The sequence below is a fragment of the Haliotis rufescens genome, unplaced genomic scaffold (genome assembly GCF_023055435.1).
Source record: "Haliotis rufescens isolate VD_foot unplaced genomic scaffold, xgHalRufe1.0.p SCAF_26, whole genome shotgun sequence".
In the NCBI taxonomy this organism is placed as follows: domain Eukaryota; kingdom Metazoa; phylum Mollusca; class Gastropoda; order Lepetellida; family Haliotidae; genus Haliotis; species Haliotis rufescens.
Window position 1 is genome coordinate 8,041,837 of NW_025963957.1, and position 72,089 is coordinate 8,113,925.

Here is a 72,089-nt window from a genome sequence, read left to right on the forward strand (position 1 = left end):
TAATTTCAAGAACAGACACTTTCACTGACTGGTGTCATGACACTATTATAACAAGAACAGACACTTTCACTGACTGGTGTCATGACACTAGTATTACAACAACAGACACTTTCACAGACTGTTGTCATGACACTAGTATTACAAGAACAGACACTTTCACTGACTCGTGTCATGACACTAGTATGACAAGAACAGACACTTTCACAGACTAGTGTCATGACACTATTATAACAAGAACAGATACTTTCACTGACAGATGTCATGACACGAGAATTACAAGAACAGATACTTTCACTGATTCGTGTCATGACACTAGTATTACAAGAACAGACACTTTCAACGACTAGTGTCATGACACTATTATAACAAGAACAGACACTTTCACTGACAGGTGTCATGACAAAAGTATTACAAGAACAGACACATTCACTGACTTGCCGCATGACACTATTATAAGCAGAAAAGACACTTTCAGAGACTGGTGTCATTACACTAGTATTACAAGAACAGACACTTGCACTGACTTGTGGCATGACACTAGCATTACAAGAACATACACCGTCACTGACAGATGTCATGACACGAGAATTACAAGAACAGGCAGTCACTGAGAGGTGTCATGACACTAGTATTACAAGAACAGATACTTTCACTGATTCGTGTCATGACACTAGTATTACAAGAACAGACACTTTCAACGACTGGTGTCATGACACTATTATAACAAGAACATACACTTTCACTGACCGGTGTCATGACACTAGTATAACAAGAACAGACACTTTTACTGACTAGTGTCATGACACTATTATAAGAAGAACAGACACTTTCACTGGGTGGTGTCATGACACTAGTATTACAAGAACAGACACTTTCAACGACTGGTCTCATGACACTATTATAACAAGATCATACACTTTCACTGACCGGTGTCATGACACTATTATAACAAGAACAGACACTTTTACTGACTAGTGTCATGACACTATTATAACAAGAACAGACACTTTCACTGACAGGTGTCATGACAATAGTATTACAAGAAAAGACACATTCACTGACTGGTGTCATGACACTATTATAACAAGAAAAGACACTTTCAGAGACTGGTGTCATTACACTAGTATTACAAGAACAGACACTAATATAGATATTGAATATTTACCTGTATGCTGTCAATCTTTTGTCATCAGCTATGTTAGCACCTTCTGTCATAGCCTTCATAATTCCATAAAGCTTGTTTACACCCAGTGGGGCATTTTTGTACCAGTACGACTGTTCTATCCTGTTGTTATTGACTGCTAGAAAAATGGGCTGTCTGGTGTACAAGAGGCTGGTGGTCGTCTTTCTCTGTACAATTTATATGCATTGACAGGGCATCTTTCCAGGTCTTCTGGTGTTGCTCTTGGTTTTATTTGCCGTATATTTTTAGGATTATCCCCAGGTCTTGTTTTTGTTTGTCGCTCAATTATAAAGATAAGATACTCGGATCCATCATCATCATTTCTGATGTCAATGTCTCCCCATTGTAAATTTCTGGTTTCCTTTCCAGTTCTCATGCCGAAGTTCAGACAACAAATCATCCACATGGTGTGAAGGAGGCTGCAACCAATATTGCACAATATATACTTTTGAGCGGAAACATCTCAAGAGCCATGTCTCTGGCTGAACTGTTAGCATACGTCATGTCTCTTATTTTGATGAAGTCAGCATTTTCTGCAAAGCGACATCCGTCCATGAACACAGGAATACCCTTCTCATGGTAGATCTCAGAAGCTCTTGTTATGTGTGCCATGGATACTGGCTGCCCTGCCCTATTGCTGGTCAAGGTCAAGGTCAAGACAACCATGCTATTGTCTGACTCAAAATCTACCCGAGCCAATTCTTCTTCCAGTTCCTCACAGTCAATATTACCATTAAAGGGTCCATCATACACCCATTTGCAAGGAAGTTGGATAACTGTAGCTTTAACAAGTTCAGCATTTCGTTTAGAAGTAGAATACAATGTGTTACTAAAGACTGTAAACCCCGGCTTAACAACAACTGAGAAGAGACCATGCTCCGCTTCCCTTCCCTGGTGAACAGACAGGACATGAGGGAAGCCGGTTAGAGGTTCAATGGTTTCTTTAAACTTCAAATAACTGTCAGAAACAAACAAAAACCTCTTGTGATTCGATCATGGCGACCCACTGCTGATTGCTCATTGCTCATTTCACTTGTCCCGGAGTCCGTCCAAAGATCAAATATGACCGTTCGGTCTGGAACCCTAATGTTCAGCATAAGATTCAATCTCTCGTCCCTTGTGATGCTTGGTAAAGGTTCACCCATTTTGATACGGAATGGCTCTACAAACGCCATCCTATAAAATGATAAAAGTTACAATTATTATGCGTCAATAATAACTTTGGGAGATAATTCTAACGTACCGTTGCCGGGATCCCCATGCAAGCATGTTGTATAATATTGTATTGATTTAACCTGGAAAAAGGACCACGATTTCTCAGCAATCGGTAGCGGTGATACGTGTCTGTTAGTTTAAGATCAGTCATAAGGTACTCGTATGTATTGATTGAGTGGAACGGACGGAGACAGACCTACTTTACATACTTGGCTTTGTTTATGTTTATGTCGCGCCACCTTGGTTCCACATGATATTGAAATTTATGCCCTGAGGTTAGCCCGGGTTTGTGAGGGAAAGAAAAACCTTAGTTCATAATTCTGGCTAAAGAAAAAACCTCCATCTCCTTGGAAAAAGATAATTCAGCCGCAATAATAAGTCTGGACGGCAATATGGCCATCCTCATCAATACAGAGTACTTTGTGGGCAAAGACGTAATCTTTGACTGCGAGACAGGGCCATGAAAGAGAGTATGCCTGTAACCCTCATTTATCAATATAGAGAATCTCACCCTCGTGTCTTTTGATATCAAATATATAAACACGAGTTGATAAAAGTGGAAAAATTCCGAGGCTTGCCGAGAATTTTTGCCACTTTTATCAACCAGTGTTGATATATTTGATATCAAAAGACACGAGGGTGAGATTTAATTTATCATCCAACATCATTCTTCCAACTTTTTCAATTTGTAGACAGTAATTAGCAGTGTCTTCAGTGTAAAAAGTACTGCTAACAGCTTCAGTAGCAGAGCCATTAGTGATGTCATTTGATTGTGACGTCATGGTAACAAGTGATGTCACAATGGTCTGCAAAGCATTGTGATGTAATTTCATTGCAGCGATATCTACAGTGTAGATATCGCTTGATCTCATCCAAGCGATATCTCCTGTGGGAGCCAGTTTTGGATGATAAAAGCATTTCAAATCTTCCTTTTTCATTAGGCCATAATAGTTGTTCACTGTCATGTGAAATGACCATTAAGCATCATTTACCATTGCTTGGAAAATAATCACAATATAATCATATATATTAAACAAAAATAGTTTATTTCAACAACATAAACTAGAGAGCAAAAGAAACGTTACCAACCAACATTGTTTGTTCCTAAAAATAGAACAGGACCAAGGAAGTCAACAGTCAAGTAAGATATTTGTATTGTCAAAAGACATGAATTAACAACATCATTACAAATTATGCCATGTCCACACCCACATCCACTCTCACATCCACATCCGCTCTCATATCCACACTCAAATCCACACCCACATTCATGCCCACTCTAACAACCATATCCACATCCACACCAACATCCACATCCAAACCCACATCCACACCCACTCTCACATCCAGATCCACATCCACACCCACTCCCAAATCCACATCCAAAACAACATCCATACCCTCTCTCACATCCAGATGCACATCCACACACACTCTCGCATCCACATCCACACCCACTCCCACAGCCATACCCACTCTCACATCCAGATCCATAGCCACTCTCGCATCCACATCCACACCCACATTCACAACCACACCCACATCAACATCCACGCCCGTTCTCACATCCACATCCACTTTCATACCCACTTCCACACCGACTCTCACATCCTCTTCCGCTCTTATACCCACTGTCACACCCACACCCACTCTCACATCCACATCCGCTCTCATACCTACTCTCACACCCACATCCAAACCCACATCCTCTCTCATACCCACTCTCACACCCACTGCCACATCCACATTCAACCCACTCTCACATCCACATCCACATCCGCTCTCATACCTACTCTCACACCTACACCCACTTCCACACCCACTCTCATACCCACTCTCACACACAAATCCACACCCACATTCACACCAACTGTCACATCCACATTCACACCCGGTATCACTCTTACAGCCACATCCATACCCACATCCACATCCACTCACATCCACACCCACATCTACATCCACTCTCACATCCACACCTACATACACTCTCACACCCACATATATATCCACACCCTCACCCACATCAACATTCAGTCCCATATCCACTCCCACATCCACACCCACAGCCAGACCAACACCCCCTTCCACATGCACTCCCAGGCCCATATTTACATCCGCATCCACATTCAGTCCCACATCCACTCCCACACCCACATCTACACACGCATCCACATCCTCACCCACATCAACATTCAGTCCCATATCCACTCCCACAACCACACCCACAGCCAGACCCACACCCCAACCCACATGCACTCGCACATCCACTCCCACACCCGCATCTACACCCGCATCCAGATCCACATCCTGCCAGAACGTGTCATGCTTTCTTCCCTGATTTTCTCTGGACGTTAAAAAACTTTCCTGACCAACTGACTAAACAGGACATAACCGGGCTTGCCTTGGGACGGCTGCCGAGGGCCAATGTACTGCTGCATCAAGGTCACATCCAAAAACTCCTACTATCACCAGTTTATTCTTCAACTATCCTACCGAGTTCTCCACTTGGAGGCTCAGCAACCTGTTACCCTTCCACCAATCCGATTAACACATTTTAACACGATTTTATCATTTTCACAATGAGTACATGTAGATTCAGTGCATAAATGCTTACTAAGTCAGTAACGAATATGGGTGATGATGGTAAGTGGTTGATATGCTACTCGTATCAGGACATGAACAGGAAATTATAGGATTTCGAATAACCTGTTGAAAGCTAGTATACTACGAAACATTTGCTAAGGATCACCACTTTAAAAGGCAACACATCAAGTTGCGTGATGGGCTGAAATAGACAGAGACAGTATTGCGCAGTTTAGTGAACAAAAGTCCGTTGTCGTGTGCCACAGAGTGCAAACAGAACACATGTGACCAATAATCAAATCACCACTCAAAGTCTTTTGACCAAAACTGAAACGTAAAAAAATTACGAAAACAAATTTATTATTTAAAAAAACAAGTCCCAGTAGCGCGTGTGTGATCCACGTGATGCGATCACAGCCTGGCACCGTCGTATCATGCGCCCAATATATGTCTGGATGGTGTCAAGGAACGATTGTTCAGCTCTTCAGTAAGAGCATTGCCGATTTCCAGTAGAGTTGCCGGAAGGACAGTTCGTCGTATATGGGTGATCTGAAGCTGTTCCCCATGTGTTCGATAGCGTGACCGGGATGACCAACCCATGGGGACAACACTGGCACGGTGAGGTCGTGCGTTATCATCCATGACCAAGTTGGTCTGATTGCAAAGCATACGGTCTTACTTACAAATCCTAAACGTCATCCGTGTAGCGCACACCTGTCACCGTGTGGTCACAAATCATGATTGGTTCTCCTCCATAGCGGTCATAGTCGCTTCGTCTGAATCCTGAAATCTTTGTCTTCTGTCTGAGCCACATTCTGGCACGACGGTCTATGAAGTCTAGACAGTATCTCGACTCATCAGTGAAAAGTACTGGAGCCTAGTCCTGGTCTGTCCAACTGATGTGATCTTCAGTCCAATCAAAACGTGTCTGCCTGTGATGTCGGGTCAGTTGGGGAGACAATCACGCACTCTCTGAGTAGAAGCGTTAAAGCCACTGACATTCCGCAGGTCATTTCTGAGAGTGGTGGTAGTCACAAAGAGATGACGTGTTGTTGAAGTCAATCGGGGGACACTCGTCTTCCCTCTGAGTGGTGGAATGCTGTCGACCACCTTGATGTCACTGTGTAGCTGATCCAAACGTCGGGAGTCGATTCCATTCCCTGCTGATCACACTTTGGCTGACACCAAAGACGTTTGCAACGTGACGTTGTGTTGACCCAGTTTCAGGCATACCTATCCAGCGGCCTAATTATTCGGTTGACTATGACGTTCGGAGGCATATATGAATTCAGTTGTTGCAATCCTTAGTAGCAAATGCTGTTGTGCTCACTGACAATAATGTGCAACGCTTAGCACAGATTTTCAAGCACCTCGTGGAGAACGTGCCCATGACTGCACGCCTCTGTCCGTTCATCATGAAATTGAGGTCCTATAGGGGTTGCCCATTCATTGTGCGCCGGGATATTTCAATCTTTATTTGTTGGATGATATTTTGATAGCCACAAAACTTGATCCTTGGCAAACTTTGAGTAGTATACATATAGTAACGGTTATAGAAATACAAATCAAAAGAAACATCTTTTGAAACAGGGCGTAGATAGACCCGCAGATAGTGTGGATTTGCACTAACTGCGCATATGACTGTACGGTCTGTATTAGACTAAGAGCCTTTAAAAAACTTAACCTGATAAAGATGTACGTCTGATAATTACACATAGATTGCAATACATCGCTCCGTGTCACTATTGGGAGTCATGTATGACTGTCCATGGCTCCGAGGATCAAAGCTTCTAATGACCTACCTAGACATTCATGTACTTTCATGTGCTGAATTAATACAATACAAGGTTTGATACTCACATACACTTTACTGCACTTTAGCCCTGAGTAAACTACTGCTCACCTCAGATCTTAAATAAATGCAGTTAATATACAAAATATGTAAATATTCAAACAACTAAATTAGCACTATTTTGGCCGTGGCACAAATATAGCGTATCAAATGTTTTTACACGTAAAATGTTTTTACACGTAAAAGTGTGTACAAATGTGAATAAAACAGACTATTGTGAAACAGGGCATAACCAGGTGTAAGTAGATCAAGGTGAATGTCCATGACCTATGACGACAGGTGAGAACAGGTGCATAAAACACACGTGCCGTCTTTTTCGGGGGTCGTCTCATTGTTCAGAAAAGCGAATATTGTGATGGAGTATCAAAGACGTTATGGTCCCGATGTGATATACAACAGTTTATGATGATGTTTAGGCTTATTTGTTGTTATTATTATAAATTAGGACATAGGCATGACACTAAAAGATACGTGTTTACATGGGTGGAATTTTAATGTGACAAGTGTTTTATGTATAGGAATTAGTAGTTTCTTACAGTAAGAAAACCATGCTGCCTGTTGTTAGTATTAAGAATTTTTGTGATGGAATAAAATACTCGGAGTTGCATCAACACAACATCCACAGCATGAGATCACAGAACTCATGTGTCTGAGGCTGAAGAAGTATCTTCCGTGTCATCGAGAGGAACGACAACGGGTTGTATACGGCTCACGTCAACGCCGTCCCGCTGGCGGTATGCATTTACAATACCGATAACGTGTTCCTCATCGGCCTGCCACACTGCTGGAGTGATTCGGGCAAACGATTCATAGACGAGATCTTTAGCATCTGACAACTTAAAGGTTGTGTTGTGTTTTGCAATGAAGCCTTTGCAGTTCCCCCAAATGAGCTCTATAGGATTGAGCTCGCAGTGTCGCACTGGAGTGCGCAAAACGACGTGTCCATGTAGGGCAGCAAGGGCATTAGTTTTGTACACAACAGGTTTCTTGTACATTTTGACTTTTTCCATAAGCTGTTGCTTCGTTTCTTTTGGCATGAAATGCACATTGCACGATGTAAGGTACGCTTGCATTTGTGCCTTCAGGCTGCTCATGGTGGGAGTGATGAATTCGGGCTCCCGCAAGTTATGATAACTTGCATTGTCCAAGACAATGACACTGGGCTGTTCAAGGCGCGGTAACAGTTGGTGTTCCATTCATTCTAGGAACACCTCACCGTTCATCTCCTTATGATAGTCATCGGTGTTCGACTTGGCTTTAAATACAAGTTCACAGCCAGTGATTAAACCCTTGTTACGAGTACCAGCATGCAAAACAATAAGACGTTTGCCTTTACCAGACGGTACCGTTGGCTCCTTGCTGCCATCTGTGGGTAACCACATGTAGTCGGTTCTTATTGACCCACGTTTCATCGGTGTATACTATTTGAAAGCCTAAAGAACGATATGTTTCCAAATCTCTGAGATACTGGGATCTCATGCTGAGGATAGAATACTTTTCACGAAATACGCCTCTATCATCAACGCGGGCTTTGTAGCGGAACCCCATTTCGTGAAGAGCAACTATCATTGTCGTATTGGACAGATTGATGGTGTCCTGAATTTCCTCTCTAATGCGTTTGCATGTCGGCAGTATCTTCCGATCATACAGACTGTAAACATCCCGTCTTATTACACCTTTATCAAAGCTGTCCAGTTTATGTTTACGACCACGTTTAGGTTTTGAGACGACCCCTACCTGCTCTATTTGTTTATTGACAACTGAATATACCCTTCCGTATGACAATCCAAGGGCTACACTTGTGCGGTGTAATACCCTGTCGACTCTGATGTGAGGTTTACCCAAGTCTCTTTCTCTCGTATAGTACTTATGAACATTCTTGATCAATTTCGCAATCTCATCAGCCATAGCTTAAGGACAGTGTTCTCAGTTAAGCATGTGCTTTGTCAGTGGTTAGTGATTTGTGAGTGGTATTGTTTGATAGTGACTCAAAGTCCAAATATCAGAAAGTAAAAATAACATATTCCCTTCACCAAACAACTAACATGTCATTATTATCGTGTACATTAACATATCTGTTGTTTTTCATGTTGTTTTGATGAACTTTTTACAGGTTAATTTGCATAATGCCTATAGTCTGTTTCTGCTATGTCAATTTGGACTTAGTTTTATTTTTGAATGTTGAAAGTGCCGACAAATTACCTCCTGTAAAGAACATTTTGTATTGTTCACTGAGATCAAACTAGCAAATCCAGACTAGTACTTTTCGAGTCGTTTTGTTATTTCGTATTTACTGGTACGTAAAACTTTGTGTCGATTTTAAAATTGAAAAAAAACAGGTTTTTTCATTTCCGTGAGCAGTTTTTAGTCACGGAATGGACAGATTCCACTCATCTGAAGCCCGCAAAGCCCGCACTTTTCGCTTAGCCATGAGAGGGGCCTTTTAAGGTGTTCGAGCACCTTCCAGCCTGGCTTGCCTATCACGTGCTATCACGAGCTAAGAACTAGCATTTTGATTTGTCAAAACATGTCCAACCACCATTACGTGTTGTTTTGATTGGATATGATTCCTGACTTTGAAGTGACTGGTGTCATCATGGATGAATTTCATTGCCTTGGTGCTTAAGTATTTTAAAACTTTCTGTTTCCAGTATTCCCAAACGTAGTAACTCTTTACGGAAATATATCATAGAATGTATTGAGAAGTTAGCCACACATTCCTACGAACTTTCTAATTTATTTTTTTTCAATGTATTTTGAGCTCATTACAATAGTGATTCATAATCACCTGCTTATGATAGAGTCGGCATCGTGCACATTTTATGATTATGGAAAGGGATTTTGTCACTTTTATTTATTAACATTACGGTGTTTTGTGGTGGGTGGAACCATTTAAGGAATGGAGAGTTACTCGGACATTCCGGTCTGTAAGCCTGGATGTCAGGGAATCCATCCTCGACATGGACGAAACATGCCTCAGCCACTGGTAAACTATCCAATCTGACCTTGTTTTCACATCTGTCACATGTGGCGCCAGGTGTGATGTGACATGACACGCCAACACATATTCATTGCAAACAATACCATTAAAACACATTTCTTGTATGCATTTTATCTGCAAAACTGATTTGGCAGAGACATTGTTTTCTAAACAGTGTGTATCTGTATACAATAGAGCTATTATTGTATCTTGTCCCTGTTTAGTATGAAATTGATAACCAGTGGCCCCATCAGTGACATCACACGGAGCACGTGTTTCTGTGACCACGTGTGTCGAACAGCTTACTGGGGTGAAACAAATGAACTGACAGACAACTGGCCATGGGTAATGATATTACTTAACGAGGTCGATATAATGTGCTATTCCTATTTTCTTTGGATTCCAACATGAATTTAATGGAATGTACACATGATCAACAAGTGACGGCGAAATACATCGCCCTTCAGAATGCACGTTTATGGAATGCTGCAAACATCAGGTTTAGAAGAAGAATTTGAAGTGGCTTTATTACATAAATGTTGTCAAAGTATAACAGGATCTCTTATGTGGTATGGTTAATTCTGTGTGTTTGTTTAACGCAGCACTTAGCAATATTTCAGCTATATGACGGCGGTCTGTAAATAATCTACTCTGGACCAGTCTATCCAGTGATTGACATCATGAGTGTCGATCCACGCAATTGGGATACGATGATATGCATCAACCAAATCAGAGAGCCTGACCACCCGATCACGTTAGTCGCCTCTGACGATAAGCTTAGCATGGGTTGATGAAGACCTATTCTACCCCGGATCGTCAGGGGTAACTTGGGAGGCTTGGGAGGCTAGTGGCATGCTTGAAACTGGTACAGTTCAGAAAGAGGGGACCAATATGTTCGATGCATCTCAGTCTGTGATTTGCAGACTTTACGACAGGTTTCTGAAGTCACAAAAAATCAATGTTCGGCCACGCATGGGGTGCCCAAGGTCAACGACACAAAGGTCCACATACACTGACTGGTGTAGAGCACCACCACATACACTGACTGGTGTATAGCACCACCACATACACATTCTAGTGTATAGCACCACCACATACACTGACAAGTGTATAGCACCACCACATACACTGACTGGTGTATAGCACAACCACATACACATTCTAGTGTATAGCACCACCACATACACATTCTAGTGTATAGCACCACCACATACACTGACAAGTGTATAGCACCACCACAAACACTGACTGGTGTATAGCACAACCACATACACATTCTAGTGTATAGCACCACCACATACACTGACTGGGGTATAGCACCACCACATACACATTCTAGTGTATAGCACCACCACATACACTGACTGGGGTATAGCACCACCACATACACTGACTGGGGTATAGCACCACCACATACACATTCTAGTGTATAGCACCACCACATACACTGACTGGGATATAGCACCACCACATACACTGACTAGTGTATAGCACCACCACATACACTGACTGGGGTATAGCACCACCACATACACATTCTAGTGTATAGCACCACCACATACACTGACTAGAATATAGCACCACCACATACACTGACTGGGATATAGCACCACCACATACACTGACTAGTGTATAGCACCACCACATGCATTGACTAGAATATAGCAACACCCAAAAATCACAAACACTTTATGTAAACCACTAATAATTTTACTCCAGATCCAAATAAACATGTTATCATGACAGGCAATGCTAACACAAAATGTCAACAGATGTAAAAACCTTAAACACTTACGACTGCTTCCACATTGAGGGTCACATAATTCCGTCAACAAGAACAATTACTGGACAATTGTTTCTGATCTTTTGACACTTTAATCTTGAACTCTGGGGATGTACATTGGAAACAGGCAGGGTATTGTCTGCTTGGCCATTATGACATATTACAGTGAACAAAGAGAAGGAATGGACATCATGATACCGGGTTAAAGAAAGGTCCCATCCAACTTATGCTTGTCGCAGTTGACTTGATTGTTGCGTTTCAGGTTACCCAACAGCCTGTGTCATTGCTCATAATATCTATCACTGTTTCATTTGCCCAGACTTGATTATTTATCCATCAGATAGTTCTAGCTCTTGTTCTATGTCCAATTACAGAAGTGAGATGTCAAGCATATAACACTGGTGACACAGCCCTGATGTCAATCATGTAACACTGGTGACACAGCCCCGATGTCAAGCATGGAACACTGGTGACCCAGCCCTGATGTCAATCATTGAACACTGGTGACCCAGCTCTGATGTCAAGCATGTAACACTGGTGACACAGCCCTGATGTCAAGCATGGAACACTGGTGACCCAGCCCTGATGTCAATCATTGAACACTGGTGACACAGCTCTGATGTCAAGCATGTAACACTGGTGACCCAGCCCTGATGTCAAGCATGTAACACTGGTGACCCAGCTCTGATGTCAAGCATGTACTACTGGTGACCTAGCTCTGATGTCAAGCATGGAACACTGGTGACCCAGCTCTGATGTCAAGCATGTAACACTGGTGACACAGCCCTGATGTCAAGCATGGAACACTGGTGACCCAGCCCTGATGTCAATCATTGAACACTGGTGACACAGCTCTGATGTCAAGCATGTAACACTGGTGACCCAGCCCTGATGTCAAGCATGTAACACTGGTGACCCAGCTCTGATGTCAAGCATGTACTACTGGTGACCTAGCTCTGATGTCAAGCATGGAACACTGGTGACCCAGCTCTGATGTCAAGCATGTAACATTGGTGACCCAGCCCTGATGTCAAGCATGTAACACTGGTGACCCAGCTCTGATGTCAAGCATGTAAAATTGGTGACCCAGCTCTGATGTCAAGCATGTAACACTGGTGACCTAGCTCTGATGTCAAGCATGGAACACTGGTGACACAGCCCTGATGTCAAGCATGTAACATTGGTGACCCAGCTCTGATGTCAAGCATGTAACACTGGTGACACAGCCCTGATGTCAAGCATCTTACATTGGTGACCCAGCTCTGATGTCAAGCATGTAACATTGGTGACACAGCCCTGATGTCAGCATGTAACACTGGTGACCTAGCTCTGATGTCAAGCATGTAACACTGGTGACACAGCTCTGATGTCAAGCATGTAACATTGGTGACACAGCCCTGATGTCAAGCATGGAACACTGGTTATCTCTAATGACACAAAAGGTATGTTCATTTGTCGATGTTGCTGTCAGATATCTTATAGTTACAGTTTCTCCAGGACATCAGAAATCTATATCAGCAACAGTTGGCTTCCTTCTGTCCAGCTGCAACTTATTCAGTTCATCTTCACAACCAGCGACAGGCAACACCTTCAGGTCTGCTGTAGTGCTGTCCACACAAATAGTTTCAGACTGACAGCTACAAGCACCTCCACATGACTTCCCTGCAGCGACAACATCCATCTCACCAGACCCCGGGATGGAGGGAGAAATACTCTCAGCTTCTTCCCGAGCCAGCTTGTCTGCCAGCTGAGGACAAAGTAAGGTCTAATCACACCATGCCCACAAAGACAATGTTTCAGCTTTGCAAATGTCATTATTAACAGCATTTAGACCTAAGAAAGTTACATGCGCTTCCAATCTTATCATCCAAGAGTAATCTGTCCGTAGAACAGGACTTTTCATCAGAACCAAGAACCATGTCTGTTTCAACTTAGTGGCTGCATATAATTAACCATTGACAAGCTGTATCAATCTTCTGTCCCCGACACCCCCCGACATCCCCTGACATCCGCACACATCAACAGGTTCCACTGTACAGGCCTTCACAATCCCATTGAATTTTCTGCATTATTTTTTAGCTTGTACTGCATGAGTTGTCTCCCTTTGACCCTAATGTTGCATTAATGACGACATCTTACCTTCCTTCTCTCCTTGTGCTCCTTGCCAATCCCGAGTCTGGGGGAAGCAGACGTACACAGTGTTAGTGGGAGACAGAACATGTCACCAACACACACACGGTTCCCACAGGTTTATAGGTGTCTAGTTCCCTGGCTCGACTTCACTGCCATGTTTCCATGACCACAGTGAGTGAGTGAGTCAAAATCCGAAATCAGCAGTATTTCTGCCATGTCATTACTATAACAAGTCCTACATTAATAACAAATACATTTAGACTACATAAACACCTATCACAGATTTGATAACATAAAAAACTGTTATGTAACCATGTAAAAAGATATCACTTTCTAGGATCACAGGCAGACACAATAACAGGAATTTTAGATAACTGCCCCTTGGTTTCAGCTTTTGAACTTATAGATTTAAATAAAACAAAATCACAGCTACTCTTTTTCATATCAACATATAACAATCTCCTACAGTGGATTGCAGACACCTGGAGACCAGTAATTAAGTTGATATCACATAGTATTTTGTGACTTGGCACTTCCTGTTTCAGTCACAAACAGCAGAACACATGAGCGAGGCAGACATGAGAGAGAGCCAGATATGAGAGAGGCAGACATGAGAGAGGAAGTCATAAGAGGGAACCAGATATGAGAGAGGCAGACATGAGAGAGGAGGTGAGGTGAAATGGGGTTTAACGTCGCGTCCAAGATTATTGCACTTATATAGCGACGTGCATGTACGTGTGTGTGTTTGTGTGGCTGCTTGTACTAGTCCGGACTGATGCCGATTTATAGTGCTAGCTCACTGAGATACCATGCCGCAGTTTAACATGAATACCCCACTCAGACACAGTATACTGACTCCGAGCCGACCAGTCCTTGTTTTAGCCCCATAAAGCCGAGCGCCAGACAGGGTAACAACAAGTACCATCTTTTAACGTCTTTTGACCATGGAGGCGGTCACATGAGAGAGAGGAAGTCATAAGAAAGAGGCAGAGGTGAGAAAGGGAGGCATGAGAAAGAGGCAGAGATTCACCTAGTGTAGCAGACATGAGAGAGAGGCAGACATAGAGAGGCAGAGGTCCACCTACCGCGGCAGTCCTCGATTCAGTCCCTCCAGAAGGACGCAGGCTTTACACACAGGGTTGCTAGACATGTAGCCGCACCGCGAACACTGACCTGCAGGAGAAGACTGACATCATCAATAACGGTGGACCTACCACACAACACCTGACACCCAGATGAAACACGAGCAGTGCGCTAGTTTGTATATAGGGTTGTCCCGCATTCTCTCCATAAACTCACCTGTGTTGATTCACTCAAACAGACCGTTATTTACTAACTTTGTTCTTCCCTGGGTAAGGACCATGTTTTAACCATCATTACTGAGTCAGCAAATTGCACAGAGGAGGGCAAGCTGATCATGTTAATTTTTTTCTGAGAACAATAAGGGGAGACCACTCACCCTGTACTGGCATTCTAACCTCCTTCTTCACTGACAGACTCTCGCCGGAATGGATGATGTCTGAAAATACAGTAAAATGAGGTTATCTCAGTCAGATAGTTATCCAGAGAGTCACATAGTTATCTAGAGACTCATATAGTTATCTAGAGACTCACACAGTTATCTAGAGTCATATTGTCATCTAGTCAGTTACAGAGTTATCTAGGGAGTCACATAGTTATCTAGCCAACACTACTGCACTGACCTATGATAGCACTGGGACGTATCTTCTCAATGTCCTTAATATATGCTCGAGCAAATCCCCTGAAACAAAAAAGTCAACCCAACATTACGTTCACCAACACTGTGTTCACCAACATTCAATTCACCGACCAAACATTCCATTCACCAACATCACATTCACAAACATCACGTTCACCAACCCAACATTACGTTCACCAACATCACGTTCACCAACCCAACATTACGTTCACCAACATTACGTTCACCAACATCACGTTCACCAACCCAACATTACGTTCACCAACATTACGTTCACCAACATTCAATTCACCGACCAAACATTTCATTCACCAACATCACGTTCACCAACCCAACATTACGTTCACCAACATCACGTTCACCAACATTACGTTCACCAACCCAACATTACGTTCACCAACATTACTTTCACCAACATCACATTCACCAACATCACGTTCACCAACATTACATTCACCAACCCAACATTACGTTCACCAACATTGTGTTCACAAACTTCACGTTCACCAACCCAGCATTACGTTCACCAACCCAGCATTACGTTCACCAACACTGTTCACCAACATTCAATTCACCAACATCACATTCACCAACATCACGTTCACCAACCCAACATTACGTTCACCAACATCACATTCACCAACCCAACATTACATTCACCAACATTGTGTTCACAAACTTCACGTTCACCAACCCAGCATTACGTTCACCAACCCAGCATTACGTTCACCAACATTGTGTTCACCAACATTACGTTCACCAACATTATTTTCACCAACATTACGTTCACCAACCCAAAATTATGTTCACCAACATTACGTTCACCAACCCAAACTTGTGTTCACCAACATTACATTCACCAACATTACGTTCACCAACCCAAAATAATGTTCACCAACCCAAAATTATGTTCACCAACATTGTGTTCACCAACATTACATTCACCAACCTGACATTATGTTCACCAACATTTGTCTTCAGTACCGTTGGCACAAAGTCTTATTACTTTTGGCACGCCATCGCAGACAACAATATCACAGTTGATTACGTTGGTGTGTATGGTGTGTCAGAATTCACTGAACTTGTCACAGACTTAGATCAGAAATAGAAACGTTCACCACCACTATCACGGACATCTCTACCCATAATGACAACACATCACAATTGGAGGGGGATAGCTACACTCTGTGAGACTTATCTACCTGTAGGCGTTGGGAGAATAAATACACTCTGTCGAGAAGTAGTCCAGTTTCTTGAAGTAGGCATACCTGTAATATACAGAGGATATTCCATGAGTCGAGAAAACAAATATTTTCACGAGTGGCAAAGTGACAATAGTTCCGTCAAAGTGTTAAGTGTCACTTTTCACACTGAAGTATATATACAACAAGCATGAAATACTCACATCCCCCGCCAGTATGACATGTCGGGTGTGTGCAATGCATTAGCTCCTGTGAACTATGTTCACTGGGCCTTTTTGTAAAGAAATATACTACGTTTTTCAAGATCTGCTCCCGAAACGAGGACTACCTCCATATTCAGTCTAAATCAAAGTTGTTGCCATGGAAACTCGAAAAATAACTTTAAAAAAAATATCCAAAACTATCCAAAGGCATCAGTTCACCACTAGACCTATCAATGTGCAAAATATGGTGAAGAAAAATGGTACGGTTGTCAAGATCTGCTCCGGAAACGAGGACTACTGCCATTTTCAGTCTAAATCAAAGTCGTTGCCATGGAAACTCGAAAAAAAATTTTTTTTTAAATCCCAAACTATCAAAAGGCACCAGTTCACCCCTAGATCTATCTATGTGCCAAGTTTGGTGAAACAATATGGTACGGTTTTCAAGATCTGCTCCGGAAACGAGGACTACTGCCATTTTCAGTCTAAATCAAAGTTGTTGCCATGGAAACTCGAAAAAAAAATTTTTTTTAAATCCCAAACTATCAAAAGGCACCAGTTCACCACTAGATCTATCTATGTGCCAAGTTTGGTGAAGAAATATGGTACGGTTTTCAAGATCTGCTCCGGAAACGAGGACTACCGCCATTTTCAGTCTAAATCAAAGTCGTTGCCATGGAAACTCAAAAAATAAATTTTATACAAATTCAAAACTATCCAAAGGCAGATCTTCTGGACACTGACCAGCTACTGATGGCTATACAGACCAGCAGGCCCTGGCAGGTCTTCTGGACACTGACCAGCTACTGATGACCATACAGGCCAGCACGTTTGACTTCAGTTCCTTTCAACAATAACTTGTTGCGTTGGCCAGGAGACTGTTTCCTCTTGAACCTACCAATCTTCCCAAGGCAAGGGAGTTAACAGACTCTAAAGTCCAGTTTCCACCCTTGCCGTACTGGGCTGCAATTTCGGGCTTGATCGTAGCGCCACCAGTTCCTATTATGAGTTATGTCCCTCCTTTTGGCAATCAGATTCCACCTCTCATATATCCCTTGCTTTGCTTAAAACAAAATGGCGGCACACAGCCAAGACCAAGATCAAGATATATATTTTTTTTAAAACGGGACTTATCTGGCAGAGTGCATCAAATCATGTGGGCAGCTTGATTATACACATGAAAAGATTTGGGAAATATCTGTTGATTATGAGTTGATGGTACACATCCTTTGCAAATCCTGCAATTGGGCAAAATCTGCACTTTGACATCTGTGTTGTTTATGAACAGAATGTTGATTTTGTTACACTAATTGATTGGACTATGCATAAACTCATTAGTCCAAAATATAACTCCATAATTGCAGCCTAGTTCGGCAAGGGTGGAAACGGGACTTTTACAGTCAGTTATCTCCCTTGCCTCAGGAAGATGGAGCCTACCCAAGTCATGGCGACCCTATGCAGCAACACAAGCGTTGTTTCACAGACTTCTTGTCATGTGTTATTTACCCGAGGTCCCAGGTTTACAGATGCATCATGCAATCTGCATGAAATGCAATAACATTGTGTGACAAGTCCAATGTTTAAAGGGAGGTTAGTCTGTCAGTGTTATCACTGGGATTGAAGAAGAGAAGTGATACTCACATGACAATCTCCTTCTCATAGGTGTATTTGAATGGTTTACACCTGGGCAGAGCTCCATCCGTTCCCTAAAAAGACACAGAGAACAAATTCATACTCCAACCTGTCCCAAGGGAACCGCACTGATGTCCCAACATGCCCTGGAGGAGAAAGTGAGTTGGGTTTGGCGCCACTTTTAACAGTATTCCAGTTATGTCATGGCGTGTCAGCTTAATGTGGGAAGAAATCCCCAAGTGATGCAGGTTTCAGACATTTACCACTTTGGTGAAACCCTCAAGCACGGGTATGGTGTTGACAATCCAAGAAACCTAATCTGGGTGAATCGGGATTCAAACCCACAATCATAGCTGTCTGATGTGACCAAGGGACGCAACTCTGTAGTGAGAATAGCACACTCCAGCAAGTCCTACTAGAGGAACAATTACACACACATGCACATGCATAACCGCCCGCACACACACACCTCAAGGCCCATTTTCTACATGGGACATTTTCCTAAGGTACAATACATTGATAACACTGTACTAGCCCTAGGACTCACGGTTGTAATGGCTGTACATCTCCGCAACCTTGCAATGTCACCACGTAAAACTGAAAATAAACAACGTGTGAGGAGAATGTGAGATTGACACCACAGGGAGAAAGAGCAGACAAACATGAAAACTCTTCATTGTGTGTCACAGTTCACAGGTCAGCATAGTACTATCTACAATGAAGGCTCACCAAACACCAATAATACTACTTATACTGAGGACTCACCCAACACCAGTAATACTACTTATACTGAGGACTCACCCAACACCAGTAATACTACTTATACTGAGGACTCACCCAACACCAGTAATACTACTTATACTGAGGACTCACGGAACATTAGTAATACTACTTATACTGAGGACTCACCGAACACATGTACTACTTAAACTGAGGACTCACCGAACACTGGTAATACTACTTATACTGAGGACTCACCGAACACCAATAATACTACTTATACTGAGGACTCACCCAACACCAGTAATACTACTTATACTGAGGACTCACGGAACATTAGTAATACTACTTATACTGAGGACTCACCGAACACATGTACTACTTAAACTGAGGACTCACCCAACACCAGTAATACTACTTATACTGAGGACTCACCGAACACCAATAATACTACTTATACTGAGGTTTCACCAAACTCTAGTAATACTACTTAAACTGAGGACTCACCCAACACCAGTAATACTACTTATACTGAGGACTCACGGAACATTAGTAATACTACTTATACTGAGGACTCACCGAACACATGTACTACTTAAACTGAGGACTCACCCAACACTAGTAATACTACTTATACTGAGGACTCACCGAACACCAATAATACTACTTATACTGAGGTTTCACCGAACACCAGTAATACTACTTATACTGAGGAACTCACCATTCATAATCACTGTCTCTGCTATGTCATCAGCGTTGTGTCCTGAAACAAAAACACTGAGATAAACCACCTGCAACGTCTCCACTAAAATCTCTACATCACTTGCCAAGTCTCAATACATCATCTTCCAAGTCTCCACTAACATCAATACATCATCTTCCAAGTCTCCACTAACATCAATACATCATCTTCCAAGTCTCCACTAACATCAATACATCATCCACCAAGTCTCCACTAACATCAATACATCATCCACCAAGTCTCCACTAACATCAATACATCATCTTCCAAGTCTCCACTAACATCAATACATCATTCGTATACAGATAGTACACCATGAAACAACACAACCGATCTATTATTCCACTTCCTGCATGCCGACTCTCTCACCTGTCACAATCTTGTCCACCTTGAGTATCATTGCTCCTCTGTCCAAAGCCTGGCGCCGAAACACTCCACAGAATGTACCTGTAACCACAGTAACAGTAGAATAGGAACCGGAGAAGACGTGTTACCTTCGTGACTTCTGTCCATCTTTTTAGTCAACAGAGGACAATTATATGCAAATCAGCATGCCTCATCTTCAGTCTACACAATGTATATGACGTGAAATGCTGCAAATATTATTACTGTTCTCTAATATCGTAACATATAAATAAGTTTATTTTTAGTGGTATTCACTCACATGGTATGCAGAGTTAGGTTTCTCGTGTTCACGTGCAAAATGGTCCACAAGCAGGCCATGTGTTTGGGTTCTCACCCTGATTCCATTAGCGATAAACTTTGCAACCCCCAGGCAATCAGTGTGAGTAATCTAATTACTGTACTACTGTGGTATTTATGCTCTTATCAAATCTGACTTCATATTTACCGTGGTATATTAACGTCATGTTGTTCAGTAAACTATAGAAAGACTCTCATGTCTCGACATTCCGTTTCACATGCATACTCAATACTGAATATACACATCATAGATATTGGCTGTTTAGTTTGTATCAGCCATTTACCCTCTAAAAGTGTCAGGAACATCAAATACAACAAAGGTTAAGCTGCCTTGTGTACATTGTTCAGTGAGGCTCCCGACCCGGTGGTATCTAAACCACCAGATCCCCTCCTGGGGTTAAGCAGAACAAATAATATCTCACAGTTATTCTTGAGGCCGATCTGTTTGACAATTGCATCCATCGTCCACCCGTAAAGTTCCTGAAAATCAGATATCCATAACATAATCAGTTTTACACAACAAACTACCATGTTAATCCAGTATCTAACACAGGCAGACATATCAACAATTTCATGACAATGTTCATAGGCCACATAATGATCCCCTTTACTCCCTAAAGAGTTATCTCCCCTTGGTCACATATGTTCATCTCCTACAGACAATGACTCCGCCGCAAACATGCTTCCTACGTTTCCCTTCCCAAACCTCTGCTGAAAACAATGTCTTTCTGTTCCAGTCCCGCCGCTCGCAACATTCAGGCTTAACTTAACATGATCAGAGACACGTGCATGAACACACAATGCCATGTAGAAAGTGGTCAAATGTAAGCGTTTGTTCCAATCTCGAATGGGACTCAACCCAAAAAGTACAAGATGCTGTACTTAGCTTAGAAAGTGTTATCCCAAAAGTAACATTTGTTACATTTGATCACTTTCTAAATGGCATTGTGTTTCATAGCTTTTGGCCATTGGATCCATGCCAATTTACACTTGTCAGAGGGGTACACAAAGTAAGTTATCTAGACCCGTGAAGATCCAGGGTAGAATAGGTCTTCAGCAACACATGCTTGCCATAAAAGGCGACTGTGCTTGTCGTAAGAGGTGACTAACAGGATCGTGTGGTCAGGCTTTCTGCCTTGGTGGATGCATGTCATTGATCCCAAATGCGTGGATCTATGCTCATGATATTAATTACTAGATTGTTTGGTCCAGACTTGATTATTTACAGACTGCCCTCATATAGCTGGAATATTGCAGAGTGCGGTGTTAAACAACAAACCAAACAAAACCAAAAAGACTACCAGTTGTCAGACTTTCATAAAAAAATTTAAGCATCGGTGGCTGATTCGGTTAGATCGTTGATGTTGTGTGCTGGCGATTAGGTGCCTCACTCTGGCAGAATCCGGGATGGGACTCAACCCCAAAAGGACTAGAATCTGTACTTTTCTAAGAAAGTGTTATCCCTAAAATGATATTCGTTACAGCAACATATGCAGGTTGAAACCTACTGACCTCGTACGAGACGATCTTGAGGGGCAGGTCGTACTGCTGCTGGTTCCTCTTGACAGTCTGTAGACAAAAGAGAATTCTGTAGAGTGAAAGAGTCTATGTTGTTAACAAATGCAATATTCAGGCTACAAATATTGCAGACCTGTAAATCATCAACTCCAAACTAGGCAAAACACCTCTAAATTATGTTGACCCATCTCCAGTGAATCATTCTTGCAGCCTGTGACTTCTTCATCTACAGACAGTATCAGGTACACGTGCCTCCAGCGAGTCATCCCTGTAGCCTGTGATACCCTCATCTACAGACAGTATCAGGTACACCAACCTGTGGCCCCCTCATCTACAGACAGTATCAGGTACACCAACCTGTGATCCCCTCGTCTACAGACAGTATCAGGTACACCAACCTGTGACCCCCTCGTCTACAGACAGTATCAGGTACACCAACCTGTGATACCCTCATCTACAGACAGTATCAGGTACACCAACCTGTGACCCCCTCGTCTACAGACAGTATCAGGTACACCAACCTGTGATACCCTCATCTACAGACAGTATCAGGTACACCAACCTGTGGCCCCCTCATCTACAGACAGTATCAGGTACACCAACCTGTGACCCCCTCATCTACAGGCAGTATCAAGTACACCAACCTGTGACCCCCTCGTCTACAGACAGTATCAGGTACACCAACCTGTGGCCCCCTCGTCTACAGACAGTATCAGGTACACCAACCTGTGACCCCCTCGTCTACAGACAGTATCAGGTACACCAACCTGTGACCCCCTCGTCTACAGACAGTATCAGGTACACCAACCTGTGACCCCCTCATCTACAGGCAGTATCAAGTACACCAACCTGTGGCCCCCTCGTCTACAGACAGTATCAGGTACACCAACCTGTGACACCCTCATCTATAGACAGTATCAGGTACACCAACCTGTGACACCCTCATCTATAGACAGTATCAGGTACATGTACCTCCAGCGAGTGATCCCTGTAGCCTGTGATCCCCTTGTCTACAGACAGTATCAGGTACACCGACCTGTGACTCCCTCATCTACAGACAGTATCAGGTACACGTGCCTCCAGCGAGTCATCCCTGTAGCCTGTGACCCCCTTGTCTACAGACAGTATCAGGTACACCAACCTGTGGCCCCCTCGTCTACAGACAGTATCAGGTACACCAACCTGTGACACCCTCATCTATAGACAGTATCAGGTACACCGACCTGTGACTCCCTCATCTACAGACAGTATCAGGTACACCAACCTGTGGCCCCCTCATCTACAGACAGTATCAGGTACACCAACCTGTGGCCCCCTCGTCTACAGACAGTATCAGGTACACCAACCTGTGACCCCCTCATCTACAGACAGTATCAGGTACACCAACCTGTGATCCCCTCATCTACAGACAGTATCAGGTACATGTACCTCCAGCGAGTCATCCCTGTAGCCTGTGATCCCCTTGTCTACAGACAGTATCAGGTACACCATCCTGTGATCCCCTCATCTACAGACAGTATCAGGTACACCAACCTGTGATCCCCTCATCTACAGACAGTATCAGGTACACCAACCTGTGACACCCTCATCTACAGACAGTATCAGGTACACCAACCTGTGGCCCCCTCGTCTACAGACAGTATCAGGTACACCAACCTGTGACACCCTCATCTACAGACAGTATCAGGTACACCAACCTGTGATCCCCTCATCTACAGACAGTATCAGGTACACCAACCTGTGGCACCCTCATCTACAGACAGTATCAAGTACACCAACCTGTGACACCCTCATCTACAGACAGTATCAGGTACACCAACCTGTGACCCCCTCGTCTACAGACAGTATCAGGTACACCAACCTGTGACACCCTCATCTACAGACAGTATCAGGTACACCAACCTGTGGCCCCCTCGTCTACAGACAGTATCAGGTACACCAACCTGTGACCCCCTCATCTACAGACAGTATCAGGTACACCAACCTGTGATACCCTCATCTACAGACAGTATCAGGTACACCAACCTGTGGCCCCCTCGTCTACAGACAGTATCAGGTACACCAACCTGTGGCCCCCTCGTCTACAGACAGTATCAGGTACACCAACCTGTGACACCCTCATCTATAGACAGTATCAGGTACACCAACCTGTGACACCCTCATCTATAGACAGTATCAGGTACATGTACCTCCAGCGAGTGATCCCTGTAGCCTGTGATCCCCTTGTCTACAGACAGTATCAGGTACACCGACCTGTGACTCCCTCATCTACAGACAGTATCAGGTACATGTGCCTCCAGCGAGTCATCCCTGTAGCCTGTGACCCCCTTGTCTACAGACAGTATCAGGTACACCAACCTGTGGCCCCCTCGTCTACAGACAGTATCAGGTACACCAACCTGTGACACCCTCATCTATAGACAGTATCAGGTACACCAACCTGTGACCCCCTCGTCTACAGACAGTATCAGGTACACCAACCTGTGGCCCCCTCATCTACAGACAGTATCAGGTACACCAACCTGTGGCCCCCTCGTCTACAGACAGTATCAGGTACACCAACCTGTGACCCCCTCATCTACAGACAGTATCAGGTACACCAACCTGTGACCCCCTCGTCTACAGACAGTATCAGGTACACCAACCTGTGACACCCTCATCTACAGACAGTATCAGGTACACCAACCTGTGATCCCCTCGTCTACAGACAATATCAGGTACACCAACCTGTGACACCCTCATCTACAGACAGTATCAGGTACACCAACCTGTGGCCCCCTCGTCTACAGACAGTATCAGGTACACCAACCTGTGGCCCCCTCGTCTACAGACAGTATCAGGTACACCAACCTGTGGCCCCCTCGTCTACAGACAGTATCAGGTACACCAACCTGTGACACCCTCATCTATAGACAGTATCAGGTACACCAACCTGTGACACCCTCATCTATAGACAGTATCAGGTACATGTACCTCCAGCGAGTGATCCCTGTAGCCTGTGATCCCCTTGTCTACAGACAGTATCAGGTACACCGACCTGTGACTCCCTCATCTACAGACAGTATCAGGTACACGTGCCTCCAGCGAGTCATCCCTGTAGCCTGTGACCCCCTTGTGTACAGACAGTATCAGGTACACCAACCTGTGGCCCCCTCGTCTACAGACAGTATCAGGTACACCAACCTGTGACACCCTCATCTATAGACAGTATCAGGTACACCGACCTGTGACTCCCTCATCTACAGACAGTATCAGGTACACCAACCTGTGGCCCCCTCATCTACAGACAGTATCAGGTACACCAACCTGTGGCCCCCTCGTCTACAGACAGTATCAGGTACACCAACCTGTGGCCCCCTCGTCTACAGACAGTATCAGGTACACCAACCTGTGACCCCCTCATCTACAGGCAGTATCAAGTACACCAACCTGTGATCCCCTCATCTACAGACAGTATCAGGTACACCAACCTGTGATCCCCTCATCTACAGACAGTATCAGGTACATGTACCTCCAGCGAGTCATCCCTGTAGCCTGTGATCCCCTCATCTACAGACAGTATCAGGTACACCAACCTGTGACACCCTCGTCTACAGACAGTATCAGGTACACCAACCTGTGACACCCTCATCTATAGACAGTATCAGGTACACCAACCTGTGACACCCTCATCTATAGACAGTATCAGGTACATGTACCTCCAGCGAGTGATCCCTGTAGCCTGTGATCCCCTTGTCTACAGACAGTATCAGGTACACCGACCTGTGACTCCCTCATCTACAGACAGTATCAGGTACACGTGCCTCCAGCGAGTCATCCCTGAAGCCTGTGACCCCCTTGTCTACAGACAGTATCAGGTACACCAACCTGTGGCCCCCTCGTCTACAGACAGTATCAGGTACACCAACCTGTGACACCCTCATCTATAAACAGTATCAGGTACATGTACCTCCAGCGAGTGATCCCTGTAGCCTGTGATCCCCTTGTCTACAGACAGTATCAGGTACACCGACCTGTGACTCCCTCATCTACAGACAGTATCAGGTACACGTGCCTCCAGCGAGTCATCCCTGTAGCCTGTGACCCCCTTGTCTACAGACAGTATCAGGTACACCGACCTGTGACTCCCTCATCTACAGACAGTATCAGGTACACCAACCTGTGGCCCCCTCATCTACAGACAGTATCAGGTACACCAACCTGTGGCCCCCTCGTCTACAGACAGTATCAGGTACACCAACCTGTGACCCCCTCATCTACAGACAGTATCAGGTACACCAACCTGTGGCCCCCTTGTCTACAGACAGTATCAGGTACACCAACCTGTGATCCCCTCATCTACAGACAGTATCAGGTACACGTGCCTCCAGCGAGTCATCCCTGTAGCCTGTGACCCCCTTGTCTACAGACAGTATCAGGTACACCGACCTGTGACTCCCTCATCTACAGACAGTATCAGGTACACCAACCTGTGGCCCCCTCATCTACAGACAGTATCAGGTACACCAACCTGTGGCCCCCTCGTCTACAGACAGTATCAGGTACACCAACCTGTGACCCCCTCATCTACAGACAGTATCAGGTACACCAACCTGTGACCCCCTCATCTACAGACAGTATCAGGTACACCAACCTGTGACCCCCTCATCTACAGACAGTATCAGGTACACCAACCTGTGACCCCCTCATCTACAGACAGTATCAGGTACACCAACCTGTGGCCCCCTCATCTACAGACAGTATCAGGTACACCAACCTGTGACCCCCTCATCTACAGACAGTATCAGGTACACCAACCTGTGGCCCCCTCGTCTACACAGTATCAGGTACACCAACCTGTGATCCCCTCATCTACAGACAGTATCAGGTGCCAACCTGTGATCCCCTCATCTACACAGTATCAGGTACACCAACCTGTGATCCCCTGATCTACAGACAGTATCAGGTACACCAACCTGTGACCCCCTCATCTACAGGCAGTATCAGGTACACCAACCTGTGACACCCTCATCTACAGACAGTATCAGGTACACCAACCTGTGACCCCCTCGTCTACAGACAGTATCAGGTACACCAACCTGTGGCCCCCTCGTCTACAGACAGTATCAGGTACACCATCCTGTGATCCCCTCATCTACAGACAGTATCAGGTACACCAACCTGTGCCCCCCTTGTCTACAGACAGTATCAGGTACACCAACCTGTGATCCCCCTCATCTACAGACAGTATCAGGTACACCAACCTGTGACCCCCTCGTCTACAGACAGTATCAGGTACACCAACCTGTGGCCCCCTCGTCTACAGACAGTATCAGGTACACCATCCTGTGATCCCCTCATCTACAGACAGTATCAGGTACACCAACCTGTGGCCCCCTCATCTACAGACAGTATCAGGTACACCAACCTGTGGCCCCCTCATCTACAGACAGTATCAGGTACACCAACCTGTGATCCCCTCGTCTACAGACAGTATCAGGTACACCAACCTGTGATCCCCTCATCTACAGACAGTATCAGGTACACCAACCTGTGACCCCCTCATCTACAGGCAGTATCAAGTACACCAACCTGTGATCCCCTCATCTACAGACAGTATCAGGTACACCAACCTGTGATCCCCTCATCTACAGACAGTATCAGGTACATGTACCTCCAGCGAGTCATCCCTGTAGCCTGTGATCCCCTCATCTACAGACAGTATCAGGTACACCAACCTGTGACACCCTCGTCTACAGACAGTATCAGGTACACCAACCTGTGACACCCTCATCTATAGACAGTATCAGGTACACCATCCTGTGATCCCCTCATCTACAGACAGTATCAGGTACACCAACCTGTGGCCCCCTCATCTACAGACAGTATCAGGTACACCAACCTGTGGCCCCCTCATCTACAGACAGTATCAGGTACACCAACCTGTGGCCCCCTCGTCTACAGACAGTATCAGGTACACCAACCTGTGACACCCTCATCTATAGACAGTATCAGGTACACCAACCTGTGACCCCCTCGTCTACAGACAGTATCAGGTACACCAACCTGTGGCCCCCTCATCTACAGACAGTATCAGGTACACCAACCTGTGGCCCCCTCGTCTACAGACAGTATCAGGTACACCAACCTGTGACCCCCTCATCTACAGACAGTATCAGGTACACCAACCTGTGACCCCCTCGTCTACAGACAGTATCAGGTACACCAACCTGTGACACCCTCATCTACAGACAGTATCAGGTACACCAACCTGTGATCCCCTCGTCTACAGACAATATCAGGTACACCAACCTGTGACACCCTCATCTACAGACAGTATCAGGTACACCAACCTGTGGCCCCCTCGTCTACAGACAGTATCAGGTACACCAACCTGTGGCCCCCTCGTCTACAGACAGTATCAGGTACACCAACCTGTGGCCCCCTCGTCTACAGACAGTATCAGGTACACCAACCTGTGACACCCTCATCTATAGACAGTATCAGGTACACCAACCTGTGACACCCTCATCTATAGACAGTATCAGGTACATGTACCTCCAGCGAGTGATCCCTGTAGCCTGTGATCCCCTTGTCTACAGACAGTATCAGGTACACCGACCTGTGACTCCCTCATCTACAGACAGTATCAGGTACACGTGCCTCCAGCGAGTCATCCCTGTAGCCTGTGACCCCCTTGTGTACAGACAGTATCAGGTACACCAACCTGTGGCCCCCTCGTCTACAGACAGTATCAGGTACACCAACCTGTGACACCCTCATCTATAGACAGTATCAGGTACACCGACCTGTGACTCCCTCATCTACAGACAGTATCAGGTACACCAACCTGTGGCCCCCTCATCTACAGACAGTATCAGGTACACCAACCTGTGGCCCCCTCGTCTACAGACAGTATCAGGTACACCAACCTGTGGCCCCCTCGTCTACAGACAGTATCAGGTACACCAACCTGTGACCCCCTCATCTACAGGCAGTATCAAGTACACCAACCTGTGATCCCCTCATCTACAGACAGTATCAGGTACACCAACCTGTGATCCCCTCATCTACAGACAGTATCAGGTACATGTACCTCCAGCGAGTCATCCCTGTAGCCTGTGATCCCCTCATCTACAGACAGTATCAGGTACACCAACCTGTGACACCCTCGTCTACAGACAGTATCAGGTACACCAACCTGTGACACCCTCATCTATAGACAGTATCAGGTACACCAACCTGTGACACCCTCATCTATAGACAGTATCAGGTACATGTACCTCCAGCGAGTGATCCCTGTAGCCTGTGATCCCCTTGTCTACAGACAGTATCAGGTACACCGACCTGTGACTCCCTCATCTACAGACAGTATCAGGTACACGTGCCTCCAGCGAGTCATCCCTGAAGCCTGTGACCCCCTTGTCTACAGACAGTATCAGGTACACCAACCTGTGGCCCCCTCGTCTACAGACAGTATCAGGTACACCAACCTGTGACTCCCTCATCTACAGACAGTATCAGGTACACGTGCCTCCAGCGAGTCATCCCTGTAGCCTGTGACCCCCTTGTCTACAGACAGTATCAGGTACACCGACCTGTGACTCCCTCATCTACAGACAGTATCAGGTACACCAACCTGTGGCCCCCTCATCTACAGACAGTATCAGGTACACCAACCTGTGGCCCCCTCGTCTACAGACAGTATCAGGTACACCAACCTGTGACCCCCTCATCTACAGACAGTATCAGGTACACCAACCTGTGGCCCCCTTGTCTACAGACAGTATCAGGTACACCAACCTGTGATCCCCTCATCTACAGACAGTATCAGGTACACGTGCCTCCAGCGAGTCATCCCTGTAGCCTGTGACCCCCTTGTCTACAGACAGTATCAGGTACACCGACCTGTGACTCCCTCATCTACAGACAGTATCAGGTACACCAACCTGTGGCCCCCTCATCTACAGACAGTATCAGGTACACCAACCTGTGGCCCCCTCGTCTACAGACAGTATCAGGTACACCAACCTGTGACCCCCTCATCTACAGACAGTATCAGGTACACCAACCTGTGACCCCCTCATCTACAGACAGTATCAGGTACACCAACCTGTGACCCCCTCATCTACAGACAGTATCAGGTACACCAACCTGTGACCCCCTCATCTACAGACAGTATCAGGTACACCAACCTGTGGCCCCCTCATCTACAGACAGTATCAGGTACACCAACCTGTGACCCCCTCATCTACAGACAGTATCAGGTACACCAACCTGTGGCCCCCTCGTCTACACAGTATCAGGTACACCAACCTGTGATCCCCTCATCTACAGACAGTATCAGGTGCCAACCTGTGATCCCCTCATCTACACAGTATCAGGTACACCAACCTGTGATCCCCTGATCTACAGACAGTATCAGGTACACCAACCTGTGACCCCCTCATCTACAGGCAGTATCAGGTACACCAACCTGTGACACCCTCATCTACAGACAGTATCAGGTACACCAACCTGTGACCCCCTCGTCTACAGACAGTATCAGGTACACCAACCTGTGGCCCCCTCGTCTACAGACAGTATCAGGTACACCATCCTGTGATCCCCTCATCTACAGACAGTATCAGGTACACCAACCTGTGCCCCCCTTGTCTACAGACAGTATCAGGTACACCAACCTGTGATCCCCCTCATCTACAGACAGTATCAGGTACACCAACCTGTGACCCCCTCGTCTACAGACAGTATCAGGTACACCAACCTGTGGCCCCCTCGTCTACAGACAGTATCAGGTACACCATCCTGTGATCCCCTCATCTACAGACAGTATCAGGTACACCAACCTGTGGCCCCCTCATCTACAGACAGTATCAGGTACACCAACCTGTGGCCCCCTCATCTACAGACAGTATCAGGTACACCAACCTGTGATCCCCTCGTCTACAGACAGTATCAGGTACACCAACCTGTGATCCCCTCATCTACAGACAGTATCAGGTACACCAACCTGTGACCCCCTCATCTACAGGCAGTATCAAGTACACCAACCTGTGATCCCCTCATCTACAGACAGTATCAGGTACACCAACCTGTGATCCCCTCATCTACAGACAGTATCAGGTACATGTACCTCCAGCGAGTCATCCCTGTAGCCTGTGATCCCCTCATCTACAGACAGTATCAGGTACACCAACCTGTGACACCCTCGTCTACAGACAGTATCAGGTACACCAACCTGTGACACCCTCATCTATAGACAGTATCAGGTACACCATCCTGTGATCCCCTCATCTACAGACAGTATCAGGTACACCAACCTGTGGCCCCCTCATCTACAGACAGTATCAGGTACACCAACCTGTGGCCCCCTCATCTACAGACAGTATCAGGTACACCAACCTGTGATCCCCTCGTCTACAGACAGTATCAGGTACACCAACCTGTGATCCCCTCATCTACAGACAGTATCAGGTACACCAACCTGTGATCCCCTCATCTACAGACAGTATCAGGTACACCAACCTGTGATCCCCTCATCTACACAGTATCAGGTACACCAACCTGTGATCCCCTCATCTACAGACAGTATCAGGTACACGTACCTCCAGCGAGTCATCCCTGTAGCCTGTGATCCCCTCGTCTACAGACAGCAGGATCAGCTGTACATTGTAGTTGTATCTCTGGTTGAGCAGTTTCAACACGTACGCCAGGACGGTGGAGTCTGGTAAATGAGAACGCAGGCTGTCATAGACGTTGTGTGCTGTCATACATGTTAAGATGTACCACAATACAGATAGGATTCAATCAATTATGAATTCACTAAACTATTAATCTCGACGCCATTTTATTGATACACATTTTGATATTTTTCAGTGAAAGAATATGTCACAAGATGCCGATGAAGTCCTATCTATCTCACCCTTGCCGCCAGATGCTCCCACAGCGATTGTCTCCCCTGGCGTGAACAGCCCAGCCGAGGTGATGGTGTGGTGGACCTCCTCCTCGAAGGCGGAAAAGAAGCAGTCCTTGCACAGAGCATCCCCCTACAAGCAGAGATACCATCTGTAGACTGGAGCCTCACAAAGCATCTCTACATAGCAAGTAGATACCAAGTAGACTGGCACCCTGTCAAACAAGTCAAACATTAATACCAGGCAGACTGGCGCCAAGTCAAACAGCTCATAGATAAATACCAAGTAGACAGAAGCCCAGTCAAACAAGTCATAGATTAATATAAGGGTAACGCTATTTTTCAGGGCATTATCATTTGCAGAAGCCCGAGGTCTTCCATTAACGGCCCGACGAAGGAGGGCAGTTGAAAAGACCGAGGGCACAACCTAGAAACATATTCGGGGCGAATCGGGATTCAAACCCACAATCATAGGTTTCTGGCATGCCCAAGGGACGCAACTCTGCACAGCGAATCACGGCGCCTTAGATGACTAGGCCACCAGTGCCCCAACAATAACTAGAACTAATCACAAATATGTACCAAAATAGAACATAAACAAAATGGAATCAAGCTACCAAAGTTTACTCCTTCTGCTGAGACCCTAATGTAAAGGTTTCAGCTGAGTGTATTTAACTGATAAGGGGGAACAAAGCTTACACTCAAACCTCCCGTCAGCATCAAAATATAATAGCCAATAATCCAGCAATCCAATTACTGGTCTTAATGTAAAAGATTTACCTGTATATAATCTTTTGAACCATAACAACTTGCATTTCATGTCAGAGTAAAAAATACTTATTCTCAAACATGTCACCATAACAAAAGAACAAAAACAAAAGGATTATCACACTTTGTTACCATTGAATCTTGACACTAAAATGAAAAGTTAAACAGCCCACATGTACATATAGTAATCTTCAGATACTAGCAACATTATCCTGATATCAGCTGCTCCTCATATTGAAACCAGTATGATGACTTTATGTCAGGGTCTTCACCATGCTGATTACTCCTCATATTGAAAACAGTATGATGACTTTATGTCAGGGTCTTCACCATGCTGATTACTCCTCATATTGAAAACAGTATGATGACTTTATGTCAGGGTCTGTACTATGCTGATTACTCCTCATATTGAAACCAGTATGATGACTTTATGTCAGGGTCTTCACCATGCTGATTACTCCTCATATTGAAAACAGTATGATGACTTTATGTCAGGGTCTTCACCATGCTGATTACTCCTCATATTGAAAACAGTATGATGACTTTATGTCAGGGTCTTCACCATGCTGATTACTCCACAGATTGACAACAGTATGATGACTTTATGTCAGGGTCTTCACCATGCTGATTACTCCACAGAATGAAAAATGTATGATGACTTTATGTCAGGGTCTTCACCATGCTGATTACTCCTCATACTGAAAACAGTATGATGACTTTATGTCAGGGTCTGTACTATGCTGATTACTCCTCATATTGACAACAGTATGATGACTTTATGTCAGGGTCTTCACCATGCTGATTACTCCTCATACTGAAAACAGTATGATGACTTTATGTCAGGGTCTGTACTATGCTGATTACTCCTCATATTGACAACAGTATGATGACTTTATGTCAGGGTCTTCACCATGCTGATTACTCCTCATACTGAAAACAGTATGATGACTTTATGTCAGGGTCTGTACTATGCTGATTACTCCTCATATTGACAACAGTATGATGACTTTATGTCAGGGTCTTCACCATGCTGATTACTCCACAGATTGACAACAGTATGATGACTTTATGTCAGGGTCTTCACCATGCTGATTACTCCACAGATTGACAACAGTATGATGACTTTATGTCTGGGTCTTCACCATGCTGATTACTCCACAGATTGACAACAGTATGATGACTTTATGTCAGGGTCTTCACCATGCTGATTACTCCTCATATTGAAAACTGTATGATGACTTTATGTCAGGGTCTTCACCATGCTGATTACTCCTCATATTGAAAACAGTATGATGACTTTATGTCAGGGTCTTCACCATGCTGATTACTCCTCATATTGAAAACAGTATGATGACTTTATGTCAGGGTCTTCACCATGCTGATTACTCCTCATATTGAAAACAGTATGATGACTTTATGTCGGGGTCTTCACCATGCTGATTACTCCTCATATTGACAACAGTATGATGACTTTATGTCAGGGTCTTCACCATGCTGATTACTCCTCATACTGAAAACAGTATGATGACTTTATGTCAGGGTCTGTACTATGCTGATTACTCCTCATATTGACAACAGTATGATGACTTTATGTCAATGTCTTCACCATGCTGATTACTCCACAGATTGACAACAGTATGATGACTTTATGTCAGGGTCTTCACCATGCTGATTACTCCACAGATTGACAACAGTATGATGACTTTATGTCTGGGTCTTCACCATGCTGATTACTCCACAGATTGACAACAGTATGATGACTTTATGTCAGGGTCTTCACCATGCTGATTACTCCTCATATTGAAAACTGTATGATGACTTTATGTCAGGGTCTTCACCATGCTGATTACTCCTCATATTGAAAACAGTATGATGACTTTATGTCAGGGTCTTCACCATGCTGATTACTCCTCATATTGAAAACAGTATGATGACTTTATGTCGGGGTCTTCACCATGCTGATTACTCCTCATATTGAAAACAGTATGATGACTTTATGTCAGGGTCTTCACCATGCTGATTACCGGTACCCGTCATATTGAAAACAGTATGATGATTTTATGTCAGGGTCTTTACCATGCTGATTACCTAACTTTAACAAAAACAATTTGTGCTCTAATGGTAAGGGAAAACCAAACACGTCAATATGAAGAAACAGTGAAGAAGAGAAAAGAAGGGATTTATCCAATATAGTGATTTTATGTCTGCTTCATGTATCATCAAGTAGAGTTGCCTCATCACATGCAGTCCTGTCACATTAAGGGCGGTACTGAATCCCATTTATAAACAATTTACCCTTGATAAACCGAACTTTGTCCCCTGTCAAATCTGTGACATCACTGGCTGTAGGAGTCTTTTAGCCTCGAGGTCCTGCTTTAGAAGATCTTCCCTGACACAGAAAGGTGTCTCCTCTCCTTCATTTACCATCTGGAGCCTCTGTGCCCTTAACAAAACCCTGGCGATGATAGGTCGAGGTTTAGTGAGAGGTGACGTTGATGGCCACCCAAGTCTATGATAGTTCTCAAGTGGAGGCTTTTTTCACTCACATTAAGTTTTCCTGTCACAAAGTTTGACAACACATCCAAAAAGAGTGCACGGAGGTGTATTCCACCCTGTTCGTTATATCCGTCCGCCATGTTGGCTGAATAGTCCAAGTCTGATATCAATGTATCGTGGTTAAGCAGTGATCTGTCTCTTTCACTGTTCGAGTTGCTTAACTTCTGCTGTTTTGGTGTGCTGGAGTGTCCTAGTCTATGCTGACAGAGCGTTCTGCCACACTTACAGGAGGCTCTGTGCTACTTCTGCCACACTTACAGGGGGCTCTGTGCTACTTCTGCCACACTTACAGGGGGCTCTGTGCTACTTCTGCCACACTTACAGGGGGCTCTGTGCTACTTCTGCCATACTTACAGGGGGCTCTGTGCTACTTCTGCCACACTTACAGGGGGCTCTGTGCTACTTCTGCCACACTTACAGGGGGCTCTGTGCTACTTCTGCCACACTTATAGGGGGCTCTGTGCTACTTCTGCCATACTTACAGGGGGCTCTGTGCTACTTCTGCCACACTTACAGGGGGCTCTGTGCTACTTCTGCCACACTTACAAGGGGCTCTGTGCTACTTCTGCCATACCTACAGGGGGCTCTGTGCTACTTCTGCCACACTTACAGGGGGCTATGTGCTACTTCTGCCACACTTACAGGGGGCTCTGTGCTACTTCTGCCACACTTACAGGGGGCTCTGTGCTACTTCTGCCATTACGGGAGGTAATTATGTGTTCCTGTTCTATTTATTGAGTACCGCGATCTCACAAACTGACAATTCAAGAATCGTGAGTACCGAGGTATCGATGATATCTTAGGTATCGGTGAATCATTACATCCTAATTTAGATTTAGACTTTCCACACCCTGTAAGAGCCCTTCCGTTAGCCTTCGTGTCACATTCATGGTCATAACTCTGTCAAAAATGAATTTACAAAACCAATTTTTGACGTCATTTAAGATCATGTCCAGTCAAATCAGTGTGTAAAATTTCATATCTCTGACTTAAATAGTTTTAAAGTTAATATGCCCACATTGAGAAGGGTCTGACGGAAGGACTGACAGATGGTCAAACCCCTTTCCTATATCCCCCACCCCACTTTGTGGTAGGGAATAATAAGTTTTAAGACATTATCTTCACACAAGGTAGCTTCAAATAAGTTTTCACACGTTATCTTCACACAAGGTAGCTTCAAATACGTTTTAACACGTTATCTTCACACAAGGTAGCTTAAAATTAGTTTTAACATGTTATCTTCACACAAGGTAGCTTCAAATAAGTTTTGCCAAAGTTATCTTCACACAAGGTAGCTTCAAATAAGTTTTAACACGTTATCTTCACACAAGGTAGCTTCAAATAAGTTTTAACACGTTATCTTCACACAAGGTAGCTTCAAATAAGTTTTAACATGTTATCTTCACACAAGGTAGCTTCAAATAAGTTTTAACACGTTATCTTCACACAAGGTAGCTTCAAATAAGTTTTAACACGTTATCTTCACACAAGGTAGCTTCAAATAAGTTTTAACAAGTTATCTTCACACAAGGTAGCTTCAAATAAGTTTTAACACGTTATCTTCAAACAAGGTAGCTTTAAATTAGTTTTAACACGTTATCTTCACACAAGGTAGCTTCAAATAAGTTTTAAAACGTTATCTTCACACAAGGTAGCTTTAAATTAGTTTTAACAAGTTATCTTCACACAAGGTAGCTTCAAATAAGTTTTAACACGTTATCTTCACACAAGGTAGCTTCAAATAAGTTTTAACACGTTATCTTCACACAAGGTAGCTTCAAATAAGTTTTAACACGTTATCTTCACACAAGGTAGCTTTAAATTAGTTTTAACACGTTATCTTCACACAAGGTAGCTTTAAATTAGTTTTAACATGTTATCTTCACACAAGGTAGCTTTAAATTAGTTCTAACATGTTATCTTCACACAAGGTAGCTTTAAATTAGTTTTAACATGTTATCTTCACACAAGGTAGCTTCAAATAAGTTTTAAAACGTTATCTTCACACAAGGTAGCTTTAAATTAGTTTTAACATGTTATCTTCACACAAGGTAGCTTCAAATAAGTTTTAACAAGTTATCTTCACAAAAGGTAGCTTCAAATAAGTTTTAACAAGTTATCTTCACACAAGGTAGCTTCAAATTAGTTTTAACATGTTATCTTCACACAAGGTAGCTTTAAATTAGTTTTAACATGTTATCTTCACACAAGGTAGCTTTAAATTAGTTTTAACACGTTATCTTCACACAAGGTAGCTTTAAATTAGTTTTAACATGTTATCTTCACACAAGGTAGCTTCAAATAAGTTTTAACAAGTTATCTTCACAAAAGGTAGCTTCAAATAAGTTTTAACAAGTTATCTTCACACAAGGTAGCTTTAAATTAGTTTTAACATGTTATCTTCACACAAGGTAGCTTTAAATTAGTTTTAACATGTTATCTTCACACAAGGTAGCTTTAAATTAGTTTTAACACGTTATCTTCACACAAGGTAGCTTTAAATTAGTTTTAACATGTTATCTTCACACAAGGTAGCTTCAAATAAGTTTTAAAACGTTATCTTCACACAAGGTAGCTTTAAATAAGTTTTAACATGTTATCTTCACACAAGGTAGCTTCAAATAAGTTTTAACAAGTTATCTTCACACAAGGTAGCTTCAAATAAGTTTTAACATGTTATCTTCACACAAGGTAGCTTCAAATAAGTTTTAACAAGTTATCTTCACACAAGGTAGCTTCAAATAAGTTTTAACACGTTATCTTCACAAAGGTAGCTTCAAATAAGTTTTAACAAGTTATCTTCACACAAGGTAGCTTCAAATAAGTTTTAAAACGTTATCTTCACACAAGGTAGCTTCAAATAAGTTTTAACAAGTTATCTTCACACAAGGTAGCTTCAAATAAGTTTTAACAAGTTATCTTCACAAAGGTAGCTTCAAATAAGTTTTAACACGTTATCTTCACACAAGATAGCTTCAACTAAGTTTTAAAACGTTATCTTCACACAAGATAGCTTCAAATAAGTTTTAACAAGTTATCTTCACACAAGGTAGCTTTAAATTAGTTTTAACATGTTATCTTCACACAAGGTAGCTTCAAATACGTTTTAACACGTTATCTTCTAATAAGGTAGCTTCAAATAAGTTTTAACATGTTATCTTCACACAAGGTAGCTTTAAATTAGTTTTAACATGTTATCTTCACACAAGGTAGCTTTGAATAAGTTTTAACAAGTTATCTTCACACAAGGTAGCTTCAAATAAGTTTTAACACGTTATCTTCACACAAGGTAGCTTTAAATTAGTTTTAACACGTTATCTTCACACAAGGTAGCTTTAAATTAGTTTTAAAACGTTATCTTCACACAAGGTAGCTTCAAATACGTTTTAACATGTTATCTTCACACAAGGTAGCTTTAAATTAGTTTTAACACGTTATCTTCACACAAGGTAGCTTTAAATTAGTTTTAACATGTTATCTTCACACAAGGTAGCTTCAAATAAGTTTTAACAAGTTATCTTCACAAAAGGTAGCTTCAAATAAGTTTTAACAAGTTATCTTCACACAAGGTAGCTTCAAATTAGTTTTAACATGTTATCTTCACACAAGGTAGCTTTAAATTAGTTTTAACATGTTATCTTCACACAAGGTAGCTTTAAATTAGTTTTAACAAGTTATCTTCACACAAGGTAGCTTTAAATTAGTTTTAACATGTTATCTTCACACAAGGTAGCTTCAAATAAGTTTTAACAAGTTATCTTCACAAAAGGTAGCTTCAAATAAGTTTTAACATGTTATCTTCACACAAGGTAGCTTTAAATTAGTTTTAACATGTTATCTTCACACAAGGTAGCTTTAAATTAGTTTTAACACGTTATCTTCACACAAGGTAGCTTTAAATTAGTTTTAACATGTTATCTTCACACAAGGTAGCTTCAAATAAGTTTTAAAACGTTATCTTCACACAAGGTAGCTTTAAATAAGTTTTAACATGTTATCTTCACACAAGGTAGCTTCAAATAAGTTTTAACAAGTTATCTTCACACAAGGTAGCTTCAAATAAGTTTTAACATGTTATCTTCACACAAGGTAGCTTCAAATAAGTTTTAACAAGTTATCTTCACACAAGGTAGCTTCAAATAAGTTTTAACACGTTATCTTCACAAAGGTAGCTTCAAATAAGTTTTAACAAGTTATCTTCACACAAGGTAGCTTCAAATAAGTTTTAAAACGTTATCTTCACACAAGGTAGCTTCAAATAAGTTTTAACAAGTTATCTTCACACAAGGTAGCTTCAAATAAGTTTTAACAAGTTATCTTCACAAAGGTAGCTTCAAATAAGTTTTAACACGTTATCTTCACACAAGATAGCTTCAACTAAGTTTTAAAACGTTATCTTCACACAAGATAGCTTCAAATAAGTTTTAACAAGTTATCTTCACACAAGGTAGCTTTAAATTAGTTTTAACATGTTATCTTCACACAAGGTAGCTTCAAATACGTTTTAACACGTTATCTTCTAATAAGGTAGCTTCAAATAAGTTTTAACATGTTATCTTCACACAAGGTAGCTTTAAATTAGTTTTAACATGTTATCTTCACACAAGGTAGCTTTGAATAAGTTTTAACAAGTTATCTTCACACAAGGTAGCTTCAAATAAGTTTTAACACGTTATCTTCACACAAGGTAGCTTTAAATTAGTTTTAACACGTTATCTTCACACAAGGTAGCTTTAAATTAGTTTTAAAACGTTATCTTCACACAAGGTAGCTTCAAATACGTTTTAACATGTTATCTTCACACAAGGTAGCTTTAAATTAGTTTTAACACGTTATCTTCACACAAGGTAGCTTCAAATAAGTTTTCACACGTTATCTTCACACAAGGTAGCTTCAAATAAGTTTTAACACATTATCTTCACACAAGGTAGCTTCAAATAAGTTTTAACACGTTATCTTCACACAAGGTAGCTTCAAATAAGTTTTCACACGTTATCTTCACACAAGGTAGCTTTAAATTAGTTTTAACATGTTATCTTTACACAAGGTAGCTTCAAATAAGTTTTAACACGTTATCTTCACACAAGGTAGCTTCAAATAAGTTTTAACAAGTTATCTTCACACAAGGAAGCTTCAAATAAGTTTTAACACGTTATCTTCACAAAGGTAGCTTCAAATAAGTTTTAACACGTTATCTTCACACAAGGTAGCTTCAAATAAGTTTTAACACGTTATCTTCACACAAGGTAGCTTCAAATAAGTTTTAACATGTTATCTTCACACAAGGTAGCTTCAAATAAGTTTTAACATGTTATCTTTACACAAGGTAGCTTCAAATACGTTTTAACACGTTATCTTCACACAAGGTAGCTTTAAATAAGTTTTAACAAGTTATCTTCACACAAGGTAGCTTCAAATAAGTTTTAACACGTTATCTTCACACAAGGTAGCTTCAAATACGTTTTAACACGTTATCTTCTAATAAGGTAGCTTCAAATAAGTTTTAACATGTTATCTTCACACAAGGTAGCTTTAAATTAGTTTTAACATGTTATCTTCACACAAGGTAGCTTTGAATAAGTTTTAACAAGTTATCTTCACACAAGGTAGCTTAAAATAAGTTTTAACACGTTATCTTCACACAAGGTAGCTTTAAATTAGTTTTAACACGTTATCTTCACACAAGGTAGCTTTAAATTAGTTTTAAAACGTTATCTTCACACAAGGTAGCTTCAAATACGTTTTAACATGTTATCTTCACACAAGGTAGCTTTAAATTAGTTTTAACACGTTATCTTCACACAAGGTAGCTTCAAATAAGTTTTCACACGTTATCTTCACACAAGGTAGCTTCAAATAAGTTTTAACACATTATCTTCACACAAGGTAGCTTCAAATAAGTTTTAACACGTTATCTTCACACAAGGTAGCTTCAAATAAGTTTTCACACGTTATCTTCACACAAGGTAGCTTTAAATTAGTTTTAACATGTTATCTTTACACAAGGTAGCTTCAAATAAGTTTTAACACGTTATCTTCACACAAGGTAGCTTCAAATAAGTTTTAACAAGTTATCTTCACACAAGGAAGCTTCAAATAAGTTTTAACACGTTATCTTCACAAAGGTAGCTTCAAATAAGTTTTAACACGTTATCTTCACACAAGGTAGCTTCAAATAAGTTTTAACACGTTATCTTCACACAAGGTAGCTTCAAATAAGTTTTAACATGTTATCTTCACACAAGGTAGCTTCAAATAAGTTTTAACATGTTATCTTTACACAAGGTAGCTTCAAATACGTTTTAACACGTTATCTTCACACAAGGTAGCTTTAAATAAGTTTTAACAAGTTATCTTCACACAAGGTAGCTTCAAATAAGTTTTAACACGTTATCTTCACACAAGGTAGCTTCAAATAAGTTTTTACACGTTATCTTCACACAAGGTAGCTTCAAATAAGTTTTAACACGTTATCTTCACACAAGGTAGCTTCAAATAAGTTTTAACATGTTATCTTCACACAAGGTAGCTTCAAATAAGTTTTAACATGTTATCTTTACACAAGGTAGCTTCAAATACGTTTTAACACGTTATCTTCACACAAGGTAGCTTTAAATAAGTTTTAACAAGTTATCTTCACACAAGGTAGCTTCAAATAAGTTTTAACAAGTTATCTTCACAAAGGTAGCTTCAAATAAGTTTTAACACGTTATCTTCACACAAGATAGCTTCAAATAAGTTTTAAAACGTTATCTTCACACAAGGTAGCTTCAAATAAGTTTTAACATGTTATCTTCACACAAGGTAGCTTCAAATAAGTTTTAACACGTTATCTTCACACAAGGTAGCTTCAAATAAGTTTTAACACGTTATCTTCACACAAGGTAGCTTTAAATTAGTTTTAACAAGTTATCTTCACACAAGGTAGCTTCAAATAAGTTTTGCCAAAGTTATCTTCACACAAGGTAGCTTCAAATAAGTTTTGCCAAAGTTATCTTCACACAAGGTAGCTTCAAATAAGTTTTGCCAAAGTTATCTTCACACAAGGTAGCTTCAAATAAGTTTTAACACGTTATCTTCACACAAGGTAGCTTCAAATAAGTTTTGCCAAAGTTATCTTCACACAAGGTAGCTTCAAATAAGTTTTAACACGTTATCTTCACACAAGGTAGCTTTAAATTAGTTTTAACACGTTATCTTCACACAAGGTAGCTTTAAATTAGTTTTAAAACGTTATCTTCACACAAGGTAGCTTTAAATTAGTTTTAACATGTTATCTTCACACAAGGTAGCTTTAAATTAGTTTTAACACGTTATCTTCACACAAGGTAGCTTCAAATAAGTTTTAACACGTTATCTTCACACAAGGTAGCTTAAAATAAGTTTTAACACGTTATCTTCACACAAGGTAGCTTAAAATAAGTTTTAACATGTTATCTTCACACGAGGTAGCTTCAAATAAGTTTTAACACGTTATCTTCACACAAGGTAGCTTCAAATAAGTTTTAACACGTTATCTTCACACAAGGTAGCTTTAAATTAGTTTTAACAAGTTATCTTCACACAAGGTAGTTTTAAATAAGTTTTAACAAGTTATCTTCACACAAGGTAGCTTCAAATAAGTTTTGCCAAAGTTATCTTCACACAAGGTAGCTTCAAATAAGTTTTAACAAGTTATCTTCACACAAGGTAGCTTTAAATTAGTTTTAACATGTTATCTTCACACAAGGTAGCTTTGAATAAGTTTTAACAAGTTATCTTCTAATAAGGTAGCTTCAAATAAGTTTTAACACTTTATCTTCATGCAAAGTAGCATTAAATACCTTTTAACACGTTATCTTCACACAAGGTAGCTTCAAATAAGTTTGAACACGTTATCTTCACACAAGGTAGCTTTAAATAAGTTTTAACAAGTTATCTTCACACAAGGTAGCTTTAAATTAGTTTTAACACTTTATCTTCACACAAGGTAGCTTTGAATAAGTTTTAACAAGTTATCTTCTAATAAGGTAGCTTCAAATAAGTTTTAACACTTTATCTTCATGCAAAGTAGCATTAAATACCTTTTAACACGTTATCTTCACACAAGGTAGCTTTAAATTAGTTTTAACACGTTATCTTCACAGAAGGTAGCTTTCAATAAGTTTTAAAAGTTATCTTCACACCAGGTAGTTTTGGCGGATCAGTGCAGACCATCCATGGATGCCCCAAGGCAGGGAACACCCCGATCAGCTGAAGCCATTGTCCCTGGGCCCCACGGATACAGAACCAGATCTAGATTGATTACGGTAGAAAGAAGGGGTATAGCTGATGTCAATTTTTAGCTCTTGTTTCAATTTGTTCGAAAACATACACTTAGCTGACAGGTAAAATGTCTGTATGGCGAGGTGAAGAATGTTAGTTGTGCTGGGGGGCGTGGGACACGCTTGCTGATCATTAGCCCTGACAAAACGCTGGCTGTGACATATGTGATTCACAACATGACAAACGGCCAAACGTCTTGGGAAATGACGGCGTTGGGAGGAGCTGGGAGCTGCTCAACGACTTACCTGGCTTTCTGCGGGGCGTTGGTGTGTGTGTCGTGTTACCACCATAAGCCCCACATACCGTGGCCCGGGCTAAACCGGCGGGAAGGGAGGGAGGGGGGTCATTTTCTCAACAGGGGTCCATAAACGAGTGGAAATTTGTCTTATGATCACACCAGAACAACAGGCTCTTGTTTTTGTCATAAGTAAAAACGAAGAACAAATCGCTGTTGCTGTCATTAAGATGACTACAGTAACGACTGCTGTGTCTGGCTGGATGAAACCCTATAACACCTGCTGGGGCGACACGGACAGACCCCAAGGATAATTCATGAAGAAACGCTGGGATTGTCCTCACACACGCAGTCAGCTCTAATAACCAGGTGTGCCAGCGAGGGGTCAAGGTCAAAGAAACTACGAGGAACATAGTCAGACACATGAATTGGAAGCAAATATGTGAAACTCCAAACCGTAGGATCTTGTTAGCGATTTGTTGGTAATCCTGTTTAATGATGTAAAGATGGGGGCCTACAACATAATGGTCACCCTCGCGGGCCGCTTCACACCCTCACAACACTAGGGACCACGCAACACACATCCATCAAGTGGTACTTGGGTGTTCGTGCTTCACAGTGCTGTACAGACAACCTCCCCACCTGGGTATCCGTGTTTGTTTGTTTGTTGTTTAACGACAAAATCCTCAATATTCCAGCTATATGACAGCAGTCTGTAAATAATGGAGTCTGGACCAGACAATCCAGTGCTTGACCTCATGAGCATCAAACCATGTAATTGGGATACGATGACATGCATCAACCAAGTCAGAGAGCCTGACTACCTGATCCTTTTTGTCGCCTTTAATGGCAAGCATGGGTTTCTGAAGACCTATTCTACGCGGGAATCTTCACGGGTCCCAATCTATCTAATATGAGCAGTCAGGCAATTAAAACTAAAGTTTAACCATCATTATGTCATGGTCAGATTGAGACTTTTCCCTCTCGTCAGTGCCATCAGTATCTCCAGGCAATAGTGCTAAATGACGGTCACCATGCTCACAGAATGCTGTGCAGCTCAGTACAGTAACTTGAGTACAGTAACAGCATGTACCACAACAGGAACACTGGCCATGCACTCACCATGCAAACAAGACAGTCAACTGACTAAGGTCCTAATTGCCTAATTGTACCTGTCTACTTTTACAGACACAGTCAACTGACAGAGGTCTATGTTGTACTTGTCTACTTTCACAGACACAGTCAACTGACAGAGGTCTATGCTGTACCTGTCTACTTTTACTGACATAGTCAACTGACAGAGGTCTATGCTGTACCTGTCTACTTTTACTGACATAGTCAACTGACAGAGGTCTATGTTGTACCTGTCTTCTTTTACAGACACAGTCAACACACAGAGGTCTATGTTGTACCTATATCTAGTCCTTCACAGACACAGTCAACTGACAGAGGTCTATGGTGTACCTGTCTACTTTTACAGACATAGTCAACTGACAGAGGTCTATGCTGTACCTGTCTACTTTTACAGACACAGTCAACTGACAGAGGTCTATGTTGTACCTGTCTACTTTTACAGACACAGTCAACTGACAGAGGTCTATGTTGTACCTGTCTACTTTTACAGACACAGTCAACTGACAGAGGTCTATGTTGTACCTATATCTAGTCCTTCACAGACATAGTCAACTGACAGAGGTCTATGTTGTACCTGTCTACTTTTACAGACACAGTCAACTGACAGAGGTCTATGTTGTACCTGTCTACTTTTACAGACACAGTCAACTGACAGAGGTCTATGTTGTACCTGTCTACTTTTACAGACACAGTCAACTGACAGAGGTCTATGTTGTACCTATATCTAGTCCTTCACAGACATAGTCAACTGACAGAGGTCTATGTTGTACCTGTCTACTTTTACAGACACAGTCAACTGACAGAGGTCTATGCTGTACCTGTCTACTTTTACAGACACAGTCAACTGACAGAGGTCTATGGTGTACCTGTATCTAGTCTTTCACAGACACAGTCAACTGACAGAGGTCTATGTTGTACCTGTCTACTTTTACAGACACAGTCAACTGACAGAGGTCTATGGTGTACCTGTATCTAGTCCTTCACAGACACAGTCAACTGACAGAGGTCTATGCTGTACCTGTCTACTTTTACAGACACAGTCAACTGACAGAGGTCTATGGTGTACCTATATCTAGTCCTTCACAGACAAAGTCAACACACAAAGGTCAATGTTGTATCAATATCTACTTTCACACACACACAGAAGTCAAAAAGAGCCCAAAGATGACATCAAAGATGAAATCCCTATCAGCATCCAAGTAGGGCATCACCATCCAGACATTGTTATCTTACGTAACCAGTCATCTCTGCTAACAATAACTGACAGACCGACTTGGCACTGTAATTAGCTGTATTCAAAGCGGAGACTTTTACATGGTGTGTGACACTATCAGAGTCGCGGCTGGCCCAACATATGGGCACCTAATGATCTGTTGTCTTCTCATCTTCCTGATTCAATTTACTGACATCTAAGGAAGATGGAGGAAGGAAATTGCGAGTGTCTAGTCTTTGTTCGGAATAGAACAACAAACAGCAGAAACCCCATCCAATTCGGTCAGGTTTTACCAGCATCAACAACATGCAAAACTCTCAACTGAGCCTGAAAAATTGAAATTTTAATAAATCTTAACTGAACTGAAATCTAAACTGATGTTTGTTATGTTAACAGAGCAGATTTGGCCCCACCACTCTGTGACACAAGACAGGCCTTTGTACAGCGGCACATAATGGCTGGGCATCCCTTGGGTCCAAACGTCCCCTACGGCAAAATAAAACAGGGCCCTCCTTGGCTTGCGAGGGTGGGCGCACAAGAGGCAACCACTTAACTAGCCATTATGAGATGCAAGTGTTGAGTCAAGGAGGTTTAATAACTGCAGCAGTCCAGAAGGCAATCACAGGACGGCAGAGTGCCCCGTAGGTTAAATGGCTGTCCCCTGTAGTTGACCATAGATCACGGGGAAGCTGGACGCTCTGATCACCTGGGAGGGACATCTAACTACATGCGACAGGGCAAACAATTAGCAGTCACTAATTACACCAGCCAGTCTGCTCCCATCTCCTCTTGTTAGGCCGACACAATCTGCCCGACACAATCCGCCCAACACAATCTGGCAAAGGAAGGGACACGATACCAAGATATCACAACAAACTGACATTACCCATGAAACCATGATTCATTCCAACTCACTTCATCGTTAGTTTGTGACAAATATGAAATAAGACTTGATGAAAACTGGGAGGTCCCTGGCCGAAAGCTATGAACACACAATGCCATTTCGAAAGTGGTCAAATGTAACAAATGTAATATTTGGGATAACACCTTAGAAAAGTACAGATTCTCATACTTTTTTAAGTCCCATCAGACGTCCGAAACCCACACCACACTTGTCAGAGGTATGTGATCTCGGCTACAAGTTTTGTAGAAGCATTGGTGGCTGAGTGGGTTAGATCGCTGACTTTGTGTGCTGGCCTCACTCTGGAGGTGTGGTTCGAATCACTGATGGGACTCAACCAAAAAAGGTTCTAGAATCTGCACTATACTATGAAAGTGTAACCCTAAAATATAACATTTGATACATTTGACCACTTTTAGATGGCATTGTGTGTTCCTAAATATGAATCATGACTTGATGAAGACTGGGAGCATGAGGTGCTGATGCTAGCCCGAACAGAGTGTCTAATGTTAGAGGTATCCTGACAGCCAGATGAATTACCAGATTGTCAGGGTGTCCTTATCAGTCATCCAAGTAAGTCAATGTTGGCTGCATCCCCGGAAGTAAATGTTGGCTGCATCCCCGGAAGTAAATGTTGGCTGCATCCCCGGAAGTAAATGTTGGCTCGAGGCCTGTAAGTAAATGTTGGCTCAATGCCTGTAAGTCAATGTTGGCTGAATCACTGTACGTCAATGTTGGCTCGATGCCTGTAAGTCAATGTTGGCTGAACCACTGTAAGTCATTGTTGGCTCGATGCCTGTAAGTCAATGTTGGCTGAATCACTGTAAGTCAATGTTGGCTCGATGCCTGTAAGTCAATGTTGGCTCGATGCCTGTAAGTCAATGTGGGCTCGATGCTCGAAGTCAATGTTGTAAGCAACTAGATGCAGATAAACTGTCCGACTGGGAAAAGTTTGACTGTAGCCCTGGCAAAATGTGTTTAGAAACAGGTATAAAACGATCTGGTGTATACACTGAAGTTGAGTGAACTTTTATCTTTATCCAAACATTAAAAAAATCAGAAGGAATTTTAGGTATTTTTAGAAAATTAGTGACTTGTAGTTTAAACATAGAGTTCTAGATCATTTTTGTCATTAAACAATATATCATGTGACTAATGCGCCAACAAGAGATATCATATTTTTCCTGAGATCCATGGAAAGAATGAAAGTTTGAAACATAAAATTCTTGATATGTGATACTTCAGTCTTTCTCCCAGTTTATAAGTCAGATTGAACATTTCCCCCCCGAGTTTTACCCTCCACATTGTGTGTCAGTACTAGCTGTCCTCCTGTCCAACATGCAATTCTAAATCCTGTCTGGTATGTTTGCTGAGGTAATTTGATAGTTGTTTTGCCAAAAGTATTTGAAAATATAAAAAATTTATTCAAAGCCTATTAACTGTGAAAGGAGAGTGAAATACTCAAGCAGATAATCATCAGCCTGACAATTAGACAGAAACGTTGCACACATTTTAAAGAAGCTCACAGATGTTGGCAAGATGCGAGGCACACCTCCAACAAAACCAGTCTCTTAACAGGCTAGATGATGGTTGGTCGGGTGACTCCGACCATTGTGTCATGATTGTGTTGTAATTGTGTCGTGGCTCTTCAGTCAGCGACCACCTCACCCTGAACACTGCCATCTGCACCCCCACAATGCCGTGCTTTAACCTCTGACTTCCTCACAGCGGGGGGATCTGACCCTGCACACCTCTGACAGGACGAGGACAAGATAGTTCTCGTGGAGAGCCTGCCAAGCTGACAATGTCAAGTAGAAGACATGATCTAAGAGCTGAAGTAGACTTTCATTGTCCACCACAGCCTCAACACAGTCCAACTGTTTCTATTTCTGTTGGAGGGTTGATGGAGACGTGGAAGCTGGGTGAGATATGCCTTCACATGTCTCCATGGCGACTCAGACAGGCCTCATAGACACTAGGGGTGAAACGATCGGTGCAGCATGAGTATTCACATGACAATACGATACACAACAATTTTATTTCTGTATCAATAATCATGATAATGACCCCTTGAGTTTTTGTCATTCAGATGTCGCAAAACGTGTTGTAATAAGTGTTTCAAGTTCTCTACTAGAAATAGCTGCTATGAACATGTGTCCAAAGCCAGCTTTTCACTTTGAACATGCTCTGAAATATTTATTGTCAAGAATTTTCCATGCAATTTCACGTAGATATGTGTATCGTGATACGTATCGAAACGTGACCCTGCTGTTACGTACACCAGTGTCTGCAGCAGGGACGGTACAAACGGGACGACAGCATCACAGCCTTCATCTCTCATGACTACTTGCATACTGGGCATGTAGGTCTTCTCTCAATAAACTGTAAGTTAACCATGGTTACTATTTGACAAAGATTAGATAACGCCAAAATATAGGAACCTCTCAACAAACTGTTACCATGGTAACTAGTAGACTGAATATAAAATAGTGCCAACATGTATGCTATCCCCAAAAAACATGTAACCATGACAACTACTTGACTGAATGTTAGACAGTGCCAACACAATCTGAAACCTCATAATCTAAGAAATATTATCACAAAGTTGACAGTGAGTGTTTTAACATGGCTATTATATGTTGTCTCAATCCATCAATATTTGCTAAAGAAACTCCTGCCTGACGGGTCGCGTGACCTTCAACCTTGTTGTTATTGATCGATTAGGCCAGTAATTATATGTGCCCAGTCTGTCATGATAGGGGGTGGGGGATGGGGGGTAGAGGGCACAGGTTGCCCAGTCGTCTAAGGCGCCGCAACTCGCTGTGCTAAAAACCTATGATTGTTGGTTCGAATCCTGGTTCGCCCCGTTATGTTTCTTGGTTTGTCAGCACCATACCCGTGCTCGCGGGTTTCACTGAAGTGGTAAACGTCTGAGACCTGCATCACTTCGGGCTTTCCTCCCACATTAAGCTGACACGCCATGATATAACTGGAATACTGTTAAAAGCTGTGTTAAACCCAACTCACTCACTCACTCTGTCATGATGGGCAATCAGTTATATCTTGTACATAAAATATGACATGGAAAACTAAATGTACAAGAACCTCTGAACAGAAGGCAGGGCTTTACCTTGACTTACAAATAATTAATATTTAGGGTCCTCCATTCCTAACTAACCCCACCCCACCCATGCCCCACCACTACACCAGCAGAGCAGGCCAATATCCTCATCAAATCCCTTACTACATAAATCAAAGTCCTAAAGAGGATCCCACGTACACAAACATCTAATGAGAATAAATCCTCCACAAACAAGCAGAGCACCTGCATAAATTTGCCACCAGCAACATCCAGGGCGGGGCTCGGCCATTTCCAAGAGTGAAGTATGTCTACACGATACTGCAGGGCCATCCTACTCCTCTGTCGCCTCGTCATCTATTGTGCTGCTCTGATTGGTGGGCCTATCCAGTTACCTCCCCTGAGCCAAGACTTTCACACACGACCAGAGCGAGACTAGGGGCCGAAGCGTGCCAGCCTTTGTTGGAGTGAAGTATGTCCGACAGATTTATATCCCCCAGCACACAGGACTACATAAACATGCCGGACACAGAACACATTACACATACATTGTCGATTGGGGATTAGGACGCACTACACACTAAATACATCTGGTAATCTTACAAAGATAATATTGACATTAATTATGCTCTCTTCATTTCCATTCATGAAGCAAAGAGTGGTGCTAGAGGGATTTCATACAGCTTCTTGTGAAGGTGGTGTTTAGTCATTCAATGGACTCCGAGATCAAGTGGTTTGGACTCTGACACTAGGTAACTGAATCTACAGCAGTTTAACATGGGTACCGAGGACACACTGAACACTCATGCCTTGGAGACAAGTACCATGGTCACTAAGAAAACTACTCCGTACTTATTTTTCTGACTTGTCTTTCATTTGGTTGTAATTATTACTGCCCCAGTCGGGAGAGACAGACACATTTCCTGGCTGATGCCATGAGGAAACAGCCGAGAAGTTTGGACAGAGTAGAGCTGTTTACACCTGCTGATGTGCTAATCAGTGTTCATTTAAGAATCTAGATATCTGATTGGCTTACAAGTAGGACACTTCAGTTGTCATGACATCATCCTGTTTCATGTGTAGTCATAATTGAACCCTATTTACATGGACACACACACACACACACACACACACCAACACGCACGTACATGTGATAGATGCGTAACCATGGTAACTTGCCATGTTTCATGCCATCTCAAATACACCTGGGAACAGTCCTATAGTATTCATGACAATATATTTTACACAACCTATTAACAATCTTCTGAATTGGTTTAATATATTGAGGGTTCCCTTGTACAAAGCCATGATTTTGAATGAAGATCTATGCTGAACTCGAGTTCAAGTGGGAGAAGTTCTGTGATGGGTGAGCCGGGAGATGGAAATGAACCTATGGCGGTGGATGGGTCCAGGGTTCTAACATCACAGAATGTAGACAGAGCCTGAACCACCAGTGCCACAACGTGGGTGTCTTTAACTTCAGGCAGGGTCACAACAAGTACCATCTTTTAACTTCTTTTGGTATGACTAGGTCTGGGATCAAACCCCAGACCTCCCACTCTCCGGGCATACACTCTACCACTAGCCCACAGAGGCAGTCTCACCCAGGAGGAAATGGGTTCTCGATGTATAGACAGCTTGGGTCCACAAGGAGCCATGGGTCATGGAACAAATAAATCGCAATCGAGCAGATGCTAGCATCTGGATAAGCGTGCTGTATAAATGTATAATATAATCATTATAAGATAATTTGGGATGCAGCTGCTGCAGCCATTCTTAACTTTTCAAATTGAGAATATCCATTGTCATGATTGTTGTAATAATGTTCAACAGTGAGTGTTTTTGGTTTTTTGTTGTTGTTTTTTTGGAGGGGATTGTTGTATTGTTGTTTAACTCCGCACTCAGCAATTTTCCAGCTATATGACAGCGGTCTAGATCAGACATCCCAGTGAGTGATATCATGAGCATTGATCCACGCAATTGGGACTTACCTCAACCAAGTCAGAGAGCCTGACCACTCAATCCCATTATTCGCCTCTTACAACAGGCATAGTCACCTTTTACGGCAAGCATGGATTGCTGATGACCTATTCTACCCGGATGTGAGTGAGTTAGGTTTTGCCCTGCTTTTAGCAATATTCCAGCAATATAACGGCAGGGGGCAGCAGAAATGGGCTTCACACATTGTACCCATGTGGGGGATTCAGCAGTATAGGAGGAGAGATTTTAACCGTCAGTGCTCAACAACGAATGGATGAAGACCCACAAAATAAGCAGACACTGACAAAATCTAAAATACAATGTAACCATGGTAACGGGGAGGATCACCACAGGAGTCCCCTATTAACAGAAGTTTCTATCAAACAGGTGAAAATCAACTCACTGGCGACATTTACAGTAGGGGAACTTATGTTAGTTATGACATTAGTGATGTTTAATGAATCTACTGTCTTGGATTAAATATTTCCCTGAACCAACATGATATTTCAGAAAATATCATGGAACGAGGAATGAATTCAAAATGGCTGATTGTCCAAGATGTTGAGTTCACCAGTATGCATGAATGACAGGGTATGAACTCATTTATTGGGTAATTTTGTGATAGAAAAGTGTGGGAGAAAACACTGTAAGGATAACATGGATCACAGAAACAAACGAGGAGGGCATAGGAATGGTTACTGATGGCACCAAAAAGGGTGACTTGGCTTCTGAATCATATCTGAGCAAGTGTAGTGAGTGAAAGTGGCTTAGGTGGGAAAATATTCTGCCACTTGATAAGTTTCAGCAGGCTATAATTAGCAGGTTTAGTAAGCGATTAACTAAAACTTTCAAAATCACTACGTTTATGGAATGACATTGAGTGTAGAGACTATAGATCACGGAGAAGACCCACCAATCTGTAATACTAATTATCCGTCTCTTCAAAGCACATCTACATATGTCTGGGTTTATCTCGGACCTGACCTGAGTTGGGGGTAGATTTTGAAACTGGAGCTAATCACCCAATCTGTGCCAAAGACTTTGAGTACAAAAGCCCAAACTTTTTAGTTTTATCAGATGGTGTTATTTTTGCTGACCAAACAGAATTTAACGTGACCCTTGCTTTAGACTAGTGGCTAAAGTGGCAGACTGGTCCTTCAGCTACTGATTTCTTACCCATTAGATTCGAATAACATAAAGTGGACATAAACCTTACTAAACTAATCCATCTCTTCACTTCTACATGTGGAATATCTTCAACAAGTTAGTCTCTCTAAAGGTTCTAAAAGTAAAATATAGAAAATAAGAGCCTGGTCTCTTTAAGGAGGAAATAAGGTAATGTGCACGTCAGGAATGTCTGAACGTGTTGTAGACTAGGCCTCAAGTCCCTTTTAGCAGGATAGTGATATTAATGAAACACTAGACCCATATATATAAATAGACAAGGAACGTTACTTGCCATCTTGGCCGAAGCTAAAATCTGCTGTATCATAAAAACGAAATGGAAATGTATGCATGTCATGTTCACAATACCTTCCCACCTCTCTTCATATACACACTGCATGCCAAAAACCTTCATATTCGCAATTAATTACCTATCTCGGGTGATCTTATCAAAATATTGGCTCAATTGTGGCTGGATATAGAAACAAAATTATGTTAGGTGTTTATTATTATGGTACTCACTTTATAATTAAGTTACTTAATATCTGTAAATATCTGTACTGCAGTTGGCTGAAATATTTCCGATGTAACGTTATACAAGTGGATATTAAATTTACACAAGTTTTCCCCCCAATTTAGGCAATTATACAATATATCTCAGGGCTCCAGATAAGCTGTGTATCTGCGTAAAATATGCATCAGAAATGCAGAAATATGCAGTAAAATAAAATCCAAGCGTATCAAATATGCAACGAACATTACAGATACGCTATATAATATTAAAAAATATTGTGAAGTAACCCTGCGTATTTGATTAGCAAATCAGCAACTATAAACGGGCATTCCGTCAACCTTGCCAAACTCCACGATGACAGTTACATCATGATCATTTGCCATCACACTTTCTTGTGGAAGTATTGTGGTATTCTTGAGTCCTATAAAGCTCTCGAACCCAAACGGCACCAGTTTGCAGGGACTAGATGAATAGTGTTTTTAAATATTTAACTTAAATACCCACATGTGTAAAAACTAGTGGGTAACAGAAATTTGAATACCCAGATAGAATTACAGATACCCAATGATTTTAAAATGCATGGGTAAAATACCCACAACACCAAAAGCTTATCTGGAGCTCTGTATCTTATCTGTTTGGATGAACCATAATTATATGCTTATTGAATATTGTTCTATTTATGACTTTGTATGACGTGGAACATTGTCGTTTTCTCTGCAGCATGGGTGAAAATGAGATACGAGCATTCCAAAGACAAAAATAGTGCTTCCTGAAAATTCATGGTTAGAAAATGAGAACACTTTTCGTACACGAAAAGAGGGTACATCATACATTTGATCGAAAACAGAACAAAGTGTCAAAGAAAAATGAGGAAGAGTGGCTGTACGGATTATGGGATAGTTAATAGTTACATACTGTTTTGGGTCTTTTCAAAATCGCCTGTCTGACACAAGATGAGCACGTTACAGGCATGTCGACGAAACTTAGGAAGGCCGACCGTACGTCAATCAAACATCAGCCCATGCAAGTCTTGTGTAACCTCGTGGACTTGTTTTCTTCCGGTTTAAGTAAAACGCAATATCACTGGCTACACCTTTCACAGTCAGCCAATAGACGTGCTTGATACAAAGCACCAACTTTTGTCGTATTTGTTTGTAGAGATGTCTACAGGGGAGGTCACTCTTAGCTTTTCTTTACCGAGCTGCTGTCTAAGTGCTTCGTGTGTGCGAACCAAGAGTGGAGCTTCTCTTTCTGTCTATTTGTGGTGTTACATAAAGTTTGGAGTGAACTATGTGTGCAATCCGAACGAACCTCATTAAATGTGTTGTACATTCAGAGACAAAAGTATACACTTACAAATAGGGCCATTTTCGTTGAATGTAACTGACATTTTATAATTATACTATAATTTATAGAAATTTGAAGTGTTCTTCTCATGACGCCTCCATCGAGAGTGGGCGATATACTTTAGTCCCGAGAACAGAAAGACTGTGTAAGTTTTGTAATATCCTAGCTATCGAATGCGAATATTACTTTTCGCTTGTATGTCCATTCTACTCGTGTGTATTGTATTAATGAGGAAAATAATATTATATTCCAATGTTTGTTAAAGAATAAAGACAAGTTAATTATACAACACAAGTCTGTATACCACACATATGTACAGACACTTATTTATGAGTATTGCTTAAAATGTATACACTATAGGAGCTTAAAGTGCTTAAATAAAGTCTGATTGACAGAGAAGTATGTATATGCTTATACAAGTGAATGTCTTTTGGTATGACCCTCCACTACATGATATCACCAAATAATCAATAAACTTGAAACTTGTTATTATTACTCACACATCTGTAACAACAATAATAATAATACATGTAGTGACATGTTTCAACTTCACTGGTTTCTCTTGTAGCAATCGTTACAAACATGTAATGAAAGACATTTTTTACAGACGGTTATTCTTTCAGCCGTTTCTTTTGGTGCTAGAAATGACATGATTTTTGTTAACTTACAGGTTGTCCCGTCGTTGATGAGTTGGGTAGAAGTTGTGTTTCCTTGTTGCATTAGTTTTTGAGGATATTTGGTAAGGTTTGGTTTCCAGATGTGTGGCTGAAACATCTCCACAATTTCAAACATGGCTGCAGTTAAGTCATTTGCCTCTTCGGGCAGTACAGCTAACATTGTCTTCATTGATTTCTAAAGCTACTTCATTGTATGAAGTTACTTTGAGTGAAATTTCGTCTTAAGCATCCTTTATCTTAGGAGTGACACATGATAAAGAGAGTATTACCATTATGTGTTTTTCCATATCGTCAGAAAAAGCCAGCAATATACATTTTTTGTTTCTACTTTGTGATATTTACGGAAACACACAGGGGTCATAGCCTCTGTTACTAAACACTATATATTACTGGTGTAACAGTGAACTCCCTGTAACTCCACTCATTTATCATGTATCAGCCAATCAGCTGGTAAAATATGTTGCATATCAGCAATTTAACAGATATTTCAATGGGTTTTTTTCAAATGAACCCCATTGTTTAATTTTCATTAAAGGTTAAACTCTATATTCTCTACCTGGAAGATATTCAATTGCAAGTTGTCGTTATAAATAATCCTGTACGTGTATTGTTATTATTACACAAGTCAGCCAATGAATATAGCCTGTATGTGTTAGCCAGTATACATGTGGACATGTTCACTATATTTAGTCTGCAACATTTTGTGAATGGGCTGGTGTTTGATGTCAGACCCAGAGCGCCAGATAACTTTTTGAGCAATTGAGTTTTACTCTAGGGTTTCGATTTTAATTGGGTTGTTACATTTTTCATTGGGTAACCAATAATTTTTCACTCTTCTATTCATCACTCTGTTGGATTTTTCCCAAAATTAGTGAACATTTTAAGATTTAAAAAAATAAAATAATGTTTTAGATGTATACAACTGTTCTAAATATAAAGGCTTAACTCGGAAAGTAAATGAGCTCGTAATTGTGTTTCGGAAATTAGCTTCTTTGTACGCATGCTGAAAAAGCTTCATTGGGTATTTACATGTGCTGTTTTTATTCATTTGAGTTTATCATTTAATGCATGCATTTCTGTATGAAAGTTAATTGAAAGTAATTGGGTTTTGAATATTTTTTAGGGGTATTTTACACAAATACGCTCTGGGTTATGACAACACACTGCGGAATCTGGATGATGGTTGTGGAGCGTGTGTACCAGACAGCCGGAGATATACATTCATGTCCACATCATCGCTGCTTACATGCAGGCGGAATTAAACTACAATGGTTCAGTTCGAGGGTACAAGGGTGGAACTGTTCATTATTTCAACAGAACCGCAGCCATTGTAGCAGCACATTCAAGGCTTTTATATCACTGAACTTAACCATACTTGCAGTAGAAAAAGACGACAGGAAAAGCTGAAAACTTCCACCAGTCTCTCACTGACGTGCGTGTGTGTACACACGTATTGCAGGACCACATTACACCGAGCTTGTTTATCAATGTAAACAGGGACATGTTATTGAACAAAGCTCCACTATGATTGACTGCTGAGAGGAATGGATACGTTACATTTCCCTGTTTCTGAAAACATGAAAAACCGGACATGTCCTGAATGAGGTTTTAGGTTTAAAAAAAAAATGACAAAAGTGAATTAACTTTGTCCTCCAAAACACATGAACGTCTGGGAATTATACTTCAGATTTGTAAATTGAAGACTTCAAGAGATTTCTTAAATCTTCATTCTAGTTTGGAGTTAGAGCAGTTTGAAATGATTGTACTGTAAAACGTAAGCGAATATACCTGGCACGTATTACTATAAAGAAAAACAAATCCATTGGTTCTGACGGAACCTTTTAGATTATATATTCCTGAGGCTCATGGCAAGGTTGTTTAAGTAGTTTAGGAGGTCCTGTCTATTGGACAACAGGGGGAGGGAGGTCCTGTCTACTGGACAACAAGGATAGAGAGGTCCTGTCTACTGGACAACAGGGGAGGGACGTCCCGTCTATTGGACAACAGGGGGAGGGAGGTCCTGTCTACTGGACAACAAGGATAGGGAGGTCCTGTCTACTGGACAACAAGGATAGAGAGGTCCTGTCTACTGGACAACAGGGGGAGGGAGGTCCTGTCTACTGGACAACAGGGGAGGGACGTCCTGTCTATTGGACAACAGGGATAGGGAGGTCCTGTCTACTGGACAACAGGGATAGGGAGGTCGTGTCTGCTGGACAACAGGGATAGGGAGGTCCTGTCTACTGGACAACAAGGATAGGGAGGTCCTGTCTACTGGACAACAGGGATAGGGAGGTTCTGTCTATTGGAAAACAGGAGGCAAGAGGGCCTGTCTGCTGGACAACAAGGGGAGGGAGGTCCTGTCTACTGGACAACAGGGGGAGGGAGGTCCTGTCTACTGGACAACAAGGATAGAGAGGTCCTGTCTACTGGACAACAGGGGAGGGACGTCCTGTCTATTGGACAACAGGGGGAGGGAGGTCCTGTCTACTGGACAACAGGGGAGGGACGTCCTGTCTATTGGACAACAGGGATAGACAGGTCATGTCTGCTGGACAACAGGGGGAGGGAGGTCCTGTCTACTGGACAAAAAGGATGGAGAGTTCCTGTCTACTGGACAACAAGGATAGGGAGGTCCTGTCTACCGGACAACAGGGATAGGGAGGTCCTGTCTACTGGACAACAGGGATAGGGAGGTTCTGTCTACTGGACAACAGGAGGCAAGAGGGCCTGTCTGCTGGACAACAAGGATAGGGAGGTCCTGTCTATTGGACAACAGGTGGAGGGAGGTCCTGTCTACTGGACAACAAGGATAGACAGGTCATGTCTACTGGACAACAAGGATAGGGAGGGCCTGTCTACTGGACAACAAGGATAGAGAGGTCCTGTCTACTGGACAACAAGGAAAGGGAGGTCCTGTCTACTGGACAACAGGGGGAGGGAGGTCCTGTCTATTGGACAACAGGGGGAGGGAGGTCTTGTCTACTGGACAACAAGGATAGAGAGGTCCTGTCTACTGGACAACAAGGATAGGGAGGGCCTGTCTACTGGACAACAAGGATAGAGAGGTCCTGTCTACTGGACAACAAGGATAGAGAGGTCCTGTCTACTGGACAACAAGGATAGGGAGGTCCTGTCTACTGGACAACAAGGATAGGGAGGTCCTGTCTACTGGACAACAAGGATAGGGAGGTCCTGTCTACTGGACAACAAGGATAGGGAGGTCCTGTCTACTGGACAACAAGGATAGGGAGGGCCTGTCTACTGGACAACAAGGATAGGGAGGTCCTGTCTACTGGACAACAAGGATAGGGAGGTCCTGTCTACTGGACAACAAGGATAGGGAGGGCCTGTCTACTGGACAACAAGGATAGGGAGGTCCTGTCTACTGGACAACAGGGGGAGGGAGGTCCTGTCTACTGGACAACAAGGATAGGGAGGTCCTGTCTACTGGACAACAAGGATAGGGAGGGCCTGTCTACTGGACAACAAGGATAGGGAGGTCCTGTCTACTGGACAACAAGGATAGGGAGGTCCTGTCTACTGGACAACAAGGATAGGGAGGGCCTGTCTACTGGACAACAAGGATAGGGAGGTCCTGTCTACTGGACAACAGGGGGAGGGAGGTCCTGTCTACTGGACAACAAGGATAGAGAGGTCCTGTCTACTGGACAACAAGGATAGGGAGGTCCTGTCTACTGGACAACAAGGATAGGGAGGTCCTGTCTACTGGACAACAAGGATAGGGAGGGCCTGTCTACTGGACAACAAGGATAGGGAGGTCCTGTCTACTGGACAACAGGGGGAGGGAGGTCCTGTCTACTGGACAACAAGGATAGAGAGGTCCTGTCTACTGGACAACAAGGATAGGGAGGTCCTGTCTACTGGACAACAAGGATAGGGAGGGCCTGTCTACTGGACAACAAGGATAGGGAGGTCCTGTCTACTGGACAACAGGGGGAGGGAGGTCCTGTCTACTGGACAACAAGGATAGAGAGGTCCTGTCTACTGGACAACAGGGGGAGGGAGGTCCTGTCTGCTGGACAACCGGGGGGAGGGAGGTCCTGTCTACTGGACAACAAGGATAGAGAGGTCCTGTCTACTGGACAACAGGGGGAGGGAGGTCCTGTCTATTGGACAACAGTGGGAGGGAGGTCCTGTCTACTGGACAACAATGATAGGGAGGTCCTGTATACTGGACAACAAGGATAGAGAGGTCCTGTCTACTGGACAACAGGGGGAGGGAGGTCCTGTCTACTGGACAACAAGGATAGAGAGGTCCTGTCTACTGGACAACAGGGGGAGGGAGGTCCTGTCTATTGGACAACAGTGGGAGGGAGGTCCTGTCTACTGGACAACAATGATAGGGAGGTCCTGTCTACTGGACAACCGAGGGAGGGAGGGAGGGAAGGAGGTCCTGTCTACTGGACAACTGGGGAAGGGAGGTCCTGTCTACTGGACAACAGGGGGAGAGAGGTCCTCTCTATTGGACAACAGGGGGAGGGAGGTCCTGTCTACTGGACAACTGGGGAAGGGAAGGAGGCCCTGTCTACTGGACAACCGAGGGAGGGGGGTCCTGTCTACTGGACAACAGGGGGAGGGAGGTCCTCTCTACTGGACAACAGGGGGAGGGAGGTCCTGTCTACTGGACAACTGGGGGAGGGAGGTCCTGTCTACTGGACAACCGAGGGAGGGAGGGAGGGAAGGAGGTCCTGTCTACTGGACAACTGGGGAAGGGAGGTCCTGTCTACTGGACAACAGGGGGAGAGAGGTCCTCTCTATTGGACAACAGGGGGAGGGAGGTCCTGTCTACTGGACAACTGGGGAAGGGAAGGAGGCCCTGTCTACTGGACAACCGAGGGAGGGGGGTCCTGTCTACTGGACAACAGGGGGAGGGAGGTCCTCTCTACTGGACAACAGGGGGAGGGAGGTCCTGTCTACTGGACAACTGGGGGAGGGAGGTCCTGTCTACTGGACAACCGAGGGAGGGAGGGAGGGAAGGAGGTCCTGTCTACTGGACAACTGGGGAAGGGAGGTCCTGTCTACTGGACAACAGGGGGAGAGAGGTCCTCTCTATTGGACAACAGGGGGAGGGAGGTCCTGTCTACTGGACAACTGGGGAAGGGAAGGAGGCCCTGTCTACTGGACAACCGAGGGAGGGGGGTCCTGTCTACTGGACAACAGGGGGAGGGAGGTCCTCTCTACTGGACAACAGGGGGAGGGAGGTCCTGTCTACTGGACAACTGGGGGAGGGAGGTCCTGTCTACTGGACAACCGAGGGAGGGAGGGAGGGAAGGAGGTCCTGTCTACTGGACAACCGAGGGAGGGGGGTCCTGTCTACTGGACAGCTGGGGAAGGGAGGTCCTCTCTACTGACAACATGGGGGGGGGGGGGGGGGGGGGAGGTCGTGTCTACTGGACAACTGAGGGAGGTCCTGTCTACTGACAACAGGGGGAGGGAGGTCGTGTCTACCGGACAACTGAGGAAGGGAGGGAGGTCATGTCTTCTGGACAATAGGGAGAGGGAGGTTCTGTCTACTGGACAACAGGTGGAGGGAGGCCCGGTCTAATAGACAACAGGGATAGGGAGGCCCGGTCTACTGGACACCAGGGGTAGGAAGGGCCTGTCTACTGGACAACAGGAGGAGAGAGGGCCTGTCTGCTGGACAACAAGGATAGGGAGGTCCTGTCTACTGGACAACAGGGAGAGGGAGGGAGGTCCTGTCTACTGGACAACAGGGGGAGGGAGGTCCGGTCTACTGGACAACGGGAAGGGAGGGAGGTCCTGTCTACTGGACAACTTGGGGAGGGAGGTGGTCAAAGTTCATCATAACCAACACGACATGTATCACAGGGATGGTCAAAGTTCATCCAACCGACAAGCCATCTAGTACAGGGGTGGTAAAATAATGTTTAATAAAAAGTATTGTTTCATACTAAACTACATTTACATTAATGTTTCATACTGAACTACATTTATAGTAATGTTTCATACTATTCTAGATTTACAGTAATGTTTCACACTATTCTAGATTGACAGTTATGTTTCATACTAAGCTAGATTTTCTGTCATGTTTCATAGTAACCTAGATTTACAGTAATGTTTCAAACTAAACTAGATTTACAGTAAAGTTTCATACAAAACTAGATTTACAGTAATATTTCATACTAAACTAGATTTACAGTGATGTTTCATGCCAAACTAGATTTACAGTAATGTTTCATGCTAAACTAGATTGACAGTAATGTTTCATGCCAAACTAGATTTACAGTAATGTTTCATGCTAAACTAGATTTAAGGTAATGTTTCATGCTAAACTAGTTTGACAGTAACGTTTCACACAAACTAGATTTACAGTAATGTTTCACACTGAGCTAGATTTAGAGTAATGTTTCATACTAAACTAGATTGACAGTAATGTTTTATACTAAGCTAGATTTAGAGTAATGTGTCATACTAAGCTAGATTTAGAGTAATGTTTCATACTAAACTAGATTTACAGTAATGTTTCATACTAAACTAGATTTACAGTAATGTTTCATACTAAGCTAGATATACAGTAATGTTTTATACTAAGCTAGATTTACAGTAATGTTTTATACTAAGCTAGATATACAGTAATGTTTCATACTAAGCTAGATACACAGTAATGTTTTATACTAAGCTAGATACACAGTAATGTTTCATACTAAGCTAGATATACAGTAATGTTTCATACTAAGCTAGATATACAGTAATGTTTCATACTAAGCTAGATATACAGTAATGTTTCATACTAAGCTAGATACACAGTAATGTTTCATACCAAGCTAGATATACAGTAATGTTTCATACTAAGCTAGATATACAGTAATGTTTTATACTAAGCTAGATTTACAGTAATGTTTTATACTAAGCAAGATATACAGTAATGTTTTATACTAAGCTAGATATACAGTAATGTTTCATACTAAGCTAGATATACAGTAATGTTTCATACTAAACTAGATTTACAGTAATGTTTCATACTAAGCTAGATATACAGTAATGTTTCATACTAAGCTAGATACACAGTAATGTTTTATACTAAGCTAGATACACAGTAATGTTTCATACTAAGCTAGATATACAGTAATGTTTCATACTAAGCTAGATATACAGTAATGTTTCATACTAAGCTAGATATACAGTAATGTTTCATACTAAACTAGATTTACAGTAATGTTTCATACTAAGCTAGATATACAGTAATGTTTCATACTAAGCTAGATTTACGATAATGTTTCATACTAAGCTAGATATACAGTAATGTTTCATACTAAGCTAGATATACAGTAATGTTTCATACTAAGCTAGATATACAGTAATGTTTCATACTAAACTAGATTTACAGTAATGTTTCATACTAAGCTAGATTTACAGTAATGTTTCATACTAAGCTAGATATACAGTAATGTTTCATACTAAACTAGATTTACAGTGGTGTTTCATACTAAGCTAGATATACAGTAATGTTTCATGCTAAGCTAGATATACAGTAGTGTTTCATACTAAACTAGATTGACAGTAATGTTTCATACTAAGCTAGATATACAGTGGTGTTCCCTGGAGTATATACGAATGCTTCAGCCACCTCGGTGAGGCCCGGCGGACCATGCACCCAGTCAGTACACAGCGGTACATCCTGGTGCTGTCGGCGAGGAGCGTCACTATATCAGGGTGCACGGGGTAAACTATATTGAATTAGCTGATGTTCAGAAACACGGGAACCACTCCGCTCACTGTTGCCATTGTTGAAAAAGACACTTTAGGCCTGCGGTGAATTTACGATATTCACACGTGTGAGGAGACAACGTGTGGACTACTCTCCGACATACGATGATCACTGGAAGAACAGTCGTGTATATTGAAAGACAACATCATTGTACTCATAGCTCTACGTTAATAATAAATGTGATTAACTGGACTAGTAGGTTTGTTTTTTTATAAACTGACCAATCTACTGACTAAACAACATAGCAACTATCAAGACCTGGAAACTTGATGCCATTTCAATCAGGTAAAGTCCTTTCTCCAAAACGAAAGGAAGTTAGTATTAGATACTTGTACTGAAGTATGATTTCTGAGTGTTCCTGCGCAAAGTTTAGGTTAAGTAGTTTACCTACCATTGTCACTTGTATGTTTTGATAAGCGCACGTGACAGCTGAGTGAGTGACCGTCCTCCACCTCCCACCCCCCTCCTCAGCGCGGGATGCTGTCAGTCGTGTTTCCTCGGAAGTTGTCAGTCCAGCTTTAAACACAAGCAATTTGTTTTTCCTCACAGGGGGAACAGATAGTTGTATTCCGAAAAATTTATCGATATTTTGTGTTTAGAATTTCAAGGACAGTTAATATTTTTCAGATGGAATAACACATTTTTCGTCAATTCAGTGGCAGATTATTTCTTAACAACCCTGAAGATAACATGATCCCAAACAGGCTACGATGTGTGCAACGGTAGCTGCTTTTAAATTAATATGTTTGAAGTTGATACAGATAAACTATAAACACCACACGTTGTTGAGAGATAAATATCGGACATCCTGATTCTCGTGACGGACATTCCCCGTGTTAGCATGACGGCGTATAATCATTTTAATTTCACACCGCAACAATGCGATTTATTTTACTGGAGATTCTTATCTCATAAGCGCGGATTTTTTTAATGGGAATATTTATTTTCTTTGTAAAAATTAAAATTTCATGAACGTTATTAACATGTCCTCAACAGGTGGGATGTCTATGATTCTATATTGTTGTTTCAAGTGATGTATTTATTCTGTTTCGTTCAATTGATGTCACATTGCTGAAGTGGTCGCCGAGGGGTCATTATATCACCTCAAAATATATTTTAAAATAAATGCAGAATAGTGTAAGGATATCCGGAAGAAGAAATGATTATTTCGTCACGGATTAGGTTTAATTTTATTAATAGTGACATAAAAGAATTAAGAAAGGCAGACACACCTAATTGCTAAGTACATATGTATACCCGGGGTGATACCCCGGGCAAGCAGGACGCACCCTGGCGAGGCGTAGAACCTCAGCATTAGAGACATTTAGTGCCTTGATTTCAGGATATTCATCTTCATTTTGTACCCCGGAATCAACGCTACCCCACTGAGCTCGGACAACTGACAGCGGACAATTCTACATTGTGTATACACCTGTGTGCGCGCATCTTCAAGTGAGACGTTAAGGGTTGAAAGCCTAGGATATGTTAAACAGGGGACCACTCCTAGCTGGTATTTTTATTGTCATCATTCTTTTCGACACCATCGTAAAAGTAGTAACGCTTGTACTACTATGAAGATTAAAGTGAAATCTTTATTTTATCATATCCAGAATTAACAGAAAAACTCCAAGCTTTTATGTTAGGATTAAGTAGGTTGTATTTTTATTTTCGTTTTGTAAATATTAAAAAGATTGAAACGAAATAATATATGCAGCATAAAAAAGAAGAGAAAATTATTCCCGACAACGGAAAAGAAATACATGTACAAGCAATTAGAGACACATATCCAAAATATATAGTATTCCAAAGATTAATATAACCATATTTAATTCTAGAGGTAAATGTATACAAGTTTCCCTTCACGTGAACAATCCCAATTCTACTTGTAGCTTCACCCTTGGAAAACAGTGTTACCACAATAAATATTGTAGCCTGATTGTTGTTTTGTCAGATACGCGATGTGCCAGCGTCGTGATCCGGCAGACGGACACACTTCACCATCAGGCGAGGATTCTGGACGAGGGGTGGGGCGCCCGCGCGCGCGCGTGTGTGTGTGTGCATAGGGCGGGGGAGGTGGTGGGGGGACTATATTTTGATATTACCAAGTCTTAATGAACGTTTCACATATTATCAATCCTTACAGCTAGTGTCCTTACATTTCGTTTTACTGTAGGTTGCTTGATGATTTTTTTCACGTGGGTTTCAAGACATTTATGTTTCTTGAAATATAGAAACAATATGTAATTTTACCACATAAAATATAAACAGAAAGAAAGAAAACTTAAATTCGATAATTATACTTATTTATTCCTTTGTCTAAAATGTTTTTTTCTAATATTTGAAATTGATGTAAGCGAGAATCGAGTCCCACCTCCCTCTGAGTGGCGCTATTGAACTGTCCACGCAACGCAGCCGCCCCACCTCACACACAAGCTGCCAATACTGGCACCGAGAACTTCCATATTCTCTGCACGTGTTTTCTCAGCCCGGGGGTGGGGTGCGCGTGCTAGGGGTAGAGTCAACACGTCACTCGGAGATGCAGCTTTACCTCCCTCCATCGTAGATTCCTGGAACATATATTGCCATCCATAAAATCTGAAAAAGGTGACGAAAATAGTAACTTTACGAAATAGTTTTGAGAACATTGTCCCAAGTTGGATACTTCTCGTGTATGTAGTTTATAGGCGGGGGTCAAATTACAACGCCGGTTGTGGTCCCCAGGGTTAAAATTTGAATGTTGCTGTGAAGGGGCGGATCCTCGTTAGCTAGCGTCGTCAGAACATTGTGTGTGTGGCTGGGGGCAGTCCCGTCAAGGCAGCTGTTAGCGGGACGGGTGTGATTGGATCAGATCCCCAGGGGGTTGAGATGCGACTCAAAGACGAGCCCCGCCCCCTCTTTTGACTGGCGAAGTAGCAGGCTCTTTGCCCCGACCGATCCTTATATAGGTAGCGAGAAGTGGCAAGGTGAGTCGAGTGATCGCAGCCCACACAGATACTTCGCCACAAGGTTTAACACTGCCACCCCTCTGTCAGCTTTGCCTGGGTGTACTACAAGGACTTATACCGTCATCCGACTGTTTGCTGTGCCTGGGTGTACTACAAGGACTTATACCGTCACCCCACTGTCGCCAGAACCACACTCTGCCTGGACATACTCTTGTGTAGAGACCTGTGCCATCATGGAGAGTAAGGAAATGTACCCTAGCAGTGACAATGAACACATTTCTGTGGACTGTGATTCCGATTTCAGCGACGACGCGAGCGACGTTTCGTCTGACCGCTTCCTTCTGAGGGCCAAGAGGAAGGGTCAGCTCGCCAGTAAGTGCCTCAGTGAGAATGAGCTGCAGGATCTCAGACTCAAGATCAACAGCCGGGAAAGGAAGCGCATGCATGATCTCAACTCCGCGTTGGACGGCTTGAGGGAGGTGATGCCCTATGCCCATGGCCCGTCGGTAAGGAAGCTGTCTAAAATCGCCACACTCCTTCTCGCCAAGAACTACATCCTGATGCTGAGCAGCTCCCTAGAGGAGATGAAGAAGCTCGTCAGCGACATCTACCAGAGTCACCATCACACACGTGCCACCGCCCCCGCCCCGCACGTGCACACACAACTCCCCGTCATGCCGCCCCTGCCCCCGCTCCCCCAGACCATCGCCGGCCTGTCGTCACCGGAACTTCCTCGTGTTTCGACAGTCACAGTCAAAGATCCGTCTCATGCAATCACATCCTCATCCCTCGCGCACGACCGCTCCCTGATGTACGGACGCTGGCCGGCCCCTGCCTGCGCGTGCAGTCAGTGCTCGGCGGAATCTGTGCGGGCGCCCTTCACAGCCTTCGTCCATAAATACCCAAGTCATCTCTCAGCTGCCAACACGTTCAGGAAATAAACAACACTGTGTGTACATGTGTATATAGATGTGTGTATATATTTATGTAAAATAATCTCGGAAGTTTGCCGTGAAACAGACTTACGTCTTGAGGTTCCGTCAGTAGGCCGACTTGTGTCCCCCAACAAATTCCCCGCAATCACAGCGATGTGACACGTGTGCCATGAGCTAATGTCAAACGCTGAACATTGAACGATTTCCTGTGAAGACCCAGGTCCGCCAGGGCGACTGTCTCCGCCTACAGTATGTATTGATGATATTTTTGTATGAACTGATTCGCCATATGTTTGAGTGCTGGTGTAGGGTGAATCTACACATTGTGCCTTTGAGCTTTATTGTTTGTGATAAAAGACCGGAATATATTGAAATGAAATAAATCTAAATCATGTTAAATGATTTTTAAAGAAACCAAAGCCTTTGTCTTGTATAACATGTTTCCATGCCCATCTTGGCGCTGTCTTTTTTACGCTTCAATATAACCTTTTTCAGTTTTGTTGAAAATCCACAAATAAGACTGCTTTTCCTTTTTTTCTGTTTTTAGTGGTAGAATACTTTTCAACGTAATACATTTAAGAGAACTCGGAAACACTTACAATCACAAACAATGGCAGAGATGGGTCAGGTTATCAAGGGATGCGCGAGATGAACCATCCCCGAACTGCAGCAATAGACTGACAGGAAATAAGCAAAATGGGGCCTGCATAAAAATGATTAAGTGACAAATATATGACAAAGGATGAGTTAACCTCGGTGATGCCAGCGGCTGCACCCCATCTGGTGATCGCAGGGAGCAGCATGGTTTACTGTTTGTCTGGATATAATGGATACATTTTCCAAAGAAATACAAACGACATTTAAAGTTTATTTGCCGGCGTACAACAAACGCGGGACCCCGAGATGCGTTGTGCAGTCACACTACCGACAGTGTCCGACGGAAACAATTTAAAAGACAGAATATCATCGCCGAAGGTGTATTAACTCAACGTACTTGCAATGCATTAACCCAAGAATATCAGCTGCAGAGATTTATTAAATCAACGTAATTGTAGCAAATAAACCCCCAAATATCGTGACCAGAAAAGTACATGCTTATAGAGTTTTCTCTCGAGTTACAATTGTAGTGTCCAGCTGCATCAAAGTCTTATCTACATCCACATCAACGTGTCCCGACGGGGATGCTGATGGTGATGATGATGATGATGATGATAACGATGATGACGATGATGATGCTGTCAGTTACTAAATAACACACAGGAAGATGTAGCTGCGGCAGTTATTTCTTTCCTTCTTTAAGGGGAAAAGAAAGAAATCTTTGAAAGTGGAAATATCTATTGTTTGCCAAAATACATGATTACGTCCAACACTTGACGTAGAAATTACAGATATGTATTTCAAGCGAAGTTGAACCGTAGTATTCAAAAGAATGTTCCTTTCTTATCGATACACTCGACAGCGCTACGATATTGCATTTTTTTATGAGTACAATTCAAAATGAAAACGTTTACAGAATATTCGGCACGTCTGTACGTCCCTCTGTGCCCTCTCCTCGCCACGCTGTGGAGCAGACACGTGGAAGACAATGGGGCGAAGTCAGTGTTTAAATATTTTTCAGTTTGAAATGAAAAGTGAAACGAGATCAGTAAACAAGCCGAGAGACTATTTTGAATATTTGTTCCTTGAAAACTTAATTACAGCATATGACTCCAGATATGACGAATACCGCAGCCAAAAGGAGTACCCCGTGATCTGTGTAACAATGCGCATAATACAAACACAACGAACGACTGAGTAACGATATAGATATAGCTGAGTAACGATGTGGACAATACCAAAATTGTTAAATGATTTACAATTCTAACTTTTCAGGTGTGGTGAAAGAATACAGGGAAGTTATATTAATAATTTTATCAGTACTTTCAACTTAAATGCATCTGTATGAGCTCTGACTCTTGTCTGTAACTGCTCAGCAATAATAATAAGAAGAAGAACTTTCTGTCCCTTTTGACAGTAATGTGATTAACAAGATTGAGGAAAAACATGGCAAATATGCAGACCTCGCTTTCAAAATGTCACACTTGCATCCCAAGTACCAAGTTGTCCGACTCCCCATTGTTCTCGGTGCCTTAGGTTTGGTACCTCCCAATCGGTTGACTGACATCGGGAGAGTACCCGGGTTTGCTTTAATAATAATAATAATAATAATATTAATAATCATAATAGTAATAATAATAATAATAATAATGCACTTCCACGCAACTGCGCCTAGGTTAAGAAATAGTCGACATGAATAATAATATTTTTACGTATGGAAGGTAGTTGAATAGCAAAAATATTTTATACACGATTATGTACAATGTGTGTTCATGATTTTGTAGAATATTATTGTCCATATAGTCGCTGAGAAGTAAGTTGGTGACGATAGACTAGAGAAAGGTATCCGAACAACGATGGAGGTTTAGTTTCGAGGACCTCTCATCTTGTCAACTTGCTTTCAGTACTCAGTACAGGGAATTTTCTTATTCATAAATGGAGAAGTTTATTAGAATGCAACTTTATGATTATGTTGCACAAATAGAAATATTAACGTCAACTTCTTAAATTATTGTCAGCGTTGTGTTCATGTGTGTTGTGTGCAAATTAATAACAGAATTAATAACACCTGACGAAACTTTAGGACTGATTACGCTAGGATATAAACACATGTACAGGTGGGTCACAGTCAGAAGTGCATGTACTTCGCAATCATGGGCACAGGTGGGCGAGGTGACACAAGACTTGTTGCAGGTGTATAAGGTGATTGGGAGACCATCTAGCTCACCCCACGTGAGGTCACACGCCCGGACAGGGAGACTGACCAACACGATGGCCACAGGCGAGGATTTACTCTAGTTGTGACAATATGTGTTAACAAATCAACGACTCCGCAGGTAGACACACCTGAACACACCTGTATTCTCACCTGAACGTCCCCCACACATCACCTGTCATTAAAACCACATGCACTATATGTCATGGATATTCTCACAACATAAATCGGATTGTTTCATATATATTTTTGTTCTTATCAGCCTCGTTAACGCACCATGTCACTTCCTCCCCCTCGACGTTCCCCACTGCGGTGCTGGAGGCTGCTCGAGCCATCACCTAACACGGTACATCTTACTAGTAACCGAAAAAGTGCATTGATTCGATTTGCAAAACGTAAAACTAATAGGTTTCATCAGAATATGACATTATTTATAATGTATAAAACTTGACATTTTTTATTGCAACATGTTTTTCATTATAAGATTACTAGATCAAAAGACAGCATAGAATAACTATTGGTTGATGTTACACTGATCTAATGGAAAGAAATATGTCGTTTTCCGCTCAAGTACACGAGCTCAGCGGTCATACACACATATAGGATTTATATTTTTTTACGTATGCTACACGGTGATAATAATGTGTTTTGTTTCCTTCTTCGTGATTTCAAGACCACAATATGAAGGATTATGATCGTCAGCACTTTCTCCCACACGCTGCCTCGCCCCGTTGCCGCTTTCACTCCGATGTCTGTATTTCGCCATTCGTGTATAAGATTATAATTACTTCATTTAAAATAAAGCAGGCAGAAATATTTCATTTATTCGGGTCTGGTTATTTCCCGGTTTCGCACGTGATGATGGCCTGCATGGTTTACTGGGCGCAACATACGGTGCTATACGCTTACACCTTGTGAATAGAAGAAAAAGTATAACTTCTTGTCCTTGTGGACGCATGGACGTGTGACTGTTTGAATCATTAAACTTCTCTAAATTGTAGATTGCATGTCATATATAACTGACATTTGTCTAGTGAGTATTACACGCAGACGTCAGGATGTCCCTGTGTGACTCTCTTCAGCTGGATATCCGAATCCCCATCTATGACAGGCTTATACAGTTTCTCCGCATACCAAATAATATAACATAAACAAAGCTAGGATATCGAGTAATGCGTGCTGCGGGCCGTCAGTCTCAGACTCCCATGCCTTGTACCCCAAAAATGTATTACTCCAAAACAGATAATTTCAGGTAGATCTCTGGTGAGTCAAACCTATGTTACTTTTGATTATTACAGCAACGTAGCCATATGTTCGGGGTATGAAGATAGTTGAGGGTTGTCATCGTCCAGGCAGCCAGCACGTGAAGCGCCTACTGCAGTAGCCTGTGTTGTCCTGCTCGGGCGTTGATCACGTCGTGGTTAGTGCTCTCATACCCTGGGTCGAATTTGCGTCAACATTATTTTAACCGTACTATTTCATCAAAGAAGAAAGGAAATTGCAACAGCAGTTGGATTTTTTTATTTTTAAAATTTCCGTTATCAATATTGTGGTTAAACCAGAAGGACACAGAACCGCTGAAATGTTCGTGCTGATGCAGCTCGTGGGAAGAGTTATAGCAATGCACACAAGGATACTCATTTTCAGGTTCCAATATATCAAAGAATCAAGAAAAACGTTTTTAAGCCTAAATATAAAAGTACAACAATAGA

General features: G+C 42.5%; 2 protein-coding genes across 3 annotated transcripts; one reads left to right on the top strand and one right to left on the bottom strand.

The window, feature by feature from the left end:
• Window positions 1-11,510: 11,510 nt before the first annotated feature.
• Window positions 11,511-54,982, bottom strand: LOC124137351 (cytoplasmic tRNA 2-thiolation protein 1-like). 2 transcript variants are annotated; one of them, XM_046503616.2, is made up of 15 exons: window positions 54,824-54,982; window positions 32,070-32,193; window positions 31,753-31,871; window positions 22,163-22,219; window positions 21,073-21,130; window positions 20,318-20,395; window positions 19,928-19,969; window positions 19,034-19,083; window positions 18,496-18,560; window positions 16,655-16,720; window positions 15,436-15,494; window positions 15,192-15,251; window positions 14,818-14,905; window positions 13,739-13,775; window positions 11,511-13,346 (listed from the first exon to the last, which is right to left on the bottom strand). In XM_046503616.2, the coding sequence occupies exons 1-15, from the start codon at window positions 54,878-54,880 to the stop codon at window positions 13,101-13,103; spliced, it is 1,206 nt and encodes a 401-aa protein (XP_046359572.1). In that variant the 5' UTR covers window positions 54,881-54,982; the 3' UTR covers window positions 11,511-13,100. The 2 variants fall into 2 exon arrangements, with proteins under 2 accessions (XP_046359572.1, XP_046359573.1); XM_046503617.2 differs by lacking the exon at window positions 13,739-13,775.
• Window positions 54,983-66,640: 11,658 nt separating this feature from the next.
• LOC124137352 (oligodendrocyte transcription factor 2-like) lies at window positions 66,641-67,979 on the top strand. Its single transcript, XM_046503618.2, has one exon. The coding sequence runs from the start codon at window positions 66,864-66,866 to the stop codon at window positions 67,569-67,571; it is 708 nt and encodes a 235-aa protein (XP_046359574.2). The 5' UTR covers window positions 66,641-66,863; the 3' UTR covers window positions 67,572-67,979.
• Window positions 67,980-72,089: the final 4,110 nt, after the last annotated feature.

Bases quoted from the DNA above. Each gene is read 5' to 3' on its own strand.
- LOC124137351 (XM_046503616.2), bottom strand. From the start codon at position 54,880: ATGCCTGTAACGTGCTCATCTTGTGTCAGACAGGCGATTTTGAAAAGA. The intron at 13,776-14,817 runs GTAGGTGGACCT...TGCTTCCCCCAG, and splicing joins CTGAATCGAGGACTGCCGCG to ACTCGGGATTGGCAAGGAGC. The intron at 13,347-13,738 runs GTAAGATGTCGT...CTTTGTCCTCAG, and splicing joins AGCACAAGGAGAGAAGGAAG to CTGGCAGACAAGCTGGCTCG.
- LOC124137352 (XM_046503618.2), top strand. From the start codon at position 66,864: ATGGAGAGTAAGGAAATGTACCCTAGCAGTGACAATGAACACATTTCT.